Source organism: Saccostrea echinata, unplaced genomic scaffold (assembly GCF_033153115.1).
Source record: "Saccostrea echinata isolate AGI-Se365-2 ecotype Australia unplaced genomic scaffold, CSIRO_AGI_Sech_v1 ptg000016l, whole genome shotgun sequence".
NCBI classification, from domain to species: domain Eukaryota; kingdom Metazoa; phylum Mollusca; class Bivalvia; order Ostreida; family Ostreidae; genus Saccostrea; species Saccostrea echinata.
The window spans coordinates 9,821,418-9,893,506 of NW_026889765.1; the positions used below are offsets into that span (position 1 = coordinate 9,821,418).

General features: G+C 32.9%; 5 protein-coding genes across 5 annotated transcripts; 2 read left to right on the plus strand and 3 right to left on the minus strand.

Moving 5' to 3' along the window:
• Positions 1-2,935: 2,935 nt before the first annotated feature.
• LOC133188128 (uncharacterized) lies at positions 2,936-5,504 on the minus strand. The gene is made up of 2 exons (XM_061323510.1): positions 5,447-5,504; positions 2,936-3,168 (listed from the first exon to the last, which is right to left on the minus strand). The coding sequence occupies exons 1-2, from the start codon at positions 5,502-5,504 to the stop codon at positions 2,936-2,938; spliced, it is 291 nt and encodes a 96-aa protein (XP_061179494.1).
• A 16,783-nt stretch (positions 5,505-22,287) lies between these two features.
• Positions 22,288-34,165, minus strand: LOC133188413 (chondroitin sulfate synthase 2-like). Its single transcript, XM_061323829.1, has 6 exons — positions 33,388-34,165; positions 32,884-33,012; positions 32,026-32,165; positions 31,651-31,769; positions 27,527-27,640; positions 22,288-25,717 (listed from the first exon to the last, which is right to left on the minus strand). Exons 1-6 carry the CDS (start codon positions 34,102-34,104, stop codon positions 24,570-24,572), a joined length of 2,367 nt encoding a protein of 788 aa, XP_061179813.1. The 5' UTR covers positions 34,105-34,165; the 3' UTR covers positions 22,288-24,569.
• A 269-nt stretch (positions 34,166-34,434) lies between these two features.
• LOC133188415 (26S proteasome regulatory subunit 8) lies at positions 34,435-43,203 on the plus strand. The gene is made up of 13 exons (XM_061323831.1): positions 34,435-34,525; positions 36,664-36,744; positions 38,234-38,303; positions 39,233-39,330; positions 39,836-39,961; positions 40,418-40,579; positions 40,992-41,155; positions 41,261-41,337; positions 41,733-41,809; positions 41,969-42,067; positions 42,244-42,354; positions 42,608-42,694; positions 43,015-43,203. Exons 1-13 carry the CDS (start codon positions 34,511-34,513, stop codon positions 43,066-43,068), a joined length of 1,221 nt encoding a protein of 406 aa, XP_061179815.1. The 5' UTR covers positions 34,435-34,510; the 3' UTR covers positions 43,069-43,203.
• A 1,469-nt stretch (positions 43,204-44,672) lies between these two features.
• LOC133188414 (tripartite motif-containing protein 2-like) lies at positions 44,673-48,197 on the minus strand. The gene is made up of 2 exons (XM_061323830.1): positions 48,137-48,197; positions 44,673-46,418 (listed from the first exon to the last, which is right to left on the minus strand). The coding sequence occupies exon 2, from the start codon at positions 46,398-46,400 to the stop codon at positions 44,874-44,876; it is 1,527 nt and encodes a 508-aa protein (XP_061179814.1). The 5' UTR covers positions 46,401-46,418; positions 48,137-48,197; the 3' UTR covers positions 44,673-44,873.
• Positions 48,198-60,591: 12,394 nt separating this feature from the next.
• Positions 60,592-62,508, plus strand: LOC133188129 (uncharacterized). The gene is made up of 3 exons (XM_061323511.1): positions 60,592-60,699; positions 60,785-60,995; positions 61,382-62,508. Exons 1-3 carry the CDS (start codon positions 60,592-60,594, stop codon positions 62,506-62,508), a joined length of 1,446 nt encoding a protein of 481 aa, XP_061179495.1.
• Positions 62,509-72,089: the final 9,581 nt, after the last annotated feature.

The window sequence follows — 72,089 nt, forward strand, 5'->3', positions numbered from 1 at the left end:
TCTTGGTATGATTGTGTATGTACAAAATATTGCAACAAACAAAATGAAAACAGAAAGAAAAGAAATAAATACAAATAAAAGTTCAAAGGACAGACTGCGTTATTTTAGATACATTATGAATAGGAAGAGATTTTTTAAAGATTTAAAATTCGTATTTGATATAAATTCAGTACACTTAAGTATATTTGTCGTTTAAAAAATCTGAGATGTAAAAGATTCCTCCTAATACTACTCAATGTCTTACATTCTAAATGAAAATAGAATTCGTCTGCTATTTGATCTACATGGAATTCGTCTGCTATTTGATCTGAATAAGATAATGTACACAGTCTTTCATCCAATGGAATATTTGACCATCTATTAGTCTCAATTGGAAGGCGATGGTTCGAAGTTCTAAATTTTATCAGTATTTTTCGATGCGTACTTGGTTAAACACTCAAATATTTTCACGTCCAAAACCACTCTCAAAATTTTTGTAAATTTGACCCCCCCCTTCCCCTCAAAAAACCCTGAAATTGATTTCTATGGACTTGAGTCAAAACATAAGTTTCAAAACGAAAGTACTGGTATCCTTATAAAAATGTTTTGCCTGTTAATTTCGATGTTTGAAATATGACTTGCAATTGCTTTTTGAATAAAATTGCTAGGCAAAAAAAATCTTTGGGTTTGTCATTATTTTTTAATGAGAATTGAGATAGAACTTTAAATTGATACTTTATTCAGTTCATAGAAAAAAAAAATACTATTTTAAAAATTAAATTTTCATATTTCTTGATGAAATAACATGAAAAATGAAACACAGATACTGATTACATATTGCTTGAATTTATTACTTGAATTAATCTTAATGCAGATAATTTGCTCCGCAGGCTTTAATGCCAGCGCTGAAACTCAAAGATGTTGACATTTTCAAAGAACAGAACAGGACGTAAAACATTTAGGAATCTTACAGTCACTGGGATGAACTCAAAGAAAAAAGACTATTGAGAATATCATTTCTTGACACGAGTTAAAGGCTGAAATAAACCGATATAAGTCCTCTTTCTTGCCACTTTTTCCTGGTACCCTAGGACTCTAGATCTGAATGTAGGGTCGGCATTTTTTTTCTGCAGGTCTGTAGTTCACGGGGGAGGGCACTTTTTCTGAGAATAGTCTTTTGCTGTACTTTTACTATATAAATTTTGATTTGGATGCTGCTTGACCCCATACCAATACTTTGTTGCTGTAGGAATACACACAGGCAAAGTCCAGCAAAAATATACAAAAATGATGGTGAAGGGAGTACCACCCCCAGTTTTTTTTCTGAAGAGGTGAAAATTGAGATAGGACTTTAATTTTAAAACATTATTCTGTACATTAAAAAACTCAGATAATTTTAATATTATATTTTTTTTTTATATTTCCGAATGAAATCAGCATAGATAAATAGACATAGATACTGAATTAAATATGTTTTTATCTTGCTGTAATGCATACAATGTGCTCCGCGTTATGAAACATGATGTGATAGCGTATCATATTGCACATTGTACTCCTTTGTACAAAGATGATTTTCAGATTTAAGGCCAGTGCAGAAACCCAGAGACGTCGACATTTGTCAATAACCAAATTGGACAAAAACATTTACAATGAACCTCTTAACCTTTGAGTTGAACTTAATCAATTCGACTATGGGGGAGGGATAACATGCTTTGAGTAAATGTATGGTCTGGATAAATATTAGTGAACTTCTTCTGTCAGAAACACAAAGAAGGGGTTTACTGATAACATGCAGAGTGTTTCGTCGCCTTGACTCAAGTTCAAGCTTACTGACAAAGATACTGTAAATTCGTTTATTTGTTTGTTTGTTCGTTTGTTTATTGTTTTACGTCCCACTCGAGAATTTTTCACTCATGCATGTATGGAGACGCCACCACTTGCCGAGGAAGGAATTTAGACCTATACCCCGCACTAAGGGCCATTGAGCAGTGAGGGTCCTTTCTGTGTCAGCACCTATTGTCAAACGGGACCTCGGTTTATACGATCACCGAGACTCTAGAGCAAAGTCTCTAACCACTGCACCCTGTAAACGCTCCAACCACGAGCGACCTGTAAATTCCTTTACCGTCTTTCTATGGACGAAATATTAGAAGTTGCTACCCCATACAAAATTGCTAATGTCCTGAGAATGTTGTATTTGCAAACATGTTCATTCTGTTGTCCATAGAATGAGCACAGTTTGACATTTTAAGAGATTGTAGATACATTTTCCCACAAGCTTCAAAACTTGGATAAAAATAAATATTGTAAATTGAAAAAACACAATCGAAATATTTTAATATCGATTTGAAAGCGACACGCCAGGGGCTTCTTCTTTTCATTTGGAATCATTTGAATAAAATCTTCTTTATAAGAATACAAAACAAAGACAAAACAGCTAATAATTGGGCACAATTAGTATCCATAAGGGTTACTTAGAATCATATTCTGATTGTGTTAATGAATAATGAATCAGTGCATGCAGAATTGCGTCAGACATGAAATATATATACAGGACATAATATGTACACTTTGATTACTGTGTATATATTGCATCTATTATACCGAGTAAATATCATTGATATGACAATATGAGCCTCATATCCTAAAGTACTTATGTAGTACGTGTACATCAAATGCATTGTGAATAAACAAAAAGTTATCGGAGCGTCTTTTTCGGGAAAAAACTTTATGCGTGTATAATACTAATTACCGTTATTATCAAATTTTCTTTTAAAAAAAGTTTTTAATTTTAAAAAGAGGGATTAAAACAAAATTTAAAAAATAAAAATAATAGGATCAGTCTACTGGTAATTTATTTGCAAAATCTCTGTAATTGTTGCAGATTATAATATACTTGTTTCACTGTTCAATGCATATCAAATTCCATGCCATTTTCTTTTCCGTTTCTTCATATTTATCTTCCTCCATTTGTTCCTCCATTGGTTCCTCCATTGTATCCTCCATTTGTTCCTCCATTGTATCCTCCATTTGTTCCTCCATTGGTTCCTCCATTTGTTAAGCCATTCGAAAGGCCATTTTCTCCATTGTCTCCATTGTCGCCATTATCTCCATCGTCTCCATTGTCGCCATTGTCTCCATTGTCGCCTTTGTAGTCACATTTTCCGCTTCGGCCTTTTTTGGATCTCTCTGTAAAGTTTTGGATTGTATCATTTAAAAACTATTATGAATTAAGGAGGGATTCTGGTCTGGTTTCTGACTAGATGAAATATTCAAAGTATATTTGCTTATATGACTTATACTTTTAGATGTAAGGGATTTAAAAGATTATATTTTTCTTCCCTTATCATCATTGTACAACTTTGAATAGAAAAGGTAAACTGAGTTTTAAATCTAGCAGGGACTATATTTTTGGCGGAACGGCGGCGTTTGAAAATATCTCTTTTTCTGCTTCTCAAAATTACTACAGAACAATGAATTAAGTTCAATTTTTTTAAACAATCAAAGACTTAAAGAAATTTTCAAATGTATGTAAAGTTTATAGCAATGGATTGAAGTTTTAAAATATATCAAATAAATACGATTTTCCAAACAAACTACATTTTTTTAGCTTTAAAAGTACATTTTTGAGCAAAAAATCCGTAAAAGTGTTTTTTCTCTCTAAGTAAATGGTCAAAACTTTTTGTTTTTGTGTCAATTTGTATTTTTATATGACTACTTTACCATATATGAAAAGAGGAAAAATTCAAATATGCGAAGCATGTAAACATAACTAAAAAAATCCAAAAAGTTTGAGAAAAAAAGAGGAAATTCGTATAAGCTAATACCTATTTTATTAAATTGTTTATGTTAATTTGGTAGTATCATCAGATAAACCCTATATGGTAATATCTTTATATGCAACAGATAAACCCTATATGGTAATATCTTTATATGCAACAAGAAAAAACATTTAATCTTTTGAAATAGAAGTACGAGGGGTTTTCAAAAAGTTCGTGGACTAGCGCCATAAAATTAAAACCGCTTTAGGTACATCAATGAATTTTTACACATTTAGTTAGCATCATCTTTTCTATCTGTAGAATAAACCATAAATCATAAGTTATATTTTTTAATAAATTGATAATGTTTTTATAAGCAATGGTATGTTCAGGCGGCGCAACCTCAAACATGACGTTTTTTTTTCCTACCTGAGTGTAACTGAAAAAAAAAATCTCTTGTGATATAAGCAATTGTCATAAAAAAAAAATCCCGTAAATTGGGGCATTTGGCACAACACAATTGTTCCGTAAAATCTGTAATTTTTACCCCATTCTGTAAATTCTATGAAATTTAATCGTAAATTTTATATGGAGTGTCCAAACAATTAAAGGCTTGAAAATGACGTCAACAAGGGAGAGGGGTTTCTTTTTCCAACATTCTATAAAGTTTCGCACCTGGAAAAACTGGTATAGATCTATGGAATGTTTGAACGGGCTGAAGAAAAATAAAATGCATCCAGAGTACTCGTTTTAAATACCCAAAAAGATTCAGAGAGATGAAAAATGCACAGTTAATGTCGATTTGTAGTCAGGGTGTCAAAAGTCTGTCACGTCAAAAAGTGACGTTAATCATGTGTGGTAGAAAATGAACAAGCTTTAGAAGTATTCTGGCATAATGAAGTGAGGATCTTTCCCTATTTATGGATTCATTTACAATATCATATGCATTGAAAGCAGCTGTTCATGGCATTGTAGAGTCATATAAACAAGACGGGCTTAAGTCCTTACTTAACTCCAGGTAATCACATCAACATAAGTGTTTAAGGTAGACGGAGCGGACGTTGAAAAACAATGACGTTGTCGGACGTCATGAAACTAAACGGCGACAGCGCCGGGTGATCATATAATGTCTTTTTTATTTTAGAGTAATTTGGCAAATTGTCAACGTATCAAGCTAAAATTTTCAACATTTCTTAAACTTTTGTTGATTTATGTTCCTTATAAATTTTGTAAGCACAGACTACATAATATTAATTTTATCGCATCAGTCCACGAACTTTTTGATAACCCCTCGTAGGCATCGCATGATTGGCAACAATAATTTCTATTCTTAATGTCCAGGATAAATATAATGACCTTGACCTGACCTTGATTCTAAAATAAAACGATCAAATTTAATCGAATTGATACCATCACTTAGTGATAATGTCTCCTTGAATCTATGAAAATTTCATTAATTTTTAAATACAATAAATATGTGAAGAGTCCCTCCTTAAGAAAGAAATTTGTAGACACTTCTATTTTGATATTCCTAATATTCTAATTATTCACGCATTTATAGTAGTACAAAATAATGATTAGTATTCAAGATAATTATGACATATAATTTATTTTCTGTAGTTTCAAAGAGGAAAATAACACAATGTCAAACAATTCAGATAAGTTTATATATTCACAACATGTTAAATAATAGAAAAAAGACATACTACTATCTGCCATGACAACCATGCAGGTGATCAACAGAACAATGATAAGCTTGTTCATCTTTTTGTTGACAAAATAGACTTCTCAAACTGCAAAAAAGTAATATTTTGTAGCTTTAGTTGTCTTAGGCCACAGGCCAACTTTTCTCCCTTTTGTAGATTTTATTTTGTATTTTTTTACGTATCAGAAAGAGAGGGAGATAGAGAGATATTCCTATACTGATAATTATAATTATATCAGATAGCTAAAACCCCATAACCAATTTCAGGGAATGACTTTTTTTTTTTTTTTTTTTTTACATTTTTATACTTATAAGCTATAGTTTTAAAGATATAAATAAAACATTGAATTGTCAACGAGGGCATCACTTGCAGTTTTGTTAACAAGATAATATAAAAGCTCGATATTCTAATGCACATGCACGTATGCAATAATAATGATAATAACAATAAATAGAAAAAGTCAGTAATACGAGAACTATAATTAGTAAATAATAAATAGGAAATGGACTTACCAGGAAAATTTATCTTTAAACAATGTCAATAATAGTTGTCTTCAACATGCGAAATCTACGTTTTGTTATATTTATATAGATGTGCCTTGGCTTGATCCAAGAAGGGGAGTTTCTTATTTTGGTAATACAGTACCTTATTTTTATTCTAGCTGTGAATAATGACTATTCAGACATTGGACCGATTTTTAGCGTCATTTATCATACAAATCACATTATGCAAATATGAAAGATTTAAAAAAAAATTTTTTTGGAAAGCATAAATTTCTCACTTTTAGGTCAATGCAATGTAGATTTAAAAAAAAAGAGAGAAAAAAATCAAAATGAAAAGGATTTCAATTCCTCAATGAGAAAAAAAAGATTAAAAATTGTTCAAATTGGTTGACTTTTTAAATATGTAGAAGAAAGACAGGCAGATATATATATATATATATATATATATATATATATATATATATATATATATATATATATATATATATATATATATATATATATATATATATATATATCACAGACTTTCAGTTAATTTTAGTCATTAATATGAGATATTTCATTTTTATCACAAACATGTTTCATATGTTTCATATACCTTTTCTTTCATTTTTCTTACAAACATATTTAATATACCTTTTTTCTCCAAATATAAACTTTATTAAAGCTTTTTAATGAAAGATAGATATACATGTACTTATATGTGTATGTTTATCAGCATACTGTGAAAAATCAATAATCCCTAATTCCTAAGTACCAATAAAAAAATTTATTCATAAATTTCTGATGGTATTAAAAAAACTGATATCGATTCAAATCAACGTTAATATCTAGTAAATATTAATTAATTATTTGTTATGAATTTATACTATCGTTTTGTGTATTTTATCACTTTATAGTTCAAATGATATTATCGAGTTATATCTAGAAATCCTTGATTTTCATGGTAGTTTATGTTTTGCTATGAACAAAAGAATTTAGAATCTTTGCTAGGAACCTCTGATGTGTCTTTGTTTTTTTGTTTTTTTTTTTTTTTGTTTTTTTGTTTTTTTTTTTTTTGTTTTTTTTTTTTTTTTGTTTTTTTCTTTTTTTTTTTTAGATCTTCGGGGTCCAGTAGAGGTATGGTAGTTCATATTCAATTTAGTTGTTATTAAAAATATTGACATGTGGCTTTTAAAACTGACATATAGTTTTAAAAAATTTCATCTTTAGAAGGAGAACTATGAGATAGAGTATAAGCTGGATTACTCTTAATAGAATAAAATCTGAAAGGCAAAGAAATCTCCTGCTGTGGCCTTCAATTGACATTTAGATATATCGACGACGTTTTATCAATTGCAAATAACAATATTCGTTTTCATTCTACGTTGTGTTTTTAATTCGAAATTAAAAAAAAAAATCACGTCTGACATATCTGTTTCAAATTTGAATACATTGTATTTTACTAGAGAAAGATTTTAATGGCAAACTAACAACTGAACTTTATGATAAAGTTCTTATTTTAGACATCTCCGTTTACCCGATCATGACAGGGAGCACATTGTGGGTGTGACCTGTTGAGAGGGAAAGCTAAACCATCGCACCTGATATCACCTCTGCTTTCCCTGGTATGTGTTTGCTCTTCTCAAACTTTGTATTTGATTGGACTTTGAAAAGGATTTCTGTTCGTAGTCTTTACATTCCATTCTTCTTTTCATTTAGAATTTTTTTAATACATTCTACTTCATTTACATGTAAATACAAAAACAATAGTGCAATAATTCTCCTAAGGATTTACTTTTTTTAACAAAATTTGCAGAAATGACCGATTACAAAGTATGTACATTGTAGAATTACGAGTTCTGTTTTTATTGAAAAAGCAGTTGCCTATTATGTTCAAAAAAGCCTGGTCTTTAATTACTTGTGTTGAATGGTAGAATGGTTAAATGATATAAAGTGTTGAAAAGTCGTACGTTTTGATGCTATTGATTTCGACCATTTCCACACTGTCTTAAGAGTACCTGAAAGAGTCATGCTATTCAAAGAAATATACAGTAAAACTTGTCTAATCCGGACGCCACTGGTTCCATAGATATTTGGCGGATTATACAACATTTTGGATCAGACACATTTGAAGCAATTGAATTTACTGAATGGGGTTAAAAAATTGCATCGTATTAAACACGATTTCAGAATACACAATATCTGGATAAGACAAGTTTCCCTCTACAGACGTCATAGCTAAATTAGGGTGCTGGATTGAATGCAGAAAAGAGCAAGGCAAAAGATCTTGATTTAGGTTTTCGCATATGACAGTTATGACTCAGAGTTATTTTCTTAAACAAACTTAGTACCCTTGATATGTTATAGCCAGTACCCATCATGACGACATATTATAACTTTATTTTTCTTACCTACTGGAGGTAATAATACACAACAACAAAAAAGCTTCGGCGCAAGGGATTATCCTAATATTTAATTTTTGCATAAAAACTGTATAATGCTAAGAAGAATTTTCTATGGATTTTTAAAGCTGCTCCACAAATCCCAAGCATTTTCTCATTTGATCAGGTTTGAAGAAACATGCCAGACAATACATTTTTACCCTGTTTCAACTTAATACTTTACAAATAATGATAAAAAATCTGGGCTGTGTATATTTTTGTGCAACAATACCAGCAATCCTTGGAATATTTTGCTTCTAAATATACCTCCTTGTCAAAATGGAAATTTTTGGACATTCACTGTCATGTGAATCAGGCAGGTACAGTAAAAATATATAAACATGCTTCACTAGTCCTTGTCATGTTACTTTTCGCCTGTTCATTTAACAAATTAAAGTAAAATATCCAAGATTCAATTGAAATAACGCCCCTTTATTTTTAATTTTTTTTTTTTTCAAAAGTATTCTCTAAATCAATTCGTCATGTCAAAAGAGTTAATTACAAGAGAAATATAGGCACTGATTGATAAGAAAATAATACAGAATTACATGTAAGCTTTAAACTCTCTCTCTCTCTCTCTCTCTCTCTCTCTCTCTCTCTCTCTCTCTCTGAGTAGAAACCGGTAATGAAGTTCTTTTCGATTTTGTGCAGAATGTAGAGAAAACGATAAGCCGTAGAAGAAACAAAACAAGATAGTTTTTATGAAAAAGATAAGGAAATGTCAAAACAAACACACTCTCCCACAGCTCCCATAAAAAATTAAGTTACTGCAAACTAAATGTCCGCCAGATTATGTTTCTACCAACCAAACTGCAAACCTCTGTGTGCGGAGACACAGAGGATTATGGATACTATGACTGCAAACTTGAGCTGTTATGACGAGAAGTGTTTCATAAACTTCACGTTATAGTTTAAAATGCATGTAAAAAACAAGAATGCTATTGAAAAATTCATGATATGTCTCAATTGCATTTTAAAGACGTACAACACATTGGGGGAGATAACTCTTGCGATTTCAATGAAACGTGAGGTCAAATTTGACGTTAATAATAATGCGTCAAAATGACGAGCGATACGATCCCGATGTTTTAATTAGAAACAGAAAAAGAGAATATTGGATCTATTGTGATTTCTTTATGAGTACCAAATTCTATCATTATTTTTTTTTAATCAATGAAAAGGAAGAAACAAAATTTCTTTAATTTCATATTACGTCAATCGTATCCGTGATGAAAGCACAGCATTTTTCAGCTGAAAATTTTTATGTTACATTGCCTTTTTCCCCTTACAGTTGGCTACATAACATTCCGATTACAGGGCTATTTGTCTATCTTGACACCAAATAAATATTGTTTTGTTCTTCTCCCAGCGAGCTTGAAATAAAAGATACCACAGTCTGACACATCTGTTTCATATTTGGATATTTTACTAGAAAAAGACATTAATGGTTTTCTAAAACCAAGCTTTATGATAAACATGATGACTTTAACTTTACAATCATCAGCTTCCCTTATTTATGCAGCAATATACCTTCATCACCTGCATAATGGGTTTATATCTCTCAGTTGATTCGATACGCAAGAGCATGCTCTACGTATGAACAATTTCTAAAATGAGGTAAGTTATTGACAAACAAGTTGATGAAACAAGAATATCAGCAGTTTCTTTTAAAGTCGTCATTTCGTTAGTTCTATGGTCCATAAATGACCTTCTCAGCAAATACAATTTATCGTAAAGTCAAATGGGGACTGACTTTTTTCATACTTATTGTTAGGCCATTATTTACACACTGAATTGTCGACAGTTTTTTTTTCGTTATTTCTCGAACATGTCAAGGAGCACACGGCGGGTGTGACCGGTCGGCAGGGGATGCTAACTCCTCCATGGCACCTGATCCCACCTTTGATGTTTTAGAGGTCTGTGTTTGCTCTGCTCCAAAATTTGTATTGATGGACTTTTGAGATCGAATGCTCGAATACTGTTCGTTATGTCCATACATTTCACTCTTTTATATATATATATATATATATATATATATATATATATATATATATATATATATATATATATATATATATATATATATATATATATATATATATAAAGCACTAAAAATGACCAACGACACGAACAATAATAATTGTCAAATTTTCGGGACAACCTGTCCCTTCCTCAGGACAAAGAAAAAAGTTAAGAAGTCATAAAAACAAAGGAAATAGAGAAGCAAAAACAACTAGCACTACTACTAAACTACCAAACACTAAATATTTACAATGTTACATGTTTAATTTGGAGTTTATAAACAGTTGTGAACAAAGAAATCCGGAGTGCTATGAATTGCGTCCGGTCTATCGGGTGTAGTCTGGTGAAGTGTGATTTACATAATTGAACGAATTAATTATCGCTAATTAATTACGGCCAACAGTAAATCGTACATTGTCTTATTCTCTCAAAATAGCGTAACTCTACATGATTAAAAGAAATTAAAGAAAGATAATATGGAAGGACAATTTTGAAATATGAATTTGGATATATTATAAATTTGGAAATCGGAAAAAAGAAATAAACAAAAATGTGAGCTGTAAATATTTGGGTAGGTTGTTCCAGGATTACTAATACGAATTAACGGTAAAGTTTACACTATATAGAGAGAATGAACTTGTTTGTTACAATCCGGGATTGGGTCTAGTTCACGTTCATCCTGGTGAAGTCATTAAGTTTGTTAATACCATTAGGGCGGAATGACTTCAGCCTGTGCATCCAGAACTTTTCCTTGCCTTTTCTCTGCGCGTCTGTCCATCTTGGATTATGGTCAATAACCACTACTGTCATGTCCTCCCATTTGTGACCTTCAAGGTTGAAATGTTCCCCAACGGGTTCATTGAGTTTTTTGGTCCTAATGGTAGAACGGTGATTATTGACCCTCCTGCGGAGATCTCCTGTTTCACCAACATACTGTTTGGAGCAAACTTTGCAACTGATGAGATAAATGCAGTTGTCTGTTTGACAGGACAAATTCCCTAGTATTTTGTAGCTCCGAAGTTGACTCATATGACTCTTCTCAGCCACAATTGCACGACCTAGAGGAACACAAACTCTATCGGCCAAAAAGTGACTGGGAACCTGCACCGGGCAAATGCGGAGCCCTTGAGTCGTATATTGACGCCGTTGAGTCAGACATAGAGAAACTCCTTTCAATGCCAGACAAGGCTCCCGACAATTTGAGTAAGGAAGAGAGATCCGTCTTACAATCATTAAAGAATCGGGATGACATTGTAATCAAGAAAGCAGACAAAGGCTCTACAGTAGTAGTGCTTGATAAAGAGACGTACATGGCGGAGGCCCATAGACAACTCTCAGACGAACGTTTCTATAAGAAACTGGACTCTGACCCTACTAAAGAATTCTCCACCTCCATCACCAAAACTCTTGATGAAATGTTTGAGAAAAACGAGATTGGTATCAACGTCTATGAGACACTCAATCCTATTGACTGTAGACCAGGACAATTTTATCTGCTTCCTAAGATACACAAAGAAGGTATGCCAGGTCGCTCTATAGTTAGCGCTATTGGACACCCCACGGAGAAAATTTCTGAATACATCGATTTACATCTCCGTCCACACGTAGAGAATTTGCCATCCTATCTCAAGGACACCACGGACTACATTAACAAGACGCCCTCTACTGGCCTTCCAGATCATACCCTTCTCGTGACTATGGACGTCACATCTTTGTACACCAATATTCCGCACGATGAGGGTATCGAAGCCTGTAGAGAAGTCTGGGATAGTAGATCCATACAAATTCCTTCTACCGAGTCCCTTGCCAAGCTCCTTGAACATGTTCTCAAGTATAACAACTTCATGTTTAATGGAGAACATTACCTGCAGGTTAATGGCACTGCTATGGGTACGAAAATGGCACCATCTTATGCCAATATTTTCATGGGCAGACTGGAACGCAACTTGCTACTTCAAGCACCATTTAGGCCCCTTAGCTGGTTGCGTTTCATTGACGATATAGAGATGAAGTGAGTGGAATGTCGCGAGAGCCTCGAGGCATTCATTTCGTTTGCCAACACCTTTCATCAGTCTATCAAATTTACAGTAGACGTATCTAATTCGAAAAACATATTCCTAGATACTACATCTACCCTGATTGAAGGTAAAATCGAGTTCAGTCTCCACACGAAACCCACAGATTCCCATCTGTATCTTATGCCAACTAGCTGTCATCCCCCACACACATTTAAGGGTGTGCCTAAGGGTCTAGCCACCAGAATTCGGCGCATCTGTTCATCCCCTGCCTTATATCAAGAACAAAGCGGTCTCCTTAAGTCCCACTTATGCAAGAGAGGCTACAATGCCCGCACCGTACAAACTGCTATTGATGAGATGGCGGGACATGACAGGCAAAACCTATTACGCTACAAGGAAAAAGACAATAGCGACAGGGTCCCTCTGGTAACCACATACCATCCCGTCCTTAAGAACCTCAGCGGTATCCTTCAAAAGAATCTGCCAATTCTCCACTCAAATAAACGAATGGCAGAGGTCTTTAAGGAGCCCCCATTGGCTGCATACAGACGCCCGAGGAACCTGAAGGACATGGTAGTAAGAACCAGATTGGACAATCCATTACCTAACGGGGGCTTTAAAACTTGCTCTGACAGAAGATGTCTTCTCTGTAAGTACAGCTCTGACACAGACAGTTTTAACAGCCCCGTTACAGGCCGCAGCTACAAAATACTAGGGAATTTGTCCTGTCAAACAGACAACTGCATTTATCTCATCAGTTGCAAAGTTTGCTCCAAACAGTATGTTGGTGAAACAGGAGATCTCCGCAGGAGGGTCAATAATCACCGTTCTACCATTAGGACCAAAAAACTCAATGAACCCGTTGGGGAACATTTCAACCTTGAAGGTCACAAATGGGAGGACATGACAGTAGTGGTTATTGACCATAATCCAAGATGGACAGACGCGCAGAGAAAAGGCAAGGAAAAGTTCTGGATGCACAGGCTGAAGTCATTCCGCCCTAATGGTATTAACAAACTTAATGACTTCACCAGGATGAACGTGAACTAGACCCAATCCCGGATTGTAACAAACAAGTTCATTCTCTCTATATAGTGTAAACTTTACCGTTAATTCGTATTAGTAATCCTGGAACAACCTACCCAAATATTTACAGCTCACATTTTTGTTTATTTCTTTTTTCCGATTTCCAAATTTATAATATATCCAAATTCATATTTCAAAATTGTCCTTCCATATTATCTTTCTTTAATTTCTTTTAATCATGTAGAGTTACGCTATTTTGAGAGAATAAGACAATGTACGATTTACTGTTGGCCGTAATTAATTAGCGATAATTAATTCGTTCAATTATGTAAATCACACTTCACCAGACTACACCCGATAGACCGGACGCAATTCATAGCACTCCGGATTTCTTTGTTCACAACTGTTTATAAACTCCAAATTAAACATGTAACATTGTAAATATTTAGTGTTTGGTAGTTTAGTAGTAGTGCTAGTTGTTTTTGCTTCTCTATTTCCTTTGTTTTTATGACTTCTTAACTTTTTTCTTTGTCCTGAGGAAGGGACAGGTTGTCCCGAAAATTTGACAATTATTATTGTTCGTGTCGTTGGTCATTTTTAGTGCTTTATATAAATTTCCATCCGTGACCTTGTATCTACTTAGTAGATCCGACACTTAGGATATACAGTGTTGTTGTTTTTTAGTGCTTTATATATATATATATATATATATATATATATATATATATATATATATATATATATATATATATATATATATATATATATATATATATATATATATATATATATATGAGCTACCCAGGCCGATATCCACGGTCCAGCCATACTTTTTTCTTCTTTCCTGTTACATAATTTCGTGCCGTTGACCACCCCTGGACTTGCAGGTGGAAGTCCTCCAGGGGCTAACAAGAACTTGAGTTGTGTCTTCGAGGGCGTAGACAATGTAAGGAGGGAGGAATGTAAAGGTTTGTGTCGTGGTTATCGGCCTGGGTAGCTCAGTCGGTAGAGCACCTGACAAGTGATGCAGGGGTCCCGGGTTCGATTCCCGGTCCATGCAGTCATACATTTTCTCCTTTCCTGCCACAAAGATATATACTGTATACTGTCAGTATTAGGTTGCGGGCAGTTTTAGGATCGCATTGAGTTTACTTAAAGTGGTCGGTAAATTGGGCAGAGACTACAGTGACTGTCATGAGTAACCTACTTTCTTAGATTAAGCGCACAATTGCCGTGGTAGTGTATGCATTGGGTACTATTTTGAAAAAAACAAACAAACAAACAAACAAACAAACAAGAGATTCTTTTTACTGACAACAAGGGCCTTCTGATGTGAATACTTTGATTGTGTATATTTTTGCACTTTTATATAACATTTACAAAACAAAGACTGAATGTTACAGTATGTTTTCCAGTATTGTATACTAGAATAAGAGTATACTGTAACGTCATATTGAGCAAAATTTGAGACATGTTTCCTATAAGATATAAACTCGCCTAAAATTGTCACTGATTGTTCCGGATAGCTTAAATAAATAATTCCATTAGACCACTGAGAAAATCGCAAAAATAAGACTACGGAAAATAAAAGTATTTGAGTGTTTTGGCATATTTTTGCAAAAATTGTGGTACGTACGCAGAAAAAAAAACGTTATACAATATTCTGATGGCTGCAGCAGTGTCACTGATAACATTCCGCTGCTGACACTACAAAAAAGTGTACACATGGGAAACCTGAAATACATAATAATAAAGTTAATGAAATGATGTTTATATGGGTCATTTATACAATATATTCTGTTTAGATACTACTGACAGGCGTAAAACATTGTTTGACAAAATTGGGGCTTTTTCAAAAGAATTTTCGAAGTTACATGATGTAAATACACTTAATTAGTAAAATGTATAACATATATGGAAGGTCGTGAATTCAAACTCCAGCCGCGACTGACCTGAGTCGATAAAAAAATTCATATAATTCCTGTTTCAATTATGTATCATTTTCCCTTATGTGCTAGGAATCATGACAGGCTTGTTATTTTCATGAAGTGAGAAATATTTGCATATAAATTGTAATACAGTAAAACTTTTCTAATTTTGACAACACTGGTTCAAAAGAAATTGATCTGATAAGACAATATTCCAGATAAGACATGTTAAGCAATTGAATTTACTGAAAAGGAATTAAAGTTAAGATTCTATTAGGCAAGATTTCAAAATACACAACATGCATCTGGATTAGACAAATTTCATCGAAAAAACATAGCAATTTTAAATACAGTGTAACTATGAACATAATTAATGATAACTTAATTTTAACATATTACTTGTAAGATTGAACTTTTCAAATTCATCACCATTTTTTTTCCTAATGCGTGTGTCTACTCTTAATCCTTAAATTAAAAAAGTGTGTGAGGGTGTGCGTGTGTGTGTTTGAGGGTGTGTGAGGGTGTGTGTGTTAATTTATTTACATTTGCATTTTTTAAAATTAAGAATTGGAATTTATGTAATGTTTTCTAATAAAATAAGAAATCAAAGGTCATTTGTAAGAATTTACTTTGGATGAAAACGTGAATACATTATTGAAAGAATCTACCTAGTCTTAAAAATAATAAAAATTATAACACATTTATTTATAAGGTCTAAGAATATAGATTGTTCTAAGACTCTAACTTGACAGAGGTTAATTTTTTTTTTAAATGTTCTGTTTATGACTGAAATCGGTGAAAACACTGAGTACGTCATTTATTTAGGTTCATTACTTGGGAGAATGATCGATTAGATTCAGCCTTTAGTCAAATCCGTTTAAAATATAACATGAAGATATCTAGTCGCTTTTCTGTTGGTTCATCTAAGTAAGCTCTACTTAGAGTGTCTGTTATTACGAGGTCTTTAGAAAAAATACGTTTTTCCAAGAACTGCGACAACTAAGTGAAAACGTGCAGAAATAATAACATTACATAATTTCGGTTAAATTAAATGCATTATGTAATATACATTTAATGTTGACTTTTATAATTTGTCTGCTTCTTTAGTAAGAAAATCAAAGAACAAAAGACATTTATCAAAATTACATAACATAGTTTTCTACTGGGGAAAAAAATAAAGAAAATTAAAACTCCTCTTTTCATTTAATTTTTCTCAGAAATGAAATGGTCGAGGTCAATGTTTATTTTGCAATCTTATTTTTAAACTCAAATCTTCATGGTCCACGTCTCCTCGCAGTGAAATAAACCAACATGTTTTCTTACCTAAAAACATTGTTTAAGCGCAGAATATTCTCAAATTTTAGTTATTCTGCTAATTAGATCAACATATTTTACAGGAAATGAACTTCAAACAATCACTGTTGCATTCATTTTTATTTGAAAGTCTCAATTTATGATTTATCAACACACGAACAGCTTGAAAATCAATTTTCCCCTAGGGAAAATGATTCTTTTCAAATATGATTTAACGACGACGGACCTAATTCATTTCTGCAATAGATTTTTTATTCAAATTTTAATATGAGGTAAAGTGACTTTTGATGACTTAAAATCAATAAAAAAATCATATGGTAATCGATGTAGATTTTTAATGGGGAGCGTTTCAAAAGATGGCAATGGAAATCGATAATTACTATAGGAAGTAATTGGAAATTGCCAGTATAGGGTATAAAAGTGATCATTGAAAAAAAAAACTGCAATAGAAAATTTACTTATATTAAAGGACAATGTTAACAAGACAATTTACCAGCAAATTATGCCAAAAAGTGAATGGGTCATCGGCTTAGATTTTTCAGGGGGCATGTCAAACTCAGGTGTAGGGCACATTTTGGGGGATAATTTCAATGAAAATACCTTGGCCAAATAAATCATTTATTTATAAAATTAACAAATGAATATTCATCAAACTATTTACAATATTTTTGAATTTAGAGGAAACGTTTGAATATCTTTAAAAGAATTTAAAATGTATATTTTTTATCTTTTGCAGTACATGATTAAGTCAATTTGATTCAAGGCATATGCGCGGTTTTCTGCGCAGTGGCACAAAATTTTGAATTAGGTCTGTCGTCCTTAATTCAATATCAAATAGTCTATTTATAGTCCGTATATAACTATATAAAAAAAACAACCATTTCATAACACTATTTATTTCCTTTAAATATCTTTAACACGAATTTTAGTGGTTCGTGTTTGCTCTGCTAACAATTTGTATTGTTTCATTGGATGTTTTACCGATCACAGTAGCCTAGTGGTAGGGCGCTCGCTTCGTGATCGGGAGGCCCGGGTTCGATTCTCGTTCACGGCGCCGCGTCAAACCTAAGACGTAAACATAGGTAGTGACTGCTCCTTCGCCAAGCGCTCGGCACTAGAAGTGAAAGTCACGTACGGGTCTTTCGGATGAGACCTTAAAAACCGAGGTCCCGTGTCACGGTAGGCGTCGGCACGATAAAGAATCCTCACTGCTCAATGGCCCTGAGTGCCGAGTATAGGTCTAAATTTGAAGCCCTTCATCGGCATACGGTGACGTCTCTATATGAGTGAAAAATTCTCGAATGGGACGTTAAACAACATACAATCAATCAATCAATCCATTGGACGTTTGAGCTTGATTACTGTTCATTATCTTCATGGTTCATTTTTTAGCAAGCCTGTAAATTTCTGTACACCCGGCTTGAGTCGGGAATAAATAACGTAACGTGACGATGCACAGTAAAGCATGGTCTATATCAAAATAATATCGTACATATTTGGCAGTGTGGTCATTATTAAGAAAAGATGGGTGAACAAGGCGTGCAGAATGCCTATAGCTTCAGATGTATAAAAATCATATTCAATTTGTGAATTTAATATATATAGTAAAGTTCTTATTATTGAAATTTAAGAAATTATGATAAACAAAACTTTTCTCAGCAAAAATTGTTCTGTTATTAAATAATTATGTGGTTCTCTTGGGGTTCGAACTCAGCAATTAAAATCCTGAGAATCATTTTTCTTTGACACTAACACGCTAACCACCACAACTCTTAATGAAAAAATGGCATTTAAATCATGTTTATGATATGACCCTTGACTAAATGAACTTCAAGTATTTCTCGGAAAAATGTGAATGATGTTGTGTCATAAAAGTGTATTTTTATGGTAAAGTAGGTCTTTTTTCCATGTTTTTTGTTTACCAAAAAATGAAAATTTTTACGCAAACTTTGAGAACAAACTTTCCAAAAAAATGGAGCGAAGACCGGCTTGACCCACTCATATCGAAAAATGATATAATTATGAGAAAATGATCCTTTTTGCCCACCTTAGTGTGTGTGTGTGAGGGTGTGTGTGTGTGTGTGTGTGTGCTATTTCATAGGCAAATAATTTCAATCTTTATGAGAATTTTGTAAACTGTGGAGATTTATCATAAAGTATACTTTAATGTTAGATGAAATATTGAAGAAAATTTTGTTTTAATTGAGATTTAATTTTTCATCTTCATGTTTGTTGCACTATAGGCATTTTGGTCGCCTCTTCGCCCATCTTCTTAACAGCATTTGTCTACGAACTTATGGACAACCCTCGTAATTCTTATGTTTATTCTTGAGCTTATATCTTAATAATGTTACGAAAATTAAATGTGACACATTTCATATCAATCTAGGACAATAATGCATGTATTTAATTCCCTGATGGTGTACTTTGAGCTGATTTAGTAATTGTATAGTAGTTAACGCACTTCTTTTTATCAAATTCTTATTGTTTTGCGTTTCTTTATTTTCTATTTATTTTAAATTGACACATCTCATATATTGCCAAACACTTGCAATGTCTCTAAATCCCATTTTAAGGTGGCCCAGTTGCAATTCCAACTTTGGATTTTGTTTAACCACAATTTTAGATAATTGGTAACTCCCTGGAACAACAACGTGCCGCGATTGCGGCTTTTTTTTTTTTTACATTCAATGTTATAACATACTGTCAAGGTTTCAAAATCTGTTACGCTTTTAGAAATCTTATTATTCATATCCAGTCATCTTTAAAAAAAAATACAAAATCATGGCATCTTGGTCTCTCAGAATTATTATTATTATTATTTTTTATTTTGCACAATTATTCATGTTTGTCATTCTTTTGCTCTCTGGTGATATTGAAACAAACCCAAGCCCGTCTACTGAAAACTCTCTTGATATCTTACATCAAAATATTAGAAGCATTAGAAATAAGATTGATTCTCTATTGTATTTATAGTTCAACATTTTGATATCCTGTGTTTTAGTGAGACTCACTTGGACTCCCATGTTACAAATGAAAGTTTATTCATAGAAGATTTAAAAACATTTTAGAAAAGATCGAAATTCTTATGGTGGGGGAGTAATGATGTTTGTTTCAAATTTAATTAAGGCCAGTCGTAGAGAAGATTTAGAACCCATTGATACTGAACTCATCTGGATAGAAATACCACAAGTAAAGGGAAATCTACTTATATGCTATATTTACCGTCCACCACACACTAGTAGTGTCTTTTGGCAAAACCTATCTTGATCTATTGAAAAAGTCAGTTATATCTCCAGCAATTATATTGTAATACTTGGTGACCTAAACACTGATTTCTCAAAAGTAAATAACTCACACGAGGTTCATACAATTATGAATAGCAATAGATTAACAAATATTATACATGAACCTACAAAGAAGTACTTGCAATACAGAAATCTTCATAGATCCTATCATTATTAGTGACAATATACATGTACATGATTCTGGAACTTTAAAAGTTAGTAATACACTTAGTGATCATCGAGCAACTTATATATACATTCATCAGAATACCAATGTTAATGCAGCATATAAACGTAAAATTTGGAATTAGAACCATGCAGATTTAGAAGTACTTAATAAATTAACCCTACAATGTGACTGGTTCATGTGGGCTACTAGAAGATGCATACCATCTGTTTTTCGTTTGTAAAAATTTATGCAAAAGCAAGGAATTCCTTAATGAATAAGCTACATTGTCATTTAATAAGTTATAGATGTACATTTAATGCTATGGGGTCTAACGAACAAAATGTTGAACTTTTCAAGATTATTCAAACTCTTCTAAATGAATGTGGTCTTATTTTCTTTCTATTACAGAAACTACTATATATGTAGTAGACCATATATATACATTTATTTTATTTTGGCAATTTTACAAAATGTTGTGTTAGGAGAAGACTGTCTAAGTTTTTGAACTTGTGTCTAATCCTTTTGACTCTTTGTCAATAAAATATGTTCAATTCAATTCATTCAGTAAGCGGGAAAATGTCTCAAAAATCTTAACCATGGTATGATAATGGGTACTCAACAACTCTTGATATAGGGATTATTGAGATATAAAGTAATCTCTGTAACATTAGCAGTATGTCGGGTAAATATAAGATAATTTGTATGAAGCAATTTTGCTTAGTTTTCATAGTTCAAAATGATGTTGTTTTTTTTTTGTTTTTTTTTTTCAAATTTTCCCCTAAAGAAGACATCTTATTTCGCAAGGCTGTCATAAATTCGTGTCTAGACCATAACTCTCAAATCCTTGTTTGACATAGATTCAAAATTTTACATACTGCCACTGATGACCTAATTGAGAGGTGTGGCTTCGACTCAAGGTCAAATTGCAAATATCAAGGTTAATGGGATTTTGAGTCAACGGATTCTAATACGTGTACATTCATCCCCTAAAATGTTATTATACCTTGACAATCAAGATAAGGTCAATGTTATAACTTTTTTAATTAAACCGATAAAATTTCAAACATGCAAGTACATGATTTTTTTCTTAAAAGTTTGTTTGCTTTAACCTTGCATTTATATCTGAAATAAAATGGTAAGATAACGAACAATAATCGATCTCAAATATGTTTTAACAATACAAATCTGTGGACATGCCATAAAACACGAACCCCTGGAATTTTTAGATATTGGAACAGGTGAGTAAGCATCCCCTTTTGACCAGTCACATCCGCCGTGAACTCTATGTATTGGGTGTATATCTCTCAGTTGATTCGATACGCAAGAGCATGCTCTACATATGAACAATTTCTAAAAAGAGGTAAGTTATCGACAAACAAATTGATGAAACAAGAATATCAACAGTTTATTTTAAAGTCATCGTTTTGTAAGTTCTTAATACAATGACCTTGTCAGCAAATACAATCTATCATTAAGTCATATGCTGACCGACGTTTGTCATACAACATGTAATTGTAAAGCCATTATTTACACCCGGAATTGTCGACCGACTTTTCCGTTATTTACCAATCACGACAAGGAGCACACGGCGGGTGTGACCGCTCGGCAGGGGGTGCTCACTCCTCCATAGCACTAGCTTGATCCCACCTCTGATGTTTTTTGAGGTCCATGTTTGTTCTGCTCCCGATTTGAAGTGTTTTAATGGACTTTGAGCTTGAATACTGTTCGTTATCTCCATATTTCATTGATCAGGTGGACGGAATAATCCTACTCTAATTTAGTATAAAAATAATTATCTCAATTGGTATGAATCATGACCCAGGGATAGGTTGTTTGCAAACAAAGTCGTAATAAAGACCATAAAATTTTCCAAATGCTGACTTTAAATCAAACGAGGTTGTTCACATCCTTGTAACATCTATTTATTTGTCAGTATCCTGTATTGGTTTAAAACCTGATGATACTCAATACATGCTCTTGCAGATGGAATAAGTAGAGAAACAAAAACATCATATTCAGGTGATAGTGGAATATTACTACTTATGTAAGGTAAGTTGACAATGGAAATTAAAAGCTGAAGTCTTCTCATTTGTCATAGGGTTTTGCTGTTAGTTGACCATTACCAAAATGACAAATAAAAAATACTAATAATAACTTGCAACTATTTATTACAAAGCTTATATTCTCCATTTCAATCTGTACATCATGAACATGTACATCTGCAAAAGATTTTGAAATCCCTTAAACATTTTTATTTAACATTTCTCCTCAGGAAAAGCATATTTTCATGACCATATATTTAATAAGATGTTCTATTACGTTTGCTCTCATTCTTCAAATACTGATGAAAATCAATACTGTTATCTTTGGTCAATGAAAAATTTACTCATGTATTGACAACATCATCATGTAATTGTATAAAATATATACAATAAAATACTAAAAAAAAATCATGTCAATGAATAGTTCTATTTAACACTTAAAACACAGTATCACAAATTTGGAACAAAATAAAAATAGTTGTTTGAACACATCTTGTAAGTTAAGACAAATACGCATTTGTATTATGTATGTATTTCCATTTGGCACAATCTTTATACTGGAAGACATTAACAAGTTCAAGAAATAAAAGTAAAAAAAAAGTAACTTTACAGGAGATAAAAATAATTACACCTGTAGATGAACATCTGACTTACAATAAAATCATGACCAGATCTTATTTTCACTCTTGCTAATTTATTATTTTAAAACCTCTTTCTTAACATTGATGTCAATGCACAATATTTCAGGAAAATATGAGAAAAGAAAATCACAATCATAACAAGTTAACAGATTTTTAGGGGAACTTAAATATGAAGATCAAAAATGAATGTTTTTCATCAGTAATGACATACTAAATTAATAAATTTACTTAATACTGCTTAGGTTTGCATGTATATACTGTAAATTTTCGTGAGACCTTATTTCGCGAGATAGTCATGTAGTCACGTTTTTGGTTATTGCTCTATATAATCTTACGGAATACTAATGAGATTTTCGCGAGCACACTGTCTCGCATACATGTAATTATGTGAAACAAACTTCTCATGAAAAAAAAGGTGATATACAGTATATCAAATCATTAAATTAAACTCAATAATGAGTGTACAACAAAATTATATTAGAAGCAAAATAGACCAAAAATTTTGAAGTAAAAATGCAGAAAAAAAAATGGCATAAACTGAGAAAAGAAGAACAATAAGAAGATGATAAATGATGAATTCTGTCAATACTGTATTTTCACTCAGGTAAGCAAGAGGTTCAATGGATTTTGTGGTCACCTGAACATAATGTTACTCAACCCCTGACAAAGTCAGCCCAACTTGGAACCGAATTAAACTGGATTTACAATGTATGTGTAATGAATTTTACAACTTGGTGAGAATTCTTTGTTCATTATCAGATTTATGAAGCTTTTCTCTTATAACCTCAGAAGTAAAGAAAATATAATAAACTTAGCCCCACCATAGAATCTGAGCCTTGGACAAGCAATTTTGAAAAAAGATCAATATCTTAATACCATTATACATATTTTGCTAATACTACATTTTACAGAGGCCAATACAAAGAAGTTTATTATAAAATGTAATTATTTTAAATACATCTCCAAAATTTTCCCCATCCTTGGGCCTGAGGTTTGGACCAAGGGGTCATGAATTTTATTTGATTGAGGGCTAGCTCCATCATGCAAACAGATTACACCCTGAATGATCAGGATAATCATGATAATAGAAGATTTTTTTGAAGATAGCATGAATTTTGATGCTTTTGGACCCATCCATAACTGATGCCCCATGGGGACCCCAATCATGAAATTCATAATATTTGTTCCCTTTTATCTATAAATGCTTTACACTATGTTTATTTTTTAAATTTGTTCTAACAGTTAGTATTTCAGTAATGAAAAAAAGGTAATGAATGACACATATGACAAAGGTCAGGAACCTAAAGCCATAGGTCACTTAAGTGCCTTGAGAAGTTTTTTTTTTTTTTTTTTTGTTTATAAATGTAATAGCAACAGTAGACAGTTTCTAATACATATTCTTGTTCTAAAAAGTATTCCTTTTCTTAAACTCCTATTCAGAATCCTCAGTCTGATTAAAATCAGCCCCCCTTCTCCTTTCACTCATATCAGACTGCAGAATCCTAAAATTCTCTTTTCAAAAATTGTTGATGAAAAAAAACCAAAAAGCTTATATCTGTATATTTGATCCCAAAAGTTTTATTCTTGGATAATTTACCATGGATAGAAGGAAAGAAATGTGTGGCCCAATTCCTAGCTCAGTATAAAAACACAAACTATATGAATATTACCAGCTCTAAGAAAAGCAAAGTTGAGTATTAAATCAAAATTGACCTGATTTAATCTAATACTAAGCGAAGACTAACTTTTATCAATTGGACAACTTTCCATCATTCAAATGATTCACAAGAAACGGTTTATCAAATGGGACTTCAACAATTTCCTCCTCTCCAATTTCTTCTTCGGCTTCATCCTCTTCATCCTTTTCCTCATTATACTCAAACAACAGCTTGGCCAGTTGTGCTCTTGTGGCCAAATGCTGATGTTGTCTTTCTTGGCAGTGGTTTCTTTGAAGGCTGATTCCTTCACTACAGGTTATATTCTGCCAGCGAAGTTTTAGGGATGGCTCGGCAGCTCGGAAAATGTGCAGCTTCTGATATTTCAGAAACATATTGATCAAAGAGAAGTTTTTCACTTCAACCGCAGTCAATGAACGCCTAGCTTTCTGAAAATCAGACACATAAAAAGAAGTGTGGACAAAGGACAGAGGGTCAAAATGTCCATACTTTTGGTTCAGTTCCACCAAGTCAGGATAGGGTTTCTGGTCGTAAGCCAGATTTGGTTTGTACTGCCAATAAGAAATAGGGGAGAATATCTGTACTCCAGCAATGGCGTTCATTCTTATTCTGTTTATATAATCCAGGTCCAGTTCCATAGCTGGGGTTGCTATGGTAACCAGTGTGCTCGCACTGAAGTCTGAAATTATCACATCATAGACTTCGATCTCTTTTATTGTGGAGTAATTCATTTCGACACTTTTAGACATGATCTTGTTGTTGGCATTGGGTAGGGAGGTTATGGAAGTGATGGTAGATTTAACACGAACAAATGGATCTGAAGAGAATTTTTCCTTCTTGTACAACAGATAAATGCATAATACAGAATTATCTTTGGTTTCTATGAGATTTCTTTGAAATTCACTTAAAAATTTAAATCCCTCTTCAATGTCTTGTTCAAACAGTGGGAGAATAATGAAAACTTGTGAAGTCTCCGTTACATAGGGCATGGGAACCAGTTCTGGTTTATTGAGAGGTCGCAGCAGATGAAACCTCTTCAGCACATCACTGTTTGTGTTTTTATCTCTCAGCTTCAGGTCTAGTTTGTACTCCATGCCACGTGATGGTTCAAATCGCCGATAGCCATTGAGAAGTTGAAATTTGCTGAACTTGTTGTGGTAAAGTTTGTTGGCTCTCTTAAAAGCTGTTTTTAAGATTTCTTGAATGTCTTGTTTATCAACTCCTGGAATTTTTTAAAAAGTTACTTTTTATTTAATACTTACGTACTGTATCTTTAATATCATTAGCTTGTTTCAATTTAAGATTGAGGCATTTCAAGCACTGGTGAGAAAGCCCATTGAATATATAAATTTACATGTACATCCGGTCATGTCAAATGTTCATGAACTAGACCAACTGGTCGTGTGGATGAAATAAATGTTAACCCTCATTTCAGTCTTTCAAATAAATGTTCTAAAAACTTTTTAAAGAAATTTTCTTAATTTTCTGATTGTAAACACAGCCATCGCTCTGAAAATGAAAACTTTCCCGCATGACACAATCGCTATTTTTAGCCCGGCTGTAATAGACAAGTCTCAATCGAAACTAGCTTTGTTCAGTATCAATTGGTATGAATAGTCATTGAATAATATAGTCTTTAACTTATTTACATGTATATTTACAGTAATAATTTTATTTAAGTTCCTTTAATGTTCTTTAAGGAGGGATTCTTCTCTTATTCTACTCATATTTCTTGTATTTAAAAATTAATGAAATTTTCATAGATTCAAGAAGACAATATCACTAAGTGATGGTATCAATTAGAATAAATTTGACCGTTTTATTTTAGAAACAAGGTCAGGTCAAGGTCATTATCTTTTTCCTTGACATTTAGGGTAAAAAATTACTGTTGCTAATCATGTGATGCCTACTTCTATTTTAAAAGATAAAATGTTTTTCTTTTTGCACAAAAAGATGTTAACATATCGGGTCTATCAGATGATTCTACCAAATTAATTGACATTATTTAACTTAAATAGATATTGGCTAATCCGGATTTCCTCTGTTTTTCTTAATTTTTTAGGATATATTAGTTATTTTTATATACTTCTTATATTTAAATATTTCTTGTTTTTACATATGATAAAGTAGTCAAGGACATATAAATATACAAAATGATACAAAAACAAAAAGCTTTGACCATTTAGTAAGAGAGAAAAAACACTTTTTACTGATTTTTTGCTCAAATCTGTTTTAAGGTTGGAGGCTTTCAAAAGCTAACAAGATTGTAGTTTGTTTAGAAAATCATTTTTATTTGCTATGTTTTAAAACTTTAGGGCATTATTATTAATTTTAGTTACATATCAAAACTTCTTCAAGTCTTTGATTGTTTAAAAAAATTAACCACATGTTATGTTCTATAAGTGATTTTGATAGGCAGAAAAGGAGCTATTTTCATACGCCGCAGTTGCGCCAAAAATATAGTTCCTTGTGGATTTCAAACTCAGTTTACCATTTCTATTTAAAATTGTACAATTCTGATGAGTAAAGAAAAATATGATCTTTTAAATACATTACAGCTAAGTTTATAAGACATACAAGCAAATATACTTGGAATATTTCATCAAGTCAGAAACCAGACAAGAATCCCTCTTTAGAGCTTATGATATTCGCATGTTCCGCTTAACCTGACTCATTGGGATGTGACCTATGGATCAGTCTGTCAAAATGTATACCTTAACAGGCGTGAGAGATAGTATGGTTTCGAAACTTTTTTTCATTATAATAGCAGGTTATAAAAAAAAAATTTTCATGTTTGGTCAGGGCTACTGATTTTATGGTCAGGGCTAGTAAATGTAATGGGAAGTAGCCCCACTGGTCTAGTACTCATAAAAGTTAATGTCAAACCCTGCTAAAATAAATTAACTTTTGATTTTTTTTTAAACAATTTTGCCTGAAAAATTTCCAATAGATTGTTACAAAATGATAGTGTTATATGCTTTCTGAGTGGGAAAAATCATTTCAAACATAGTTAAGAAAGACAACTTCTCACCACTGAGAGGACTCAAGTTTGTGAAATCATCCTCAAAGTAGATGTGAGATTCTGTAAAGTAGTTCCATCTTAAAACATCAAATCTTTTCTTTGGTCTAGTAGCCTCTGGTGTACCTGTAAACGAAAAAGAACTGATCAGCTAAGTAAAAATTCTAACCAAACATTCAAGAAGCAGTCTTAAATTTAAATACAGTCAAACCTTGTTATATCAAACTCAGTGGGACCGAGAAAAAAATCTGAGATATCGAAGGATTTGAGATATCCAGGGTAAAATACTTAAAGAATGAGGGGTTGGGACTTGTAAATCACTTCAACATATCCATGGTATTCGAGGTATCAGTGTTCAAGATACAAAGTTCAAAAGTTACTGTACATGAAAACTTTCAATCAGCAAGGGCACTATATACATGTATTTTAAATACAGACTCATTCTTTAAAACTGTGAGTGAAACTTTTTTCTCCACCCTGTTCTTATGTGACATGTACCGGGTTACTATACTGAGCAAAAGAATATGGACTGTTGCCCTGCTACTGTATTAATTGACCCTTTTGGTACAGGGTCCTATATGAGAATTTTTAACTTGAAAAGTTACAGAATTTGGAAACCTAATGTTTTTTTCTGTTCTAATAAAAACAGTTTGTATGCTTTTCATATATTCACGTTCACATCTTTATCAGTGTTTATAATCCATTAAAACCTAAAAATTTGAAGTTTTTTTAATTTAAAAAAAAAAAGGGAAAATTAATCTGCTTCTCATTTTGGAATTTTTACTTTAATTTGGGGAAAAAGAGAGTCAATGAATTTCTCATTGGGACTGCATGGATGCTTTTACAGACCCTGAAACGTGCTACTACCCCAAAAAAGCATGTGACTTTTGTGCGCTTTTTGTTTCGTGCAAACCGTGTAGCGTTTCGTGTAAACTGTGCAGCGTTTCGTGTAAGCTCCAAAGCGTTTCATGCAAACTGTGTAGCGAGCGTGCGAGAAATGTGCGACTTTCGTGTAAGAACCGTGTGAGAAACAAGCGACTTTCGTGTAAGCATCGTGTGAGAAATAGTCGGATTCATTCAGAAGTCATTTTATTTTAAATATGGCTATTGATGGATCAACATGTCATTCTGTGTTGTTTATAACTAATATTGATTGGATATATCTTACCGGTGGTATTTTAAAAGTAAAAAAATACGGAAACAACAAAATAAAATTACTTGGTAATGTATTACAAATTTGTTTTATTTTCTTTCTTTTTTTTATTTAATTAAGGAATGTTTTTAAGTTTTGTGTGAGTTACTGGTGTGTAAATCACACAGACTTGTCACGTAGGCATATTTCATGAAGCGCGCTAGCGCTTCATGAAAAAATATGCCTACATGCAAGTCTGATTGATTTACACACCAATAATTCACACTAAACTTAAAAACATTCCTTATATTTGCATTTTACAACTTTAAAAACACCAGTTATATACTCAATATTTGAATTTCTTGCTGCCCTATATCGTTACATTTTTATTAACGTCTCTGTAGCCTCATTGTGACGTCACTTTAGCGCGAGTTTCACCGTGTATATTTCTACGCGTGAGTATACACAAAAATGACTTTCAAATCAATTTCACAGTTGGCTTTGTAGAAAAACACAGCAAATGTAAATATATAAAGATGGAAGAAAATTTTGTTCAAAGTAATTAATTATATGCACATTAAGGTATTTGATTCAATACATTTTTTTTACATGGAGCAATACTGAACATTTTTAAAGAAAATTCCTCAGAAATTTGGTCTTGTTCTTTTCATTCATTTATTTGAACATCTTTACCATTTTACAATTAAGGTATATAAAGATTACAAGAACATATGGGTGATTAATACAAAATAACAGATAAATAAAGCAGGCATGAAAAATAAAATACAAAATTTAGCGCGGTGCTATAAATGTGAAGTATGGGAATTCTAGGCCGGGCAGCACAGTTTACTTAATTTATTTTCTTTATAAATGAACATAATTTTCTTATATTACAAGACTGTGATACAAATAATTTTGAAACGATTAGTCATTTTAGTCTTTTTATGCAGAAAAATTGGTTAATTAATAATTGTCACATAAATGAATTATAATTCACATGCATCAGCAAAATATTTCCGGAAAGGGGGGGGGGGGGGGGGTGTTCAAATGAAAACACAAACTTTGAGTTTTTGTTGTAAACAAGTGTTTTATAGATTATTTTCTTATAAAAGAAAATTACTGCTTTTTTGGGGTGTGCCCGAAGCACCCCTTAAAAATATATTGTAATTTTCTTTACACTTCCAACACTTCTTATGACTGTGATCAAGGTCATTTACAACAGCGATCATAAGCTCCGCGTGCCAGTGTACCGGGAACTGAAAACTTGTTCTGCTATTATCTCTTGTCTCTTGAAGAAACAGGACAATAACGATTGAATTTTAATTTTTGAAATTAAATGTTTTTATAAGTATTTTATGGGTTCAAATAAATACCCTTGGATTTTATTTCTTAAATTTATCCAAATGTCTGTAAACAGTGAATTAATTTGCCAGACTGGTGTATTCGTGAATAAAAAATATAAAGAAATAAATCAAAAATAATTATATATTAGTTGTTTTATTAATCACGCGGTTCTAGAGCATAATTTTTAGTTTTTTAGGACATTGGACATATATACATGTATATTGAATGTATTGTTAAGAGCTACGACTATTGATTTATACATTTTTTTTTTTGTCTAGACGGGGTTTAAAAATCAAGGATCTTACACCTTGGTGGTGGGTACCGGGATATATTATTTGATAAACACAATGCCTCATAAGAGATCTAAAGAATTACAATACCTATCCCCCCAACTTCTCTACCATATAAATTTTAATAATAAATTAGTTTAACACTGTAATGAAACGATAAACATGTATTTACCATTCTGAATAAAGTGCATTTATTGAATTACATGTATCTGGTCTCCCTGGAGATATATGAATATCCTTTTTTTTCTTAGAACGGGCACTTGTTTCTATAATAATTTTTTTCCCAATGGTATACTTACTGAAACAAGTGTCTGTTATATTTAACCATGTACAGATTTGAAGTTACAGCAGTAAGATCTCGGTAATCTACATCCCCCCCCCCCCCCTTTTCCTGCACAATGTTCCTGTTTGATGCAGTGTACATATTACCTTTGCAAATTATAAACATAACCTAATTTAATTTAATGAAATTATTTTTTACTAAATCAAAAAATGAATAAATCAATCAATAATTAAAAAATAAAGAAAAGAAATTCAATCTGTTTACAGAAGACATACGCAATTTAATCATTTTTTTTTTCCAAATCAATAACTGAGTTTATCATGTTTATTTGTCAGTAATAAAACGACTTTTAGATATAAAACCATATGTAATAACATTGTATGGTGTAAAAGATTATGAATTACAAATATAATTTTTTTTTCAGTGCATAATTTGGAGTACATGTACATAGACATTGATAGGCATTTTACCGGGCGGGTCACATACTAAATAACAACTATTCATTTATTACAACTGAACATTGAGTATTTTATCTTTTAATATAGTACTGGTGTAGCGAGTTTAAATTTTAAACTAATCTGAATGATTGCAATTCTTAACTAATCTAAACTAACCGTAATAATTTAAATAAAGACAGAGAGATTCCGAATAGAAAATCCAGATTGAGGCCAAAGCGTGCAAGAATCGCATACAAAGCGTGTGAGAAACATGTACATAGCGGGGTGATAGCGTTTCGTGCAGGCTTTCGTGTAAACCGTGCAGCCTTTCGTGCAAAGCATTTCGTGTAAACCGTGTAGCGTTTTGTGCAAACCGTGTAGCGTTTCGTGTAAACCGTGCAGTGAGTGTGTACCATTCGTGTAGCGTGCGTGTGGGGTAGTAGCATGTTTCAGGGTCTGTAGTAGACCAATATGCAATTGATATTAAGCCGTCTGAGGAACTGATTTTTTTTTTTTTTACATCATGCTCCTTTGTGAAAAAGATCAGGGTATACTAAGCAGTAGAATGTAGACTGTCGCCCTACATGTACCTATAGGCCACGTCAGTGAGTTGACTATATTAAGCAGTAGAATATAGACAGTGATCCTACCTATAGGCCATGTCAGCGAATTGACTCCATCTACGGTGTAATGACTCAGATGAATTATGTTTTCTTTGGCTTTATTAATCTCTAGTCTTGTCAAATTCAACTCCAACTGGCAGAAATACCTATGAAAGTTATAAAATAACTAATAAAATTATTCAATTTAAAAATTCATGTTTAAAATATTCCAACACAGCATTTTGATAAAACTAAAAAAAAAATTTTATAAAAATAAAAAAAATGTGAATTTTTTGTTTTTTTACAAAATTTACATCAGCTAGCCTGACTGGCAATTAAAAAAAGGCTCAAACATTGCAAAAATTACATAGATTTACATTCTGTAAAGGGTTAGGATCACTACCAGTAGACCCAGTACTGTACCTGTGCACTTTAAAGTGGGACAGATCATCTGGCATGGGATAAATGGAGAAAGATGAATTGAAGCGCCAGTCCTCTCGCAATGTTGTGATGTCATCATCATAATCAAAGTCATCCACTTTATAAAATCTATATTCTTTATCCTGGAAATAGATAATTCATTAAAAAAAAAATTCATATATTCCTTGAGTTACATGTAACATAAAAACAATTTACACATACATGTATTATATACTCTCAGGGATCTATAAATGTTGTTTTAACTACCAGAAAATGGAACCTTTTCCTTTTGTAAGAAATGTCAAATTTCACCTTTTAATTACAAACAAATTCCTGATTAAACATACATGTACATGTAACATTTAAAATATATTCATGATTTAATGATACCTCTAGAAATGACCCCAGGATTTGCTCTCAAAGTGTACATAATCTGATTAGCAACATTTGAATCTAAAAATACCCAGGGGGAATGCCCCCAGACTTTCATAATTACAGCTGAACTTCTGTATCTCTTACACTGTTATCAAAATGAGCTGGAAGTCCCAACTTCTCTTTTTCTATGCAGTTTTACCTCAACATCTCAAACCCACAGAAATCTCACTCTGTATTTCTCAGACTCATTGAGTTTGAGATAACAATGTTTGACTGTATATCCACACTCCAGCACTAATGTCAAGCAATCATTCTCCCCCCCCCCCCCCCCCTTATCTAAAAGGGGGAGGGGGTAGTAAATAAAATAGCTAGATAGATCCCTGGTTTTATCAATGTGTAAAAAAAAAATAAGCAGAAACGTCTGGTTTTGTGTGCTGTTTTTTCATATTTAGCGTAAACACTACAAAACACCGATTCAATTTTTACCCCTCCATGTTGAGTACAGGACAACTTTGTGGAATGTTGAACGCAATGATCAAACACATGAGTTGGAATGGAATCTGGGGAGCTGACAAGACACCAGTCTAAATTGGCAAGGATCTTCTGTAGGATTGACTGGAAAAAAAATCACAATCATTTTCAAGAATCGGTCTCCATATTTACATAGTATAATCGGTATTCATTTTTCTTAAAAGCAAATTCAAAGAATGAAGTAATATGAAACATCTAAAACAATTTTCATAGCACAAAAATTTTGGACAGTTTTTAAGAGATGACTCAGATGAGCAGAATAAAATGATGGCATAAGATTTGATACACAAAACAACAATGTAAAATTCAATCACCATAGTATTACATTTCTACAAAATAAATTCAATGGATCTGATCACTTTTCCAACCTACATCATGTACATGTAATTTCATGTATTTGTGACCTGAAGTCTGAATTTAAAGCATGGTGCTAATAAAACAAAAAAATGTTAATATTACTTGAGATATAATGATTCCTCCTTCCAGAGAGCACATAGTGGCACCACCATCACCATGAATATCAGCAGCACCCATGAAAATGTCCTCACTCACACTTATGTGACTGACAAGCTCAAAAATTTTCTCAGCTCTTATGTAGGTTCTGTCAGTTATAAACATGTAATAGTCATAGTTACGAGAATAATGCTCTGAAATATACTTTAACACATGTAGTGGTAGATGTTTGTTATCCTTATCTGTGAAACTGACAAGAGGCATTCCTGCTGGCACATTCCCCGACTTAGAAGTGCTGAAATATACTTGTTTAGTTACATAATGTGCTGTGGTTTTATTTACAGCCAAAGCAAATGAGTTTACTGTATCTTGACTTGTTAATACTGCTACAAACAGTTTCTCTCGAATTCCCAGCTCCGTGGCCACGAATCTAGGCCGTACTGGCTTTTTATGTGGGTCATTCTCCAGCTTCAGGGGTGGGGGTATGTCATATTTCTTTGGTTTAATTCTTGGTTGTACAGTTTCACTGGGTTTCTCAGATTCATAAAGTGACTTTGTCTCCCTCAGTTTGATAAGCTGTTTTCTATTTATGTTCGAAGGGTCACAGGTTTCGTCAAGGAGGGGAGCTATCATCACATTCAGTGTGAATCCCAAACATACTCCAATCAACACAGGTAAACAAGAACGAATTCCGGTGTGTATCATCTTATCCTTCAAAGACATGAAAGACCTTTAACTCCAAGCTAAAGCGTAAAGGATTCGCTTTGGGGCTACATCAAATCATTAGGTAGCGTTGGCACAATATTATTATGCCAGCATCCACAAAAAAAATATTTTCCCACGGTATATTAATGTAATTATTTTACAAAACGATTATTTTTTCTGAGTATACTAGATAGACTTTTTTATTGTATTGAAATTAATAATCTTATTCCTATCAGAAAAAAGTATTTTGCACTTATTTAATGTAATCATTTGCAAGTTGTATTAACTATTTTATTTTCGTTTTGAAAAAAATGAGAAAACAAAATTCCTTAGAACCTCAATCATTAAAACGCTTCATGAGACGGAACATGTAGTCAAGCATTGAATGCACAAAGATTAAAAAGTTTAGAAGCAAGACGAAAGAATGGCAGCCGACCAGGTAAACGGTTTTGTCTCTTTAAATAGCCGGAAATTGTATAAATCAGTACACATATTTAAATATATATCATATATTTCATATATATATTGATGTTGTATCGAATAAGCTTATTTGATAAACATTTTCTAATAGTACAAGTAATGAATCAAGAATTTAAAGAAACGCGTTGTCATCCCGTCATCAAACAGGAGCTCGAGTTTCCTCTGTTCTTGTTTGCTTATAGGCATTGTTTTATTATGAGTTAAAATTTTTAACCATTGCTCGCACAGGAAATCATTTGAAGTATATGTTATGGAATTTATAACATATTTCAAATGAGTTCTTGTGCAAGAAATGGTAAAAAAAATCTTTAATTCAGCGAATAAACTTATATCAGTGGAACATGTTGATGGTGCTATTGTTAGGGCGAGTGCAGATATGTGTTACTGTTCCCTATTTAGTTTTGATTTAGATCTGCCTCTTTAAATCGCATGAGACATTTAGATTGTTTAGTCATTGTTTAGACTTAGGGTTCAATACTAACATTAGTCCTTCTCAGACTAGTATATTTTCATTCGGACTAATAAAATCTGTGGCTAATTAGTCCGAAAAGACCAATAAAAATTTCTGGAAAACAAAATGAATAAATTACTCAACAACTTTTACTGGGAAACACTGTATGTATAGTTTTAGCTTTCTAGCTTTTTGGCGGGTAGTTGGGCAATTCCTTTTCATAAAATTGTGTGCAGACTAGTAAAAGTAAAGAAGCACTACTCCAGCTGGACTAAAGCCACAGGTACTTGTGGACAGGACCCCCCCCCCCCGATATTCAACCCCGGGGCTTGTTGGACATTTTTTTCACGAATTGTATTTATTACACTTATTCATCATGTGTACCATAGGGAAAAATTGTGAAACCCCAAAATAATTGTTTCACACAAAAATACCCCACTATATATTATAAAAGAGAAAGGTATGCCACTCCGGTTTGTTTACCTTGTACCCCCACTGGTCTTTCTGGGTTTAAAAACATGTTTATATTTTATTTCAACCTAAAATGTTGGTTCACCCTGTCTCTACAATGCATAGAGAATACATTACTTATTATGATAACACCCGAGAGAGATTATTACGTCAGGCCAAAACTCTCTCGGATGTTATCGTAATAAGTGATACATTCTTGGCGTACTTCTGTTGCGTTTATACCTAAGGATTTTTCAACACAGTGACTGCAATGCTATTTAAGGAATAATTGTGGGATTCTTACAAGATGCAGAGTCAAACAGATAGCATGAACTAAGACGGAAATATATGTAGAGACAGGGTGAACCGACATTTTAGGTTGAAATAAAATATAAACATGGGGTCCTGTCCACAAGTACCTGTGGACTAAAGCCTAGGAATGTTAGTGTCAAACCGTGTTAGACTGTGACGTCACATGACTTTGGATGTTAAATGCATTACCATAACAAAGTCGGAAAGGTGCAAATTTTAACAAAGAATGTTTAATCTATTATCTATTTGCAATATTCATTATATCAAGGTGAATATATTATATTTTAAAATTTTGTTGTTACCAAGAGAACGTGGTTAGCAGCAAGATCCATTCGCGCATTGTGGATGTTGAGGTTACTGTGGGAAAAAATTCATCTGGATTAACATGATTAGTGTCCAAAATCTGAAATTTCTCTTTGCCCAAGGTTTTGTTGTTAGAGCTTGTGAGCAGCACTTCACGCTGTTAGATGCGCTTGCTATAAACGATAACTGAGTAGATGACAAATGACTAGGTCCTTCAATCTCATGATTTAGCTTTGTAGTAGCCCACAGCTTGAATTATTTCATTGAGATAATATATATATATAGCTTTAACAATTAATCAGTTAATAGCTTCGTCTTCTTGAATGATTTTATTTTCATAATAATGCCTTTCTATTTAAATAGGTTAAAATCAAAGATATGTGAGCATACTAATTTATATTTTCCACGTATGTGAAACAGTAATCTTTTTATTATGCTCTTCTGTAGATAGGTGGTGCCATTAAAAGTTTATAAGTTGCAATGAGACCTTCTGCCCATCAACTGTAATAAAATTTTTGTCAAGCATGATGTGAATGATAAAAATTCTGGAGCTTAAGAACCTACACAATTTTTCCTTTCAGAAAATGGAGGTTGATGGCACCACAGCAGTAAACCATGAAGGGATTAAACAGTACTATGTCAGTAAAATTGAAGAACTGCAGGTAATGGATTAGTTTCTAATATGTCCAACTGTTTATGCATTTTTGGGCGAGCACATTTTCCTTTATGTATTGATTTAATAAATTCTACACTTTGATCTTGGTTATGGATCTGCCATTTCCTTTTAAATTCTGCAAATCATTACACAATTTAAATAAATTCCAGCACTGTTCTTATGACTAATAAAAATTTTAAAGTTAAAGTTTTCTCAAACTTGATGACTTAGTCTTACCACACATTGGGATGAAGAATCCAAATTCTCGGACGATTTTGACAAAATCTGGAAAAACCTGGGTTGTTTTAAGAGACGAAAAATTGACACTGCATTATCAAATCATGTTTATTGAGTGTCAGACGGTATTTTGTGGCAGATAGAATAAAAAAAATTCTTTTTTGTAAATTTTTTAAAGTTGTTGCAGTCTTGCAGTGCTTTTTATTAGCCAGTATGTTACTATGCATGCAAACCACATTGTGAACACTCTTCAGAAATTTCTTCAAACAAGGTATAGATTTCAACCTGAATTTCCCATGTTTATACACACATATAGATATGTTTCTATTAGGGATTGCAATTTGTAACCGGTTGTACTAGGTCGGAAGGATGGTAATCAGTTGGAAATTCTATTTTAAAGGGTTTAGTTGAGAAAAAATTGAAATGTAAATTTTAACAAAATTTCCTGAAAATTCAATCAAAAAACTTTTGGACGTTGGTAAGTTAGCATTTTCACATATATCTACTTAGCTGATTTGGAAGTAATTGCATAGGCCAATAAAAAAAATGATTTTTAGATGTACTTCAACTGACCCATCAAAGTTGCCCCTACCCAATGAGTACTTTAAATTTTTTCTTATTTTTTTGAAAGCAGTTAAGGTTTATTATTTCTGTAAGACCCTTGAACTGATACATGTAAGGGCAACAAATCTGGGTGATGTTTCATAGTACACATTTGAACTTGTTGACAAAATATTTGTTGTGAACAAGTACATGTACTTGGGGTTTGCTGTAAATCTGCTTAATCCATCTGTAGACTGTAGAAACCTTAATATAAGGCCCCAAAAAATTAAATCAATCATTTCTCAGGCACCGCCACATCAGGTCAAAAACTGCTGCATTGATCAATTTTATATTGACATATTGAAAAGGGAAATAGCTCAATTTTCTATTTTTCCATTCGGGCAAGTTGAAAAAGAAAATGGAGTTATTCCCCTTTTCATACATGCTAATAGATTTTTTAGATGAACATAATAAACATATATTTCTAGTTAATAATACGATAAAGAAAAAAATATTTAATAAAAAAACCTGCCTGCCACATTGGATTTTAAAATTTTTGGCCTGAGAAACTATTGATTAATTTTTGTTGGCGCCTAAGTGGGAAAATTATCATCACCTACTTTTTTGAGAAGCACCACTTGCTAAATAAAATTAGATGGTGTATATATGTATAATGGAATGTGTACCACTTAACAATCTGAACTTTTTTCTTTCAGCTTATTGTTACAGACAAGACACAAAACTTAAGACGATTAGAAGCTCAGAGGAATGAACTAAATGCTAAAGGTAAAATATGAATACATATATAAAAACTATGCAGAATTTTGGAAAAAGTGAAAGATGAAGATAAAAGAGAAATTCTGTTCAGTTTACATTAGGGCTGTCACGGTTCCAAAATTTTTCAGGTTGGGTCAGTTCTGTAAATTTTCGGTTCAGTTATTTACATCTATTTTAATCCTTACTTTGGTGAATTTAACTTGAAAAATCTTTATTTGTTACGTTAAATTCACATTGAAAACAAGTTTTAACCATGTTAACGTCTAGCCATCGGTGTTAGGACTACTAGGCCTACTATTTGTCACAATGTGACCATTCCTGCTCGTTTTGATAATGATCTAATCCTTTCCTGACAAGTGTTTTGTCATGGAATGAAGTAGATTTCAGTTGTGATTTTCATTTATCACTGTTACCGTCTTTATTCTTTTGATTTCGACGCCATTTTATGTAATTAAACAGATTCTAATAGATAAATCAGATCTGAACCGAAATCCGGAAAAATGGAAACAAAACCGAACCAAACAACTTGGACCGCGGTTTTAGGTTATTTCAGGTACTCGTGACAGCCCTAGTTTACATGTTCTTTGGTACAGGACGACTTGAACAGCACCAGATACAGTGAAATGTGGTGTTCATCTATAGCAAGCCTCCTGGGACATTTACTTAAGAATAAGGACATGAGTATATAAATCATTTTGGAATGGAATGTTAAAGGAAGCAGACAAACTATTCACTCCTAGCTTTCACAGTTTTGTTCAGTGTTTGTTGTATATGTAGATTCACTGCCTTCATCATCTGTTCTCTCTTTAATAACTTTTTACTCACCATTTGTTATACAGTTGGCTCTCCACAAACATTTAGAGTAGTAGAACATTTCAAGGACTGTGTGACATAATTTTTCTACCGCATTTTTATTTTGTAAATATATCTTTTTCTAGTGAGAATGTTAAGAGAAGAACTCCAGCTCTTACAAGAACAAGGCTCCTATGTCGGGGAGGTTGTGAAACCCATGGACAAAAAGAAAGTGCTAGTCAAGGTATTAATAGAAAACTGATTGTAACTAAGTTATTGTAACTATCTTGTTAAGATGTATTGTAAATGTAGAAAATAAGAATCAAATCAACCATAATTGAATTATTTAACAGAAATAATTTGTCATATTAATTTACAGTTTGGCATCTAATTATTAAAAAACGAAAGAACTTATTTGTGCAACTTTGACGTACAGCAGCTTCTTGGGTTTATAATACACAGTCAAACTGCATTTTAATGAACTCCATGGGGCCGAGACAAAAACTTAAAGATTAACAAGTACTTCAGATGCGGAAATGATTTTCAGAAAAAAGTGGTTGTGACTTCCAAGTCACTTTAACATGCTCATGGTAATTGATATATCAATGTTTGAGATAACCAGGTTCAACTGTATAATAGAACAATAATATCATTTATAAAAGAATAAGATGGGATGATCAGCTTAGTTTAATTTATCCCTCCCTGTAGGATATTTGAAAGGTTTGTTGACACAGTACAATTTTTTTCAGGTACATCCAGAGGGAAAGTTTGTGGTGGACATAGACAAAAATATAGACATAAATGATGTGACTCCAAACTGCCGAGTAGCTCTTAGGAATGACAGTTACACATTACATAAAATTCTCCCAAACAAGGTAAGATGATACATTGTGTGAATTGTAGAATGTATATGAAACTCCAGTGTCAGCCAGCTGGTTTGTGAATTGTTACTTTTCAGCAGGACTGCCAACTTTTTAAAAGTAAATGCATTGCTAAATTCTAAGAATTTTGTGTACAGCACCTGACTTTTTTTGTTATGTTCATTTTCATGCAATTATAGGCAATTTCTGAAGAAATTAGCAATAAAAATTTGCTCGTACATGTATTTTTAATTATTATTATAAAAACAATTTATTTACAAGAACTTTTTTGACACATTTTGAGTCTTGCAAAAGTACACAGAAATAAAGTATTCACTTTTTAAAAAAAAAGAACAAAAAAAAAAAACAAAAAAAAACAAAAGATGTTACTTAAGTATTAAAAAAAAATTATAAAGTCACTACAAACATGAAGAAGTTGCAGCTATTGATTTGATTTACTATTAAATAAAGGTGGATCCTCTAGTGAGTTTGATGATGGTTGAAAAGGTGCCAGATTCAACATATGAGATGGTGGGAGGTTTGGACAAGCAAATCAAAGAAATTAAGGAAGTCATTGAACTGCCTGTAAAGCACCCAGAATTGTTTGAAGCTCTAGGCATTGCACAACCTAAGGTATATTTCTTAAGGTTGATGGAAAGTTCTTTTGTTAATATGAAAAATTTGAGAAAGTAAGAAAATATTTATATTTTAAAGAACAACAAAATCAGATTCAAACATAAACTGTTGTGTTTAATTTTATTAAATTTGAAATTAAATCATTAAAGGTAAAGAACATTTCTTTTGTATTTATCTTTATTTAATATTTTTTTTAATTTTATGCACCACTGTATAATTGATTGTTGTGCAATATAAATGGCAACCCTGTGCCACAGGCCTTTAGTTTGCTTTAATCTGACCAACAAAACTGGGAGAGTAAAAAAAAATTATACCTCCCAGTTTAATCAGATTAAAGCGATCTAAACACCTGTGTCCTGTGCTACTGCAAACTCAGTCCATCCATGCACATACTCTCTGTGTTTGACAGGGTGTGTTGCTTTATGGACCCCCGGGGACAGGAAAGACCTTGCTAGCCAGAGCTGTAGCTCACCACACAGAGTGTACTTTTATTCGAGTCTCAGGCTCAGAACTCGTACAGAAATTCATTGGTGAGGGATCTAGGATGGTGCGAGAACTCTTTGTTATGGCAAGGTAATCATAAGAAATTTTATTTTAGTTTTCTTGCTAACGGATGGACAAATTCATGTTACTTCTTTAGTGTATATAATTAAAATGTACATTATTTTTTGTTTTAAGGGAGCATGCACCATCCATCATTTTCATGGATGAAATTGATTCTATAGGATCTTCAAGATTAGAAGGAGGTTCAGGAGGTATGATCTGTACTGTTTACAGGGAAAATTTCACTCCCATTTTACTTTTGCCTCTTTCACCCTCTTTGCCAGTGGGGGAATCAAAATGTGATGAATTCAGAGGCTAAAAGTTATCTCTCTTAAATAGGGGATGAAATAGTTTGGATATGTGAATGGGAAAAATAACCCATTTACTGTATTTAGCATGATATCAGACATTTCCGAACGTGAATAACACTCTTAGGGATCCAAAAATTATGTCAGAAATCGTTTTTAAAAAAATGGTAGAAAATATTTTCATTCATGGGGAATTTATACACTACCTCTGTAGGATTGAGAAAGACTTATATTGTGAATTGATTTCTTTTGCTTGTTTGTTTTGTGAATTTTATGTAGAGATGTTTTATTTTTTATAGGTGACTCTGAAGTGCAAAGAACAATGTTAGAATTGTTAAACCAGCTGGATGGATTTGAGCCAAAGCAAAACATTAAGGTAGTAAAGTACTTGTGTGAATTTGTGTTGAGACCCTGAATTATTTCAGGAGAGTATTGATGCAGTATTCTAGTTGCTTTCACTTTCACATAGAAAGTATGCATTGCTTCTTATAGACTATGTTCTGGATACATGTACACAGTTTAATTAATATTTCAGGTGATTATGGCCACAAACAGAATTGATATCCTCGACTCTGCCTTATTACGGCCAGGCAGGATAGACAGAAAAATTGAGTTTCCCCCTCCTAATGAAGAGGCAAGTGTCTAATGTGCCTTACTATCCTCACAGTATTTTCATGCCATTGAAAAGATACATAAATATAATTTTATACAGAATGGTCAATAGATATTATTTTTCTATTCTTCGATAAGCAAGGGGTGCTAGGAAATACACAAAATGCAGAGGGTTAAATTTGATGCTGTCTTTTACAGGCAAGATTAGACATCCTGAAAATTCACTCACGTAAAATGAATTTGACTCGTGGAATCAATCTACGAAAAATTGCAGAAATGATGCCAGGAGCTTCAGGGGCAGAGGTCAAAGTAAGTGGGCCAAATGCTCAGAGTTTATCCAAAGATGGCCATACATATTCAGTAGAACAGGCTTATAAGGAAGTACTATGGACAAACAATTTTAATTTGTTATAAATCTAATAATTTCGTGATATGCTTTAATATACAGAGAAAATTTTGAAAATCATTTTTGCAGTAAACTGTTGCTGTAACTTTATTTCACTGTATGTAGTAAGGTGAAAGAAAACAATTCAAAATTAAGATTTCATTTGAATATTTTCAGGGAGTTTGTACAGAAGCTGGTATGTATGCTTTAAGAGAGAGACGAGTGCATGTCACACAAGAAGACTTTGAGTTGGCTGTAGCCAAGGTATGTTTAAAAATGAATTGTTAACTGGATGTTCAACAAATTAGATTTTCAAGTGACCTCTAGGAATCTGATATCTGTTAGTATATCATCACCTCTGGTGAGGATGTGTAATTCAATAAGGATTGTAGAAAAACAAATAATGACCCAATAAAAAATACATCATAAAAGTATATTTGTAAGAAAAGACATGGATAAAACTGTAGATATTTTTATTTATACATGAAACACAGCAAAATATTTTGAAAAATAAAAATTTTTTGAAGAAAAATCTGTTCAAATTTCTGTGCATGTGTGAGAAAGAGAAAACTTTTTTTCTTCAGGTGATGCAGAAGGATTCAGAGAAGAATATGTCCATTAAGAAACAATGGAAGTAGATCTCCAGTGCTTCATCAGGGTTTACTGCGCATGTGAGCCATATCTATGTCAAAGACAGTTTGACCTCCATCTCAGCCATTTCAATACATGTATCAGTATGTGTCCAGAAAAATTATTAAATTCTTTACAGTTCATTAGTGTTCCTTTTATTCTGTCTCTGATTCACTAGAGACGAGTTACTGAGGAATCATTTTAATTTGTGAGAGTCCGTTTTGTGGATGACCAAAATTTTACTATTTCTTAGGAGGGGGAAGGAGGAGGGAACTCTTACGTGTATAAACAGAAGATTCAATGAGCCAGTGCTTTGAGTTATATTTTGGTGAAATGTAAATGTGTGGGTAAGGGTAATCCATGATCATTGGACCTTCATAAACTATGAAGATTCCACAGTTTATAGTAAATGCTCTATTTTGAGAGCTTTCCAGCTAATTGTCTGGGTAAATGTATACAGTGAAAAACTATAAAATTTGGTGATATAGATTCTGACTCATATTTAGGTCTTGCCATTGGTCTAATAATCTATTATCGTATATTCATATAAAGTGGTGAATATACAGTTGAACTTCAGTATCTCGAACATGGATATCTCGAATACCATGGATATGTCGAAGACATTTTGAAGTCCCATCTACTTATTCCTGAAGTAATTTACCCTGGATATTTCCAATCCTCGGTTACCTCGAAGTATTTTCGCTGTCCCTTCAAGTTTGAGATAACGAGGTTTGACTGTATTAAATATCAGGAATATGCATGAATATGAAACTGATTTTTTTTCCTGCCTCTGTTAAAAATAAGTAAAAGGCTATGATTCATAAATTTTAATATTAAGCAACATGTTGAAAACATAATTAAATTTCAAAAATAGATATGGAGCAAACCAGATGGATGAATAAATAATTAAAAAAATTGACCTCTGCAAGCTTCTCACACTATATAAGCTTAAATTACTGGCACTCAAAATTCCTGTACAGAGACTTGCAGAAAATATCCAGATACATTGGGATGCATATAATGGAACAGTCAATTTGATTTGGAATGGTGGAGGAGTCTTAGATCCTGTAATAAAGAGTCATCATCCTTCATAAATTTTGCTTTTACGCTTATGGTTTAATTTCGTAAAGAAATGTATTCATAATTAAAGCGCACTTAATTTCACTTTACCTTGCAGGACAAAATTTGACAGAAATGCCCTATGAAGGAACAATAGTCATTTTTCCCAACAAAGAGTTATCTCTCTTATCAGAGAGGATAAAATCTACAAACTATCGGCGGTTTTACGAAGTTTGGTTTTGATTTGATGGATAATAAGTTATAAAAATTTCATATGGATAATAAGTTATAAAAATTTCATATGAGATACGAACTTCAAGTCAATTGCGTATTTTGCAAAATAGGAGGTAAACGAATTTTTGTTATATGATAAAATCGATGTGATTAAAAAAAAGAGAATACATAAAAATAATTCATATGTATATATATAATAGCACAATGTACACCAAACGAGTGGCAAGTCTTGTATGTAAAATAAATGCACACTTGAAGAAAACTAGGTTCTTGCAAAAATACAATCCATTGATCTACATTGTAGATAAGAAGTTATTTACAAATTAAAACCCGATTTATTAATGTTTATTTGTTTGTAATTTGTTCTTTTTTATTGAAAAGTGAATGATCAGAAATGATGTTTTTATCTAAAAATAGTTCTAAATGAATTAATTTTACGCTTCTGATTTCAACAATTTTTAAAAGCACTTTTATGTTCTTGCAATTGACCAGTGATTGTCTTGGGTTGAAAACACAAATGTTAACGATCCGAGTTGGATTCCCTGTAGCGAGATGACTGAGAATACCCGTGACCTTGATCTTGTTGATCTGCCCTTTGACCTCCTGACGACGAAGGATGACGCACTACCCTAACATTGTGATTGGACCTTCTTGACCTCGACGAAGTTGTTCTACCACTGCGTGGAGGAGACGGCGATTCTGTGCCCGCGTCATCATCAACGTTTGCTGCACGCAAGACATCCGCCATATCCGCAGCACTCTGATTTAATCGAGAGGCGATTCTCATTAAGTATGCCGACGCAATCTCTTCTCTAGAGTCCTCCTCTCGATCGTCATAAGTGTCGTCTGAAGCGTAAGGTGGAGTGATAGAATTAGCCTGTAGTCGCCGCAGTCGACCAACCGCAGTAGGCTCTGCATCACGTTCCTCTCGCTCCTCTTCTGGATAATCTGGGATATAAGCATGTGGTTGTCGAATCTCCATACTGTCCAGGAGCACCAGCTGATGAGCTGGTACCGGATTACGCAGACTTTGATCGAGCTGTGTAGATACCTCTCCCAAACCACTCATCTCAGACAAAAACTGACATTCGGAAGGAACCTCAAATTTGCATGAAACAAAGATTTCGTCATCGTTTGCTTCAGCAGTGCCTTTGAATTCCGATTCTTTCTCCTGAATCTCTTGCTGGATTTCGAAGAGTTTCTTCAAGTCGTTCACAGATCTTGCTTTTAGGAACTGATCGTACAATTTCTGTAATGTTGAACCCTGTGTTGCAATTTCAACAAACCGAGAATTTATTGTCGTCTTCTGTTCTTTGATGGTATCCTTTAGGATTTTGATCAGCGCTTCTTGTCTCCTTTCAAGTAACAGTCTGAATTCTATGAATGTATCTTTAATGACTCCCCGAAGTTGCCTTTCCTGCAAATCAAGCTGTTTCGATGCGTTGGCCAATCCATCTGTCCGGCCTTTCATTTTGTCAAGGAGCTGTTTGCTACTGTCTGCAATTTTATCGAAACTTTCCTTGCTCTCATTTACAGCTTCTGAAACATCTACTATATTATGACCTTGACCCTCCTTATGATCCAAGACCGTGCAATCTCGGCAAACGGGAAGCAGACATTTTTTGCAAAAGAAGTTCAAAGGCTGGTTTTCATGTTTTGAACACACGTTTTGTGACTTTGCTGATACTTGAGACAAGAAGTCCATCATCTGAATTACTCGATGATCAGATGGGAGAGAGTCTATTTCTGTACGACTTAGAAATATCTCTACCCGGCATTCCGGACACTTCAGCACGCCTTCGTAGGTGTCATCTAGCCACGTGATTTGTCGTCTGGGACGACTGTTTTGCTGATTATGGTCGAAAACCTGCTTCAAGCATGGTAGACAGAAAGTATGATTACACGGGAGGGACTTCGGGTGTCGTTCTACCTGATTGTATTTTTCATTACAGATGTGACATCGCAGAAATTGTTCTTCAAATGCCGCCTCGTCTACAATTAAACTTCTCTTCACTGAGTCTGCAACGTCTTCTCCAGCCGAAGCCATCTTATTTTGTTAATTAATCTAAAATAAAAATTAGCTTAACTTAATCAATGCAAATGACCATGTTATTACTGCATGCACATGTTACATCCATTTTCTAGAGGACTCGGGTTTTGTTATGTCATATTCTTTGTTATTGTTACCAATCATCCTTTTAACTTGTGTGTGCAATTATATAATTGTAAATGTAATAACTGTGACTGTATGTATACGATTATGGACGAAATAAAAAATGTGTATGGTTATAGAAATGCAATATAAAGGTATTCAATCCCTGTTAATGATATCTGCTTCTCAGTATACAAAAATGCATTTTACCCCGATTGCCTGCACAGGATGAAAAGCTAGGTTTCCCATATTTGGAAACCTGATGGAAACAATTTTTTTTTCCCCTACAATATATTTATTAATAACTTTTAGAAAATGCACAATCGATGCTTTTATTTCATGTTTCCATAAAATATATTTGAGATTTGATGATTTCCCCTATATAATATGATTAACTTCGCTTTAACCATGTGCTTTGAAGCAATAACATGGGTGAATACTTTTACATGTAGAACATTACTTTTTGAAATCAATGACATTTTGGTGTGTATTTTCAATTATTTATCAGATAAGGACATACCCAACGTAGTTTTGAACTTAATTTTCTTATTCCCCTGTATAATTTTGTAAGATAAAACTAGTATATTTTTCCTAATTTTTCTTTCAAAAATGCACGATTTTCATCACTTGCTATCTGTTCAAAACTCCTGGTAATGAATGCTAATTTTTTGTGTAAGAATATCTGATGTCATTATGTTTTTATTTGTAGAATAAGTTGGGAAAATTTTCAGTGAGAAAGGTACATTGTAAAGTACATGTACGATGCGTAATTGCTGATTTTCATACCTGAGGATCGGATCACAGTAACCTTAATTATTTAAATATATTTAGTTTTTGGGATCTTCCAGTTTTTCTATTATTTGAAACAAAAACAAAATGTATGTACTTGTTGATAAGATTATTGGCAGTGTGCCTATATGGAGTTTTAAAAAAGTGCAAATTTTATAACAAAATTAAAAACTTCAAAATTACAATTTTTATATATTTAAATTAATTGTAGCTGAACACACACTCTCAATGATTTGTACAACTTCGTCAAAATTTCGTAGTAACCCCCCCCCCCCCTCCCCGAATTCTATGGTCTGGCAAACGTCAGTATAAGTTAGTTCAAAGAAAAACACACGTTCAATGATTTATCGACTTTATTTTTGGCAACTGACCCAAAGCAACAATTGCAGTGACGTTTAAAAGATTGATTGCTTAAAACATATTAAACAATTAACTTTTTCATTCAAATGACGCTGACGTTTCATAAACAAAGTTACTGGTTTATAATTATTGCCTAATAAAGAAAATTCAGTAAAAAAAAAAAAAGTGAAATAGTACTATTTATTTTTCTATTTCAAATCATCGACTTTGAGCAAAAGGTGTATATATTATAAGATTATTTCTCCTTTGTGAAAAGTAGTACTTAAACCATATGTATGTATACATGACTGTATAAAATTCAATTTAAAAAAAAGAAGATTAATATACGTTGATTTCTGAGAACTTTAAGAATATATACATCACAATATTCACATATAATCTGTTCTTTTGTTTATTTACATTGTATGTTAATTCCATATAGGGAATAGGATATACATGGCTATTTAGTGATAAGTAAATTAATTAACAATCTTAATTCTTACCAGGATTAATTCCAGATTGAATTTTCCATTAATTCATAGCTTGGCACCAACAAAGAATTAAGCAATGTTTACATCGAGGTTTGTTTATAAGTAGGGGTCAATGTTTACATCGTGAATCATTATGTTTCCTTGCTGCTATGGGGCTGATGTCAGGTCTTTTTAATAAATTTTAAACAAATTCTGTTAAGATGATTTTATCTTTAACTTGCAGTAGGCCTATTTACGTTTTCAAATATTTATATATGTTTAATAATGTTAAAGATAATCGTAAATATTAATTTTTTTTGAGAAAAAAAATTGTCTTACCCGAAGAAATCAGAGACAGGATTAGACTTGTCTCGGACTATTGATTAGAAGTCTATTGACAAAATGACAAGCCATTTAAATAGGAACGATAACTCTACTGCATACCCAACGTATAAAGCAATTTAAATAATTTAATTTTGCAGTTTCAACAAAATTTAATTTCCCTACACAGAATGTTATTATTATTTGATTTTTTTTATGTATTTATTAATTTTTTTTTTAAAGGGGGGGGGGGGGATTCGACTGGTCCTTTCACAAGCAAATACATCTAACAATTATGGAATCAGACACATAAAAATAATGTAATGTTAATTGTTAAAAATTATTTTATTTTTTTGTTTTTTGATGTATGAAATATGGAGATGAATGTTTATTTATCAAAAAAATTAAACCCACTGTTCGACCCAGCCTACGGCTCGTTAGCTAAGAAATCAATTTTAGTGAAATATGAAAAACAAAATACTGGATATCTATTTTTTTTAATGATTTGAATTTTTATGCACTGAATTTAAGATTAACTGTGTTTATTAAAGTTAGCATATGAGCAACAGCTGCGAATACAGATTTTAAATTGATGAGGATAATTATATAAAGATAATAAAATTGATTTGTACGTTTTTGTCCGTGAAATGAAATGAAGGAAACGGAAAAAGTTATTTACTTGGATTTCCCTCCATAATTTTGGGCATAAGTGAAGATCATACATTAAGCACTTAATCTAATACATCACACACACACACACACTATATATATATATATATATATATATATATATATATATATATATATATATATATATATATATATATATATATACATGTAACTCACTGCTCTTCATTAAATGTTTCATGCTACACTCTACTACAGTGAAACTTTCTTGTGATGGTAAATAACCTTTCTACCAATTATGAACTTAATTTTGCTTGAAATTTTTTTAATATTTTTAATGATTTTTACTTTGCTACACAGCCAGATTAACAACTGTAATATACATGAATTCGAACCCTTTTTAAAAAGTTCCACCTAAATCGTTCTGTAGAAAGGTTAACGTTTATCTAATATGTCAAACGTAATAATTAATAGAGAGGAAGGGATATAGAAAAGTAATATTGATTCTCTAACTGCTGATCTTGGGATCTAGGTTCGCAGAAACTTGGAAGGGCAGAAGTACCAGTGTAAAATAGTATGATAGTATATTCAATAAAAAACAAAGGTAATGTTTACGGAGCCCCCCAACCCCCCAACCCCACCCCAAAAATAAAATGCCTGATGACGTTTGTTATTTTATTTAATTTTTTTTCGTTCTAAGACATTCCTGTAAGGGCTTTCCCCCAACTTTTTAATCTATATTGCCTAGAAAGCACAGTCTTGGATCAAAATTAATGGAGAGCCAGAAATTCCCAGACAAATGGTACTTTAACTACCGGGTAATTATCACAGTCATTCTACAAAAACATGACCAATTAAGAATTTTTCATATCGCTTACAAATTTACCGCTGCAATATCTTAACTATAAATTTAAAGGCCGATTTCAACTCTAAGACTTAACATATACACATGGTTTTGTAAATATTCACCAATATATATGCAGTTAAAGTTTTGATATGAACATAATGTTATGTTGAAAAACGTATTCCACTGCAAATCTTAATGTCGCTTCATTTATTTACAAATTTCAAGATGAAATTTTCAGCCGTAAAATCGTTCCGAGTAGATTGCAATGAATGTTGAAAAATGTTTTTTATCGTATATAAAAAGAAATCAAACCACTTCTCGCAAAGAAATGCATAGATCTCCTTTCATGCGAATTCATAAGCATGTCGCTTAAAATCTATTAACTTCCGTAACGATTTTGTTTTAAATTTCATGCATATATATATATATATATATATATATAGAATGTAGATTTCAAAAAGACCTGAAACTTATCTGAAAGTGACCACGGAACCATATATTATCGATTGCTATTTGAAACAATTATTTTTTTCATGTTTTTTACTCTGAATTGGTCCATTTATCGTAGAATGACTGTAATGCTATTTAGGTTGATGTTACTTTGAAAATGTGGCCCACCACGAGAAGCGTATGTTTAAGGCATAATTGAGCAATCAACTCCTCTTACATTCAACTGGAGTAAAAAAAAAAGAAATCGTGTATCGGCAGCTGATACATTATAATGTGAAATCATTCTAAACATTCTGGAAACAAACAAAGGGAGGGAGAACTTCTGTCATACAATAATTAAGCACCCTACCTAGCTATAACAGGTACCAAGTTTTGATAAAACCTTCCTCTAACATGTACCATGCAGATTATAATGATCCCCCCTCCTACAGGTATCAGAGTATGAAGCTACCTACCTGTAATAGGTACCATATAACGAGGCTATCTACCTGTAACAGGTATATGTACCAGATTAGGAAGCTTCCTACCTGTAACAGGTACCAGATTATAAAGCACCCTTATACTGTATCAGGTAACCACAGGCACCTAACGTTACTTATTTTTCTTTAAATAAAAAATATACCTCCTACCTAATTATTCACAAATTGGGTAGGAGTATATATTTCATATTATTTAAAGAAAAATAAGTAACGTTAGGTGCCTGTGCAGGTACCCGATTATACCTGTAACAGGTACCTGATTCTGAAGTACCCTACTTGTAAGGTATCAGATGACAAAACTACTATCTCTATCAGGTACCAGTTTATGAAGTTGATTACCTCAATAAATACCAGATTACAATCAATCTACCTCAACAGGTACCTACCTTCATCAGGTACGAGACTTTGAAACTGCCTCCAGATTATGAACTACCTCTAATATAGATCCAGATTATAAAGCACCTACTTCTAACAGATACGTAATTTTGAAGCTAGCAATCTCATAAATATCAGATTATGAAGCTATCTATTTCTAAACTGTACTAGATTATGAAGTACTGTTCCAGATTATTAAACACCTAACTATGTCAAGAACCATAGTAGAAATAATTTGGATCATTTCTTAGATGTTATCAAAAACGAACGTCCTCTGACTGTACTTGAGTTGTTTTTACAGACTATCACTACCCCCACCAGACCCCCGCTACAAAAAAAATTAATATCAGGTTGTCTCTGACAACAACAACATGTAGCGTTAGCTCCTTTAAATTCCCATCTCCTCGTGGAATTTTCAACATTTTCAGCATGATCTCTATAATTGTTGGCATCAATAGAACAGAAGCATACATGTACATGTCACTAGACAGTTAAAGTTATAGCTTAATTGTGTTAATTTCAACATCAATATATTAGCTTAAGTAAACATACTTATTTTTGTCCAAATAAGTTAATGGAGATAGAAGAGTGGGGTAGTATGTATGCTAGTCTCTAACAGAGTAAGAATAGTTCTAAATACATGTATACAATACAAGAAACATTGCTTTTGCAAGCTTTAAGCCGAAATATGCAACAGTAATGTATCCATGATCACAGCGATGTAATATTGGATTTATAAGCTGAGAGCAAATACTCTGAAAGTTTTTTTTTTTTTAATGCAAAATTTCAAATTTTTAGAAATAAATGACCCATTTTTAAATCCATGAAGACAGGAATTTTGGAGAGACACTTATACATCAACATTATGTACATGTACTTTGTACGAAAACCTATTAGGATCAAACTACGGTAAAAAAAAAAATTGAAAGGCGTTATAACGCCTTTTTAAAAGGGGTAATGATGCCTTTTGGAAAGGCGTAATAGCGCCTTTTAGAAAGGCGTAATAACGCCTTTTGGAAAGGCGTAATAACGCCTTTTAGAAAGGCGTAATAACGCCTTTTAAAAAAGGCGTAATAACGCCTTTTAGAAAGGCGTAATAATGTCTTTTTCACGCCTTTTGGAAAGGCGTTATAACGCGAAAAAAGGCGTAATAACGCCTTTTGAAAATGCGTTATAACGCGGAAAAAGGCGTAATAACGCAAATAAAGGCGTAATTACGCCTTTTCAAAAGGCGTTATAACGCGAAAAAAGGCGTTATTACGCCTTTCCAAAAGGCGTTATTACGCCTTTCCAAAAGGCGATAAAAAGGCATTATTACGCCTTTCTAAAAGGCGTTATTACGCCTTTTAAAAAGACGTTATTACGCCTTTCTAAAAGGCGTTATTACACCTTTCCAAAAGGCGTTATTACGCCTTTCTAAAAGGCGCTATTACGCCTTTCCAAAAGGCATCATTACGCCTTTTAAAAAGGCGTTATTACGCCTTTCCAAAAGGCGTTATTACGCCTTTCCAAAAGGCGTTATTACGCCTTTCCAAAAGGCGTTATTACGCCTTTCTAAAAGGCGTTATTACGCCTTTCTAAAAGGTGTTATTACGCTTTTCCAAAAGGCGTTATTACGCCTTTTAAAAAGGCGTTATTAGGCCTCTTTTTTTTTTTTCAATACATGACTTACTTAGCCCACCCTGGGGGCTGATTATAATTAGATTTCTAGGAAAAAAGATTTTTAAATGTGTAAAATATTTTCAGTGTTAAACCAACTTAGTCCTTCTCTGATGCCAGACGCTTCTACCAAGGTGTATGGATTTCAGAAATTTTTTTGAAGGCTAATTGCTCATTATACCTATGCAAATACTTTGCCTGTTTTTTACCAAGAGGAGAGAAAAATATTTCAAATTTGACATGAATTCTTAATTCGTGGCTAGCAAAGTCCAAAGATGGTTCTGCCTATATCCTGGATTTTTAAAAGTAGAGTGTTGACTTCTCTTAATATGCATGCAAAATGCAAACAATTGTCTGCGAGATGTGCAGGAATATAGAAAATACTATAATTTATAATATAATTTATAATATTAAAACTATAATTTGAATATTGCATAAATAAAGATGGCTTTGGTTCAATCTTTCATATATTTACTATTCTAAAATAACGCCTTTCCATTTTTGGAAACAACTCCTTTTCAAACAGGCCGGTAGTATGAATGTGCGTGGGGGGGGGGGGGTCCCCCACCCCACTTTTTGGGAGAATAGTCTTGCTATAGTTTAAATATAAAAAATCATTTATTGATTGCTTGGTCCCTTTACATTTTGTTGCAGTATGGTTAAACTCGGGCAAGACATTGCATTTAAAAGAAGTTTTACCGAAAAATTAGAAAAAGTTTCCCCTCAAGTTTAGGCAGTTTATTTTTTTTTGGGGGGGGGGGTCTTGTTTTTTTTGTTTGCTTGTCAATTTTATGGGAACCCCCCACTTTAAAAGCAAGGGCCTGTCAAAGACATAATAATGGCCCTTCAAAAGGCATAATAATGCCTTTTTGAAAGGCGTATTGCCTTTTAAAAAGGCGTAATAACGCCTTTTCAAAAGGCGTAATAACGCCTTTTCATAAAGCGTAATAACGCCTTTTGGAAAGGCGTAATAACGCCTTTTTAAAACGCCTTTTAGAAAGGCGTAATAACGCCTTTTTTCGCGTTATAACGCCTTTTGGAAAGGCGTATTACGCCTTTATTTGAGTTATTACGCCTTTTTCCGCGTTATAAGTCTTTTCAAAAGGCGTTATTACGCCTTTTTTTCGCGTTATAACGCTTTTCGAAAAGGCGTTATAACGCCTTTTAAATTTTTTTTTTTACCGTAGTTTGATCCTAATAGGCTTTCGTAACTTTGAAATAAAATTGGAAGAAAAAAAACATTTTAATAGATATTCCTTTTTGTTTCTATGAATACAACTAATTACATTGTACCAACTTTTTCTAGAAACGAGGTTTGACCTGTGCAGATGAAAAGAATAAGATTTTAAGAAAAAAAAGGACGGTTATGGCGAAAAATGACAATTTTTCAGTTTTCATACTTCGTACATGTATGTGTCAAAGGAAATGGTCGAAATTTTGAAGAAAGAACATTAATTTTTAAGAAAATTTCTTCCCGTTCCCCCTCATACATAAGTACAGTCATGATATTTTATGGGGGGAAATGGGCTCTGGGGAAAATTCTAAAACTATTACATAGAGTAGAACCCCCCCCCCCCCCCCGGAAAATTGAATCTTGTCTGGGATTTCCGTATGGGAAATTCTTCACTATAGAGTCATTTTCCGTGGGTGAAATCCTACTCTTAAGCCTACTTTCCTGGGGAAAATCCTACTCTAGAGCCAGTTTTTAGAGGGGAAAGCCTACTTACAAGACCGGTAGCTTATAAGAGACAGAAATATTTTTCATTTTTAAATACGTATAAAAAATTCAATTAAAAGTAGGCTTTTTTCCATTGCAAGCAATATTTAGATACGTCACCCGAACTGATCCCAACGCTGCATTATCGAATTTGAAAGCAGAGTAAGGAATTACACACAAAGTTGATGTCACAATTGGCAATATACAACTTCCACGCTACATCTAATTTTCTACGTCCGAACTATTACCAGTGAACTCGTTCTTCCAATGACAAATCGATAAACTTTGTGCAACCGAGTACATTTTTTGGTAGAAAACACTTTGACAGAATGGAATGACCAATGCTTTAAAGTTTCAAAAAGTCTAGCAGTTACTAAAAAAAATAATAAATTCAAAAATGCATATTTCCTTTGTTTTTTATGGAAACGATGGTCATTTTGAAAATATCATATGTAAATGGCACATTTAGAGTTGGTGACCATCATTTCTGTGAAGTTTCATTAAAATTCTCCCAGCTTTCTGTAAGAACAATCTGTCGCCTGCCTTTGTTCGGGTGACATAGTACTAGTAACATAATGTAGTTTTTTCTCGATTCAGCCTAAGACGCAAATGAGCTTCTCTTAAAGAGTGTCCGGCGTCTGTCTCTCTGTACGTTGTATATCATCTGTTATCTATTCAGATTTTCAATCCTCTCCAAACTACCGGGTTGAATTCAACTCATCGTCTCAAGTCACTGTCCGGAGTCCACATATAGCTCTCTCCTGCATTTTGGCCATGGTTTGCGACGATGAATTCAACTAAACTTGCCATAAACCATTGCTTGGAGATGTGATTTAAAGTTTCTTCAAATGAAAGGCTTAATAAGACTCTCTTTCAAGGAGAAATAATTCATAAATAGCGAAAATATGGTTAAGTCTTCTCAAAAGCTACCTTGCCAGAAAGGTTGAAACATGTGAAAGTTTAGTGTTGATAATTTTGGTCATCATGGATAGTTTAGGAAACCAGTATACAATCAAATTATACTAGGAATGTGTACAATTTATAAGGCGAAAAAGCCTAACAAATACGCCAAGGGCTTTGTCTATTTATTTTGATAGTGTATGAAGTGTCATATCAATATTGCAAATTTTGTATTGACACCCCACCCAATATTTAACAAAATTCGAAAAATAACAAAGAGCATTAACAATTAATTTTTATGGAATATAAAGTTTTTTTTTCAGTTTATCTACGTATATTTATAACGCACCTGTATTAAAAAACAAACAAACAAACAAATTTAAAAGCAGAAGTTTATTTCATCCCCTACAGAAGTATATGCACAAAAACAAAAAAAGTTTGGCGTATTTGGCGTGCGATCTGCAGGAATCATGTGTACGAAACATTTATGGCTGAAATGTCCACGATTTTGTCGGCTTACCAGAAGTGGACGGGCTTTACCAAGTTACGCACATAAGAAAATGTTTAGATGTACGAGGGGTGATCAAAAAATTCGCGAACTAATTGGATTACTTCCTTAAAAGAAATAAAATGAGGTTTCAGTGTTCATGATGTTTTAAAGTAGACTACTAAAGTAGTATATAGTGGAAATACCCGCAGTTCCAACTACAATTTCTACTACACCCAGTGTACTATCTGCTTCCAACACCAGCCAATCTCCACAGATGGGATCTCATACAAACTCCATAGTGCCCCCTTTGTGGAAAAAGAGGAACCCTACAGCACATACTATCCTCCTGCCAGGTGGCATTATCACAGGGAAGATACACATGGTGTCATAATCAGGTTCTAAAAGAGATGGCAGTCACTATAGAGAAAGAGCAGAAGAATAAAAGCAAACAGACAACAGTGAAACAAACACAGATTTGCTTAGTTTGTAAAAGAAGGTGAAACAGCGAAGAAGAGAGAAGAGAATACCTCCGGAATACTTAACCAGACAGACGATTAGAAGGTGGCTGTAGATCTAGGTCAGAAACTGACATTCTCAGAGATAATTCCAACTAATCTCAGGCCTGATATGGTACTGTGGTCATCAAATACAAGGAAGATCATTGTCATAGAGCTAACAGTTCCCTGGGAAGTAAGATGCGATGAAGCCTATGAAAAGAAGAAGGCAAAATACGACCCATTGCTGGCAGAATGTAGGGAGAAAGGATGACAGACCTGGAACTATCCAGTAGAGGTTGGATGTAGAAGCTTCCCGGCACAGTCAGTTTAGAGGATGTTTTCTAGGCTAATTGTGACAGGGAGAAGTAGCTATAGGAGAACAGCAGTCCAAAGGATGGCCCAAGCAGCAGAAAGATCATAAGGCTGGGGTTGGATAAAGAGAGACACTAGTAGCTGGATACTCACCCCAACGCGCAATGACTGATCATCACTGTGGACCCCCATCCTGAGAGTGTACCGAGCTAGGGGTCGAAACACACAATGAGAGATGGCCTCGGCTGAGGACGTTGATGGTGTAGCAGCAGTATAATCACAGCTGTATGTAAGTAACTCTCCGATTTTAATGCACATCTGCCATTGTTCTGCCCATGCGCGAATCACGTGATCCAGACAGTCACGTGGCATGCCCCGTAGCAGTCTGTTCACAGAAGCTAAAAGATTTTTCCGAGTCTTATATTTCTTACCATGCAAGTTATTTTTTTATAACATGAACAGTCCATCTGTCAGAAATGGCCAAATCTCGGCAATAGGATGGGTGGATAATTAAGGATATCCCTTCCCACAATTAGTATGGTGACCCATCACAGCTCGAGTCCTCTGTCTCTGGAGCGTCGTTTATCCAATGTGGATAAAGTATGGGCGCCTTCTTTTTATCATATCTAAGATGTTTAAAGTCTAAAGTAAACGATATTTTAGGGATTTAATAATTATATTATTGTTAAGATATTCAACTATTTTTCTAATTGCAACTTGACGATGTTTCATAGCAAATTGCTCAACTAAGGACACATCTTTTTCCCGGCTTGCTTTCGCTGGGCAAGAGAACAAACATTTTTTACCAACTCCATGCCTTCACTTTAAGAATCAATCCGATTAATGATTGAACTTCTGGTATGTCTTTTGTCTTCATAAACCTTGTACAAATTATCATATTCTACTGCAAAGGAATTACATAGATATACGTTAAACTTTACAGCCGTTCGTTGCTCGAGTACGACTGAGTCAACCATGCATTTTTTTTCACAAGTGACCTACATATTGACGTCATTTTCACATTGTGACGTCACAAACACGGAGCAAAACATTATTCAAAATCTGTTATTTATAGAACATGTGTATGACTATATGTGTGCCAAATTTCATTTTGATCTGAATTGTGGTTTTGTAAATATAGAGATAGTTTGCGAACTTTTTGATCACCCCTCGTACATTGAAATAGCTTTCAAATTTGAAATAATTTAGTCAAAATATCTTAAAAGTTACGATAACACAGTAATACTTCACATAAATAATAAACACCTAACAAGATGATAGGGTATGATATATGAAATGAAGTTTCAGGAGGTTTGCAAAATTGCTTTTGCTCCCCGTGCAACTGAACCAAAATTTATCTCTTTTAAAACTTATAAATCAGTAAATAAAATTCACTTGACTGTCTGTATAAAAAAAAAATGCTCCATGCGAAGATCGAATCAAAAACTTCTCGACTCCTAAATGCGCTGGACTGGTAACGCATACTCTTGAGCTATCATCGCTACACAAACACTCAGGAATTTAAAATGAAAAGAAGCATGCAACGCATTTAAACATTGTTTTTTTTTTGTTTTTTTTTTTGTTTTTTTTTTTTGGAGAAAGTTCATTTTTTATAGTCTCTGGGTCTTCCCTCAATACAAATGCACACAAATGTCTTTTTTAAATCATGGAGAGATGACCCAGAGATAACAATTTTTTTTTTTTAGAAAAACGTGTTTAAAAATGTAACATTTTGTACCAATGACGCATTTAGCCATGTTTCAAGTTATTTTTAAGGAAATCAAAAACACTTTTGGGAAAAATGTTTTCCTTTCCTATTTCATAGAAACATGATACATCAAAAGAATGTTAAAATTTAATTTTACAGTTCAATAAGGTTTTCACATTTTCAGGTGCGCAACGATTCCTGCCGAATGTCAATCAAAAACGCCCTCGTTCTTTATCCATTGATGTGACAAGTCCGACCATGATTGACAGTGTTTATTATATCATTTACACACGCAATACTTCTTTCAGGATTGACATGGGATTTCAGTTCAACAGGACATTTCCAGGAATTAAGTTGCACACATATATATGTATTTAAATATGCTCCTGATGCTTTGTGCAGTTTGGGCTGCTGGACTAGTTAACGGATTATACAGAGAGGAGTTCCAAAGAAATTTTCAATGTGACGCAAATAGCGTGAGTATTTATAGATTTCCAGCTGATTGTTGTTGACAATTAATTGTTAAGAGTGTCACCGTATCAATAAATATATTGACTGGTCAAAAGGTCTTGGATTTTTTTTTTTTTTTTTTTTTTTTTTTTTTTTTTTTTTGCTTTGATTATGACAAAAATTGTTTTATTTAACTACTTTCCAAAAATCTTTCAAAAAGAAAAAGCAAAATTCTACGCTTCCCATCGAAAACCTCGTTAGTCGAAAAATGTGGAAAATGCATTTTAAAATTTTTTTTTAATAAAAAACTGAGTATTCATGTACTCTTAAAATAGAACGCCAATCAGAAATCCAGGGGGAAAAAATCCGCAAACAGTGATAAAACCTCGTGTAATAATTCGTTACTTATTATTGTTGTGGATCTATAATGTTTGTAAACAGTTCATTTTATATTTTATACAAACATAGCTTAAATATAGCCTTGAGGTCCATATATATATATATATATATATATATATATATATATATATATATATATATATATATATACATGTATATATATATATATATATATGGATTGACCGAATGAAAGGGCTACATATTTGTTACATTATTTTGTAAAATGGATATATTCGTTACATTATTTTTTTTATTCCAGATTGTTAAATTGTAAAGAAAAAATATTGTTAGAAAGTACGCTCAATCCCAGTATTCAATATTTTACCACATTCACCATCCTCACAATGTCAAGGTTTTTGAACTCCACACAAACCCTTGACATAAGTCGTTATTTAAAAGTTGGGCTAGAAAGCTACTATTTCATTTGTTCCTGGTCTAGGATTGGAACCAATCAGAAAACAGCTTATATTGTAGGTACATGTAAGTTTTCTAAACAAATATGACTCGTTTTTAAAATGGAAAGTGTCAATATTGTAGGATTTGTGACTAGTTACTTTAAATGAAACATCGGGGATTAATTTTTTGAAGATCGACCTCCTTACAATCACAAAAGATATGCTCTGGAGTTGGGCAATTTGATAACGGCGGATTTGAAAAATATAATCTCATTGGTTAGTTTATAATTACCCATTACGTCATGTGTAACCACAAGCTCAACCTTTAAATAACGACTTATGTCAAGGGTTTGTGTGGAGTTCCAAAATCACAAAACCTTGACATTGTGAGGATGCACATTCACTGGAATAGAATTTTGATTTGTTTGAATGACACAAGCCAGCAAATCACGTTCATTTTTAAACGGAACAAAACAACCTTTATCTATTATAATTACTGATAATTGCCTGTACAAGAAATTTCAGAGAGCGAGTCGTGAGTCAATGTAAATTTTGTGATTTAAGGTCAATTACATGTGCATGTGCACAAATTAACATCTGCTGTAAGTCTAACTTGCGATTTTTGGGTGGCCGACTAAGAAATCAAATTCTGCTAATTTCACTTGGTGTATCTGCATAATGTTACCATGAGCTTTGGGCGTAGGGAGGGAGCGTAGGGGAAGTACCAACTTTCCTTAAAATCTGTTGCCAATTTGATATGTATAAGTGCAAGCAATAGGTGATACAGTAAGAATATGAATATCAACTAATAGTATTGAGTGCAAGGTTTTTTTTTTTTATTTCATCTTCTGAATTTCCACAGATGGTATCTATGGGATATCCAGCGATATCTGGTCCCAAATCCCTTAATGATAGGATTGCTATTGTCGGGGCTGGGATCGGTGGAGTACATATGGCGTCTCTACTCAAGGTTGGTAAACAGCGATATATTATGGCCTATAAATACTTAGTTTGCTCATGCGCATTGACGTAAAATTTGTAAATTACATTTACAGGAAAGAGGTTTCAAAAACATAAAAATTTTTGAACAACGACAGGAAGTTGGAGGAAAAGCCTATTCCCGATTTTACAGAGGAGTTTGGAATGAATTTGGAGCACTTTTTCTGAGCGATATCTATGACCAAGTAGCCAAACTGGTAGAGAGGTATACTCCTCGCCTCAAAATCGTATCCAAAGCCCCATCTTCTGTATCAGTGAATGATAACGGTTAGTGATTTCAAGATTTTTAAATCTATATACCATAATAAGTTATAATTACGATAAAAACATTAACACCTGACACAGGAGAAATGAATATTTCACAGAACCTCAAGAAAGGGAAATTTCTTGAAATGTAACTAATAGCAGGCATGCATGTGGGTTCATGATGCTCAGGAACAAAGACAGACGAAACTACAGTTTCGTTTGAGCTTGCCCAGTTGCACTGAACTATAATATACTCCCCATTACAAACCCCTCCTAATTTTACATTAGTCAAGCAAAACCGAATTTATTTTAAAAGTAATTGGTATATATCTTTGATAACGTAAATCAAAATAAATACCGATAATACTGAATGTTTTACTGTAATCTAATCTTATTTTAAACTCTAGAATTTACTACCTGGGGGAACCTTTTGATTCAGAATACAGGGGAGACGTCTCCACAGGCTGCCAGCCGCAGGATCCAAGATGCTGTGGCGAGGTACGATAGAATCCACCGCTGTTTGTTTGGAAACTATTCCTTCGAACTTATGCCTCGACCAACTCCCAAAGTTCTCCAACAAATTCAAGGAACTGTCCAGGATTTCTTACATCGGCATGACCTTATGTTATTGGCACCTATATTCAGAACCTTTCTGACAGCAAATGGATACGGATATATCAACGAGACTGCAGCTATATACGGTTTGGTTTGGTTGCCACCAGTAGCAGTTAAAGGCGTTTTTACACCCGAAAATGGATTCTGGGTTTTACTAGGAGCATTTCAATCGATTGTAACCGAGATTGCCAGACAAAATAAATTACATATACATCTAGGAGCCAACGTCAACGGCATTCAAAGACTACCTGGTCCTGGAGGCATTCATATAACTTACTCAACGAAGGGACATCCAAATATTTATACTGAGCATTTTGATTTTTTGATACTTTCCCCAGCGATGAATTCTTTGTTGGATATAGTGAATTTCAACGTAAAGGAAAGGAGTATCTTTAGTCGACTGACGAATGCAAACTACATCTTAACTCTGGTCGAATCCGACATTGGTAGACGCGGCAATGATCCTCAGGTGTACTACAACGATGCCATTGAGCAGCCCACGTATCCCGTATATGCCGGTATTAATTTCTACCATGCAAAAAACAATATCAGTGGTGATGACCATCGCCTTGGGATTCGGGAAAATGGTCCAGATGGGCGTCCACAGGAAACTGTTATGTATTATCAGTACGGCTATGAAAATCCTTGGGCAAAGGATATCGATGTTATCATCCAGTCCAAGTTAGCCTCAACCTTGAAGAGATTAGATAAGAGGAACCCAAGAGTTCTGGAACAAATAAAATGGGGATATTATTTTCCCAGGTTTCCCCCCAGAGAGGCCGACCGTGGCTATCTTTGGGATGTATTAGATATGCAAGGTCAGTTCAACACGTGGTACATAGGTTCCTCCGTCTGTTTTGAAAGCATGGAAAGCGTGATCGAATACAATAATCTGATAATGAGAATAATGAAGATATAAAATTAAAAAAATAAGTTAGTAACAGGCTATGTGCAGGACAATTGTTGTTATCATTATATTGTGCATCATATCATCTGGTTGCAAAAATACTATTAAAACATATATATTTTATAAAGAAAACGTTGAACTTAGCTATATTAAACTTTAAATTCTCGAATGCAATGGATATGTCGAAGGGAGTTTTCAAAAATCACAACCACTCTTTATACTCCCCGCAAACGATTTTTTTGGGGGGTGGGGGTGGGGAGTATTCAGAGATGTAAATAAACTTCCGAAAATGAATAGAAACATGCAAATATTAACAGCAAATTTACAGCAAATTTTTGTTTTGCTATATCTGTCACTTGGATTAAAATCTCCAATCGATGACGTCAAAACTGTTCAACAAGAAACTTGAGAATTGATGATGTTGGTAACGAGGATATGTATGAGGCGCCGTTTTGGTATTTACTGCCAAAAAGTGATATCACCTATTCGAATAGGTGATATCACCTATTCAATTGGTGATATCACCTATTCGAATAAGTGATATCACCTATTCGAATAGGTGATATCACCTATTCGAATAAATGATATCACCTATTCGAATAAGTGATATCACTTATTCGAATAGGTGATATCACCTATTCGAATAGGTGATATCACCTATTCAATTTGAATGAGTGATATCACTTATTCGAATAGGTGATATCACTTTTTGGCAGTAGGTGATATCACTTTTTGGCAGTAAATACCAAAACGGCACCTCATAGATATGGCTAAGACGGCATGTACAAAGATACGTAAAAGGGGCTTTAGAAGTAAAAACCGTGAATATTGTGTGATTCATATGGAGTTAAAGTTTGTTAAACAGGTATGCTGATTTATTTTCATCGATTATACCTTCAAATGGAGACAATCAGTTATTTACGTATCCCGCGGTCGGCCTTTCCTCTGTCATTTGTGAAAACAAAAATGCAATAGAACAACACTAAGCTGGATACTTCAAAACATAAGATTTGTACAGATCGAAAGCTTGCGTTCTATATTACTTGGAAAGTGCTTCTAGAATTGTGAGGTAAACATCGTTTGAATAAATATATCGAGATTTTTTTTTTCATCTCTATTATTTACTCATAGAGAAATTTTTAAACCTCGGGATAGTGTTGTTCTGTTAACGTTTTTATTAAGGAATATTTTTCTATTAATAGCAGTAACGTGATAACGTATGTAATAGAGTGTATCCATGGATAAAACAAATACTGTAGATCAGTAAATTTTTACTACACCTTATTTTCGCGAGATAGATATTGACTCTTTATTAGCGAGACTGAATATCTATGCGTACTTAAAAAAGTGAACTTCATATTTTAGCGGCTTTGGCACGGACAACGATGCGCTAATTCATGAATACAGCTATATAGTCTGTCCCACGGTACCAAGGACCTCACTTTTCGCCTCAAGTCTCGGCAATCTCGGTTACAATCGAGCCTAGTTTGAAGGCCAACTTGAAGGTATTTATACATTTTGAGATATGAGGCGTAAAGTGAGGTCCTTGGTACCGTTGGACAGACTATAATAAATCATTTACTACTACAATATGTGGCACGGACATGTGTAGCGCTAATTCATGATTACGCCAACAATTCCATACCCCTTGATTGCGCTAAAGTTTGAATTCGCCAATTTATGTACACGTGCAGTACTCACGAATTGTGGTTATTGCTCTTTATAATCTTTAGGAATACTAATATAAACGAGAATGAAATTTTCGCAAGCACGTTGTCTCGCGTAATTACGCGAAAATAAAGTTCTTGTGAATAAAAAGTGATTAACAGTATCCAGATTGCTTTTCTCATGCATGTTAACATAAAAAAAAAACATTTGCCAAGCAAAACTACTTTAACCAAATTAATGCGATTTGTAATTTTTTTTAATGAATTGGAGGTTCATGAAATGTGATTAAACAATAAATAAAAGGCACCATAGAGATACAGTAAATATCAATATTTTGATTGCATCTTTATAGCTTGAAGCTTTGTAAGATGGAAGCTGAAGTGCAGGAAAATTCATAAAATACTAGACAGGTCAATACTCTCGAGTTTGATAGTAAATTTTTCTCGTTGTTTGGTTTCAATTGATGGATATGGCTTGTTTCTCACTTAAAGCATTTTCATCCTCATCTGATGTCTTATGTAAAAATCTTTCACTCATTGAATTGCCAAATAGAATTGTATCTTTGGAATTTTATTAAATGAATCTAATAAAATTTTCACTTATTCGAAATATGTTCTTGCGTACTGAATCATTTGGGAGACAACACACCGATTGCAGGTAATATGGGAAGTTAACGATGGAAAAGCTGAAGTCATCATGATTGTCATACAGCTTAGTTATTACTTATCCATTAACATCTATAATCAGTATAATATCTTAAAATGACATAACATCGCAGACCTTTTACGAGTTAATCTGAGTGAAATAAGAATGAAAAGTACGAATGTCAAAGTATAAAACGTCGTTGACATATCCAAACATCGAATTAAATGCAACACGAAGAGTTTTCTTTTTTTATTTGTATAATGCTTCATAAACTAAAAACTAATTGGTTAACAATTAATACCCACTGAAATTCGAACAGACTGTTTGAAAGCCCGGCCCAAGGATCTTGAAGCAGACTTAGACTTCAATCAAAATTTCGAAGATCTGTATAATGTTTTATTTGTGTACTAAACCTCTTTATTTGGAATAAAAATGATGAAGCAATGCTGAAAAGTGTTTTTCATATGCTTGTTTTCTAATCATTCCTTCGCAATAGAAGATTAAAATGTTCCATGATCCCAGGGCCACCTATCCAAAGACTGCATATACTTATTGAATTGCCGAGAATGAACTATAGTATCTTTTTTCATATGTGTCAACTATTTGTCGTACGCATAATTTTATGGCTTTCTGTGACAGATAGTTTACTTTTCCCTCTTCGTGTCGTCTGCCATGTCACCTAAATTCGGTGATCTTTCTACTCGGTGAGATCGTTCTCCTTGGTGGGACGGTGATAGCGATGATAAACGAATCTTAATCGACGTAAATTGTCTGTTCGTGATCATATTACGATTCTCTGGCAACATGCAATCATTTTCCATTTTAAATATGGAAAATTATACGGTTGGCTAGAATAGTAGAGTTGTAATTGTTTTTGTTACTTTATCCTTTATAAGAATTTTAAGAGATGTAATTTTCGTCATGATAGTGAAGATGTCAAACTTATGGTATCTTGGATAACGATAGCATTGAAAAATTATTTATCTTTTTAAGTTGTCACTAATACTTTTAAATATAGTGATATTCAACATTCATAAGTTGGTTTGGCTCTTTTTCTATAAAGATATCATTTTATAACTTTGCTATGTCCCCTTCTTTGATTCTACAAATTAGAATTACAGGGTATTAAAATATACAGGTACATCACATCATTTTCAAAAAAGGAAAAATGGAAGACTTTTAAATTGTGTAAGTCACGTCAAACCGTTCCACTTGTATCGTGCTTGTAATTTAACTTTTAAGTACAGTGCACCATTGAATTTTTTAAACTTAATCATATCTTAGAAGAGATTAAGGCTTGATAAAAAAAATATATATTCCTCCTTTGAGTTATATGTTCATACACTAATTAAATTCATTTTAGAAACTGTCGACTTTTTAGGTTCCTTTGACATGTTTAAATGCCTTCGTTTTTTGAAAACAAACTTATTCAAAACCTTTATTAAAACTATATATATACAATGTGATGTAAAAATAACAAGCTCAGTATGACTTTTAAGGAATTTTTGTGATGTTGCTATATATTTAGACAACAAGCCCCTGTGACCATTTAGATGCACTATTAAAGGTTGATCTTTCTAATGTAATTGACTTTATTCCCGGATTTTTCTTTCTTTCTTTTTTTCTCTCTTTATGAAGAGGTAAGAGGTTTTGGTTTATATTATATGTGTAGATATTTTTTTTCTTTTTTCCTGTTATCTTTTCCTTCTCATTTATATATACTTCCAGGGGATGTATCAGGAACACCCCATACCTCAGCTCTATGAAGTTCATCAACATGAGCAATCTTCTGTGAGCAACCAAAAACCTAGCTAACTCTGAAATCTCTTAAAAATTAGATATGCTCAAACACATCTTCGCTAGATAAACTTTAAAGATTAAATATAGAATTTTAATTAAGTTGAGATATTCTAAATTAGAAATATGATCCATTTCTAAAGCATGTGTTAGTCATGAAGATTTGTTTTCGTTCAAATAGTAGATCACATGTTTATTAGCAAGGGTTTCCGCGTTCCAACCCTAATATAATTCGTTCAATTGAGAGTAGTGTTTGTGTGCATCTGGATTTGTATCTTTAAATGTGTTAAAATGTGCATGAAGTCAGTCAATGTGAATGAATGTTGTTTATAGGTAAGTTTATCAACTGGAAGACAGATTTTTAGCTGGAATCCTAACAAAATATACTATTCTTAACTATAGTTGAGTATAGTATCAAAGTTTTGCAGTAATTATTCTAAAGCAAAGTATTTTACTATGGATTTTAGTTTGTTATATATTATGTTCTCCAATTCATACATGCACATTTTTGATATTAAATAGAATTTTTACATGTATATTCAAGTATTATTTCCAAATATTACACCATCAATATTGAATTTACGAAAGTTAAGCTTTGAAATCTAAAAAAAAAAAAAAAAAAAAAAAAAAACACACACACACACACACACACACAAACAAAAACAACTAATTAAAGTGTCAGAGTAAATCAAAATATCATTTTTTTACCATAGTTAACTAAAGTAAACTATAGTTACAATGTACATGTAATTATATTAAATTTTTGTTAGGAAAAAGTAATTTATGTTAGAGCTCAGGTATCTCAGTCAGATAAATCCTGCTCTGGTCTTTTTCATGTTTCCCCTTCCTATCTTGTCTACATTTGAATCCTGTTTTGGCAAGTCAGCCGTATGAAATAACTGGATATAATTTTTCCTAGTCTCAATAAAAAAACCACCCCCTCCTCCTTCTAGACTTTGACTGACATGTACATGTAGGAGATGATTCGTCTTAAAAGACTGGGCCCTTTTTGGTACCCCTGATGACACTGTATTATTTTTCAATAATAGGTAAAAACTGTTCAACCCGATGGAGGACTTTCAAAAATATGTTAGATGCAAAATTTTATTTACGGAAGCCCGTTGAGGCCAGTTCAGAGAAAGAAATATTTTTATTACGTTTAAACGCAATAATTATTGCGTTTAAACGCAAAACATTGCCTTTAATCGCAATAATCATTGCGTTTAAACGCAAAACACTTTGCGTTTAAACGCAAAAGATTGCGATAAAACACAATCTTTTGCGTTTAAACGCAATACTTTTGCGGTTAAACGCAATACTTTTTGCGTTTAAACGCAATAATATTTTTGCGTTTAAACGCAATAATATTTTTGCGTTTAAACGCAATAATTTTTGCGATTAAACGCAATAATTTTGCGATTAAACGCAATAATTTTTGCGATTAAACACAATTATCTTAGCGTTTAAACGCAATAATCCTTCCTTATAAGGATTTGTTTTGCATTTAAACACAATGATACTGTAGTTTCAAAATCAAACATGAATTAGTCAAAGCTTATAATTACATGTACATGTACTACGATCCGACACTTCAACTTTAAGAAGATCCGATTTGTTCTGTGCTTTTTTGCAAAATTTTCCAGTTTTTGAAAATTGTAGTAAAACAATGGCATCCTAACAACCTGAATGTCTTAAATGTATTAGAACCCAAAACTCTTAATGAAGTCAATTGCTTACGTATATCACAACTTATAAAGAATGTTTCAGTGGTATTAATAGCACTTGTCAATTTGATACATGTAGTACACATTGATCAATCTGTTTTCATTTGATTTTGATTTTGATCTCATATAAATCCATCACATATGTTCTTGTGTTTACTGTATGCAACCATAGGAAGGGTTATGAATGTACATTTAAGTCTAAATACTTCATCATGTTGTACGTAATTCTAACATTTCCTCAATCCTTTGCAAAAATCCCTTTATACATGGGTTAAACTTGTGACCACAACGTAGGGGACAGTTTTTTAACAGAGTAACTGACCAAAACTTCATTAAGAATGTAGAGAATAATAAGCTTAAGACGTCTCGTTCTTAGGTTGCCTTTGTTTTTACAACCGGACATTTTTTTTCTCCTCTGTAAATTCGTATTAGTGATTTATCCTTTCAGAGAACGTTTGCTCGGAGAAATCTGATTCTATAAAGCTAAACAATACGCAATTTCCGCATAAGTAAAAAAAGAAAGAAAAATAAGATATAAGTATGCGTGGGTCCATTGTACTCTGCAAGGTTTGATACAAATGGCTGCCTTTAAACACAAAGATTATTGCCTTTGAACTAAAAGATTATTGCGTTTAAACGCAAAACATTGCATTTAAACGCAATACTAATTGCGTCTAAACGCAATAAAAATATTTCTTACTCTGAACTGGCCTCAACGGGCTTCCGTATTTATTCAATTACATTAATCATAATTTTTCATCATTAGTTACTACAAATTAATTTCAATGAAATCCTTACCCATTATGAAATATGTCTTTTAAATTAAAATATTTTCTTTGTTTTAAGTATGGCTATTCATGTTGTAGCGTTGCAGAAAAGACACATAACATGCATAAGCGGGTTATGTTTATTTTTTCTGCAATAACAGCAACGTTAATTCCCGCACTTGCAATCAAAACAAGACATTTTATTGTTTATATATCTGTATATATAAATAATCATATACATGTAAAGTACATTTAGGTACATAAAAATATTGTTAGTATTATTCATATGTATGTCATTGAATGTTTCATCTATGGAAGAGCCAATATTCAAGGTTTTTATAAGAAATAAAGGAGAAAATATTCAGAAGATGTAAAAATTTGCCAATAATTTGTTTTGTTTCGTCCCCATACTAACATTTTTGTATTTTCTGCATACTGCCTATCTTCCTTATCCTCCAAATCCTCCTCCTAATCCTCCTCCTAATCTTCCTCCTTATCACTCCCAATCCTTTTATCAAATCTTCCTCGTTTCTTCTTTCGTATTCTTCCTCGTATCATCTGTCAAGATCTGTAACAAAATTATAAAACTACATTTTGTATTCCATTAAAACTTACTTTTTATGTGATTGTCAAAAGTCAAAATTCTCAGAACAGAAAGATGAAAAAAGGAAATTTACATAAATTTGAAAACAATGTAGGAAGTACGAACAATCATTACCAAAAAAATAAATAAAAAGTAAACAAAATATATAATCATTGTTATATTTAACAGTGTCGTATTAGATACACCATATAGACAAATTCTTACAATGAGAACAGCAGTATCCCCCCCCCCCTCCCCGTTTGACTTAATTTTACAATATTCCCAATATCCACAATGATGGCGAATTAAAATGTATGAAAATAGTTACAAAGTCCTTGTTTACCACAGTGACTCCAGTCAGCTAAAATTATGATGGTTTGTAAAATTAATATTCACCTAACCAAAGCTTAAGGACATATATAATCAGGTGATATTTACTTTTTTTTTTATCTCTAGTAATTTTAAGATATTCAATAATGAATCCGTTGTTGTAAATGAATGTAATTTCCAAATATGGTTCGTATTTTTCTTCAAATATCTTACGTCTCCTTAGGGAGTTTATTTGTATGAGAAGATACTTTCAACATATAACTGTTCACCAAGGGAAAAAAATCATGAAAAAACTTGTTTCAAAAGTACTTCAAAAGTATTTTTTTTTTACAATAATAGACAGAAGTATAAGGCAGTAGATCCATTCCACAAATTCTTAGGTTGAACGTACTATTCACTGCCTATTACATGTACAATTGAGGTATTAATTACGACTTAGTCAAGATGAGATGCCCATGCTAATTGCATATTAAATGGTGCATATTAACAAAAAATAACGTCAAATAAAATATACTATATATGTGTTTTATGCAACACTTCATCCTTTTGACAGATTGTCTAAAATTTCTGTCCATTTTTGTTGAGCAGTTAAAAAAGTTTTTACTCTTACTATAGCAGCTTCCCAGTGGGCTACCGACTATACCTAGATAGGCATAACATATAAATTTAACATATTTAACTGAACAAGAAAAGTATACTTCAAATGAAACTCTTTATATATATATATATATATATATATATATATATATATATATATATATATATATATATATATATATATATATATATATATATATATATATATATATATATATATATATATAAATTGCATAACTCATTTCCATTAAAATGAAATAGTTTACGAAAGACAAGGGTACAATAAGATGGATGAATTAAATGTTAAATTCTGGGTTTACGGACTATATAGTTTCAAGTCTCTATTTGGACAATCCACTTACAGAAAATGTAATTTTATAACCAAATTTTAGTCATTTTTTCTTTGGTTTTCTATAATAGTTTTACTACTTAAGTTTGAATATTTTTAATACCGTACTTAAAAAAAATCATTTTTTCTAATTTACTGCGCATTTCATGGCCAAATGAAATTCCAGTTCAACTACTGTCTAAACTCGTTATCTTAAACTCGATGGGACCAAGAAGATATCCGAGGACTGAAGATATCGAGGGTTAATTACTTAAAGAATAAGTGGTTTTGACATATCTTTGGTATTCGAAATATCAGTGTTCCAGATACCGAAGTTCAACTGTAATTACAAATTTATTCTTGGTGAAACTGTTTTGAATAAAAACGTTTGTAACAAGTAATGGGAGCTGTTAATCATGGCATGATTTTTGGGGGTTGGAGTCAAGACTATACTGTTTCATATTTTTATCATTTGATTTTACGTAATACGATGGTCTTTAAAAATAAGGATTACTTATTATGATGTAATTCAATAAAAAAAATTACAAAACATGATTGTAAAAAAATCATTTGAATTTATCGTGGGGAATGGTTGTATAAAGTGTTGAAAAGTCGTACGTTTTGATGTTATCGATTTTGGTAAAATTTTGTAATTTCAAATTTTCTAAAAGTTCTTCGGAGTTTTTAAGTATCTACACCTGATATATTATCGCTGTACAGAACTCCTGAAGTTTCTCCTTCACTGCTGTTAATATTTTAGTGAGGAGTAAAGAAAGAGGTTTGGTAGAACATTTACTGGAACCATATTTATCCATACAGAATCAAAGAACTATATATGATAAGAGTTAATTTTGGCCCCCAAGATTCAATTATTTAAAATGTGATTCAGATATGTTTATATAATTGTTTTTTATTTGTAGAAGAGATTATATAAGAGGTATTTCCTGTACATTTTTCACATTCATATGCACTCACAGGCTTTAAATGAAGTCAGAAATGATGCAATTTTTGTAATCCAATGAAAATAAGACAAAAAATAGCCTTTTTCTTGATGTTTTTGTTATGGGAAACATAGAGTGCAGCTTAAAACAGTCATGCAAACTTTTTCTATCAGTAATTTGTCGTGGATTGATACGTCTTCGGTAAAACTATAA

Excerpts from the sequence above, each read along its gene's own strand:
- LOC133188128 (XM_061323510.1), bottom strand. The coding sequence starts at position 5,504 with ATGAACAAGCTTATCATTGTTCTGTTGATCACCTGCATGGTTGTCATG. Across the intron at positions 3,169-5,446 it reads GGTTGTCATGGCAGATAGTA|AGAGATCCAAAAAAGGCCGA; the intron begins GTATGTCTTTTT and ends AAAACTTTACAG.
- LOC133188413 (XM_061323829.1), bottom strand. The coding sequence starts at position 34,104 with ATGTCTTTGAAGGATAAGATGATACACACCGGAATTCGTTCTTGTTTA. Across the intron at positions 31,770-32,025 it reads TCCCACTTTAAAGTGCACAG|GTATTTCTGCCAGTTGGAGT; the intron begins GTACAGTACTGG and ends TAACTTTCATAG. Across the intron at positions 27,641-31,650 it reads TTCGCTGACATGGCCTATAG|GTACACCAGAGGCTACTAGA; the intron begins GTAGGATCACTG and ends TTTCGTTTACAG.
- LOC133188415 (XM_061323831.1), top strand. Across the intron at positions 39,331-39,835 it reads AAAAGAAAGTGCTAGTCAAG|GTACATCCAGAGGGAAAGTT; the intron begins GTATTAATAGAA and ends AATTTTTTTCAG. Across the intron at positions 41,338-41,732 it reads ATTAGAAGGAGGTTCAGGAG|GTGACTCTGAAGTGCAAAGA; the intron begins GTATGATCTGTA and ends TATTTTTTATAG.
- LOC133188414 (XM_061323830.1), bottom strand. The coding sequence starts at position 46,400 with ATGGCTTCGGCTGGAGAAGACGTTGCAGACTCAGTGAAGAGAAGTTTA.
- LOC133188129 (XM_061323511.1), top strand. The coding sequence starts at position 60,592 with ATGGTATCTATGGGATATCCAGCGATATCTGGTCCCAAATCCCTTAAT. Across the intron at positions 60,700-60,784 it reads ATATGGCGTCTCTACTCAAG|GAAAGAGGTTTCAAAAACAT; the intron begins GTTGGTAAACAG and ends TTACATTTACAG. Across the intron at positions 60,996-61,381 it reads TGTATCAGTGAATGATAACG|AATTTACTACCTGGGGGAAC; the intron begins GTTAGTGATTTC and ends TTTAAACTCTAG.